At 50.1% G+C, this 58,726-nt stretch overlaps 2 protein-coding genes across 14 annotated transcripts; both read right to left on the bottom strand.

Annotated features, from left to right (window-relative positions):
• Positions 1-22,476: 22,476 nt before the first annotated feature.
• LOC108286363 (keratinocyte differentiation associated protein) lies at positions 22,477-25,517 on the bottom strand. Of its 2 annotated transcripts, XM_017504125.1 has the most exons (6): positions 25,347-25,517; positions 23,880-23,918; positions 23,737-23,778; positions 23,519-23,563; positions 22,863-22,910; positions 22,477-22,618 (listed from the first exon to the last, which is right to left on the bottom strand). In XM_017504125.1, the coding sequence occupies exons 1-6, from the start codon at positions 25,431-25,433 to the stop codon at positions 22,580-22,582; spliced, it is 300 nt and encodes a 99-aa protein (XP_017359614.1). In that variant the 5' UTR covers positions 25,434-25,517; the 3' UTR covers positions 22,477-22,579. The 2 variants fall into 2 exon arrangements, with proteins under 2 accessions (XP_017359614.1, XP_017359615.1); XM_017504126.2 differs by lacking the exon at positions 23,737-23,778 and having other exon boundaries at positions 25,347-25,470.
• Positions 25,518-31,877: 6,360 nt separating this feature from the next.
• On the bottom strand, positions 31,878-49,559 carry DMKN (dermokine). Of its 12 annotated transcripts, none has more exons than XM_037729818.1 (19): positions 48,957-49,559; positions 48,502-48,702; positions 48,332-48,388; positions 47,710-47,760; positions 47,299-47,541; positions 46,066-46,134; positions 45,816-45,866; positions 43,867-43,902; positions 42,846-42,899; positions 41,414-41,473; positions 41,226-41,273; positions 41,005-41,052; positions 38,167-38,223; positions 37,784-37,831; positions 35,872-35,919; positions 35,273-35,344; positions 33,973-33,996; positions 33,815-33,862; positions 31,881-32,197 (listed from the first exon to the last, which is right to left on the bottom strand). In XM_037729818.1, the coding sequence occupies exons 1-18, from the start codon at positions 49,380-49,382 to the stop codon at positions 33,815-33,817; spliced, it is 1,641 nt and encodes a 546-aa protein (XP_037585746.1). In that variant the 5' UTR covers positions 49,383-49,559; the 3' UTR covers positions 31,881-32,197. The 12 variants fall into 12 exon arrangements, with proteins under 12 accessions (XP_037585743.1, XP_037585740.1, XP_037585744.1 ...); XM_017504119.2 differs by lacking the exon at positions 41,414-41,473 and adding an exon at positions 35,717-35,758 and having other exon boundaries at positions 48,957-49,558; XM_037729815.1 differs by lacking the exons at positions 33,815-33,862; positions 33,973-33,996; positions 41,414-41,473 and adding an exon at positions 35,717-35,758 and having other exon boundaries at positions 31,878-32,197; positions 47,299-47,343; positions 47,446-47,541; positions 48,957-49,558.
• Positions 49,560-58,726: the final 9,167 nt, after the last annotated feature.

Genomic DNA, 58,726 nt, shown 5'->3' with positions numbered 1-58,726 from the left:
AAAAAAAAAAAAGAATTATTGAGTGCTGTGGCTCATACCTGTAATCTCAGCACTTTGGGAGGCCAAAGCTGGAGGGCTGCCTGAGCCTAGGAGTTCCATATTAGCCTGGGTTCCCAGCTACTGGGGAGGCTGAGGCAGGAGGATCACTTAGCCCAGGAGTTCAAGGCTGCAGTAAGCTATGATCACACCACTGCACTCCAGCCTGGTCAACAAAGTAAGACGCTGCCTCTAAAAATAATAACTTTCAGCCTATTTTCCATATGTTAGCTTGTCCTTTGCCACTAGTTCATGAGCTTTATGTGGATTCCTCAGTAGAAACTTCATTGAATCTTGGCTTTTCCCACTGGGCTTATGATCCAACTTTCACAGGCCTGCTAAGTCAGCAACCAGTTACCACTCATTCATCTGCTGCCCAGATGGCACAATTTTGGTAGTACTGCATCCTCTTATGTTCTCCCTGTACTTACGGGGATTCCTTTCTAAAAGATCTCTCTACTATCATTACAACGTGATTTCAGGAGGCAGCAAAAGGAGATTCGTGTATTGATTCACTGTTATTAGCCACAAGTATTTCACACACACACACAAAAAACACGGAGCCAGGCACAGACAAGGGTAAGTTATCCAAGGACCTTGGAGCAAAGAGGACATCTGAGTTTTGTGACATTACAGGAGCAGAAAAAAGAAGAAAAGTGGAACTCTCAGATCAGTAGCGTTATAGAGAAGAGCTGGATGGAGAAGGAAGGAGAGGGGGCTTCAATCCCGGAAGGAGAGAGAATAAGTCCCAGAACTAAGAGCAGTATGTGTATGGGGAGAGAGTTGGGATGAAAATTGCCATTTACCATAACTAGTAGACTTCCTTTTTAAAAAAGGAAATGAAAAATATCCTAGAATGTAATCATAAAGCCAGCTAAAATATAGTCTTAGACAGCCAGGCGGAATGCCTCATGCCTGTAATCCCAGTACTGTGGGACGCTGCAGTGGTAAAATCGCCCGAGCTCAGAAGTTCCAGACAGGCTGAGCAACATGACAAAACCCCATCTCTACTGAAAAAACACAAAAAATTCGCCAGGTATAGTGAGCCTGTGGTCCCAGCTACTCTGGAGGTCAGGGTGGGAGGATCACTTGAGCCTGGAGGGTGGAGGTTGCAGTGAGCCAAGACTGTGCCACTGCACTCCAACCTGGGCGACGGAGTGGCACCCTGAAAAAAAAATTCTATACAGCAGGTTCTGTAAAACCATAATATCAGCTCTTGGGATCTGCTAACTTAGTTTCTGGATAGCCTGAACTCTGCCATAAGACCCCCAGGGAAAAGTGAAAGTAGGGTGCATGGCCCCTTCGAGGGAAGCAAGATGTGACTCAAAAGTCACACCAGGTCCAAAGGGTATAGCTCACAGAGATAAAGGCTGTAAAGCACCCCACACTTTCTGGGGAGGATGTGCTACCTGCATCCTCCCCAGATTCTGCCTGCCACCTCCTGGGCAGCTGAGGCTACTACCGGCCCGCAAACCCTGAGAGGTCCAGGTACCACGCATGCTGTGCCTCCGCGATCCATACTCAGACACCAGAAATCGCCCAGAAAGCAGAAACTTAGGGATGAGGAAGTTGACAAGGGGGTCTTTTACCCCTGCATCAAACCAAAATGAGTTTTTATCTTTTCTTTTTTTTTTTTTTTTTTTGAGACAGAGTATTGCTCTGTCACCCAGGCTGGAGTGCAGTGGCACAATCTCAGCTCACTGCCACCTCTGCCTCCTGGGTTCAAGCGATCCTCCTGCCTCAGCCTCCCAAACAGCTGGGATTACAGGTGCCTACCACCATGCCCAGCTAATTTTTGTATTTTTAGTAGAGACAGGGTTTCAGCGTGTTAGCCAGGCTGGTCTCAAACTCCTGAGCTCAAGTGATCCACCCTCCTCTGCCTCCCAAAGTGCTGGGATTACAGGCATGGCCTTCAAGACGAGTCTTAGTATGGAAAGGGGTCTAAGACATCTTATAAAGCTACAATAGCAGTTACAGAAGAGAATAAAGAAAACAGTACTATCTGTAATCTTAAAATCAGTATAGTTACATGTCACTTAACAATGGGGATATGTTCTGAGAAATGCAGGCAATTGTGTCGCTATGCAAACATCATGGAGTGTACCTGCACATACCTAGATGGCCTACTGCACACCTAGGCTATAATGGTATGGCCAATTGCTCCTATGCTACAAGCCATGGTACTGTACTGAATACTGCAGGCAACTGGAGCAAACAGTACTAGTGTATCTCAACATAGAAAAGGTAACACGTTGTGCTATGATGTTACAGTAGCTACAATGTCACTAGGTGATAGGATTTTTTCAGCTCCATTCTAATCATGTGGGACCACCATCGTATGGATACACAGTCTGTCAATGACCAGAATGTTCTCATGTGGTGCATGACTATATATATATAATAACAGCAGCTGAGTGTTTTTGAGACCTTCATACATGTGAGCGCGGAGCTATCTCTCTGCATGAACCATTCAATGAATTCTTACCAAAGCACAATGACATAGGTATTGCCATGACTTTTCTTTTTACAAAAAGGGAGACTGGCCGGACGCATGGCTCACGCCTGTAATCCCAACACTTTGGGAAGATCGCTCGAACCCAGGAGCTCAAGACCAGCTTGGGCAACATGAAGAAACCCTGTCTCTACAAAATATACAAATAATTAGCCAGGCATGGTCGCATGTACCTGTGGTCCCAGCTACTCAGAAGGCTAAGGTGGGAGGATGGAGGCTACAGAAAGTCGAGATCACGTCACTGCACTCCAGCCTGGGTGACAGAGTGAGATCCTGTCTCCAAAAAAAAGGAACAGAGACTTAGAGTGGTTATGGAATAACTTGTCCTGTATCTTACAGCAAATAAGCGGCAGGGCAGGACTAGAACCTGAATCTGTATGACTCCGGAGTCTGAATTCTCAGCTTCTGCTAGGAAAGCATGGGATGTGTGCATATGTATGTGAAATTCTCAAAGACTATTTGATAGCCAACAGTGGTTACTTAGGAAATTGGGAGGAGGGAAGTAGGTCAATTTTCTTTTTTCTTTTTCTCTTTTTTTCATTTAAAATTTTGTTTGTTAGCTGGGCACGGTGTCTTACGCCTGTAATTCCAGCACTTTGGGAGGCCAAGGTGGGCAGATCACTCGAGGTCAGGAGTTCAAGACCAGCCTGGCCAACACAGTGAAACCCCGTCTCTACTAAAAATACAAAAATTAGCCGGACATGGTGGCACGTGCCTGTAGTCCCAGCTACTCGGGAGGCTGAGGCAGGAGAATCGCTAGAACCTGGGAAGCAGATGCTGTGATGAGCTGAGAATGCACCATTGCATTCCAGCCTGGGCAACAGAGCGAGACTCGGCCTCAAAAGAAAAATTGTCTGTTAGTGACAGAGTGAGGCTATCACTAAAAATCAGTCTGAAGTGCAGTGGCACAATCATAGCTTACTGTGGCCTAGAACTCGTGCCCTCAAGCAGTTGTTTCACCTCAGTCTCCCAAAATGCTGGGATTACAGGCATGAGCCACTGCACCCAGCCTCGTTTTCTACTTTACATAATTCTATACCATTTACATTTTTCCCATGAGCATATATTTCATAATAAACATATAAAGTATTGTTTTTAGTTGATTCTGCTGAAGACTAAGCTCCGATTTTTTTATCCTGCCCAAACTCCTATCTAAGGGGCCCAGGGAACCATGCCTTACAAACCATAAATTCTCATCAAATGGGTTTCATTTAACTCTATATGTCGTGACTTACTTTCCAATATTACTCTGGCATAACATTACTTGACAAAGAAGAAAGTCAAAATATTTTACCCCAAAACGTGTTTCTTTGCCATATTTTGAAATGGCCCTGCAAAGCTGTCCTTTGTGGGGGAAATGTGCATCTGTAAAAAATCTCTATTAACATAGCTAGATCTTTTTCTTCCAGCCCTCCCAATCCTAAAGAGATTAACTAAGAGTCTCACACCTCTCAAAGATCTGAATAGGAAACATTGCCATCTGTTGTCTCTAAGGACAGCCACAATAAGACTTCAAAAGAACCTTGGTCTCCACAATCTTTATCTTAACCTGATCATTTCCTTTCTATCAGTCCCAGGTCTTTAGACAAACTCAACCAATTGTCAATCAGAAAATGTTTAAATTTACTTATAGCCTGGAAGCCTGTCCCACTTTGAGTTATCCCATCTTTCTGGACCAAACCAATTTATTTCTTCAATGTATTTGATTGATGTTTCATGCCTCCCTAAAATTATAAAACCAAGCTGCACCCTGACTACCTTGAGCACATGTTCTCAGGACTTCCTGCGGGCTGTGTCACGGGCCATGGTCACCCATAATAGACCTCTTCAAAATATTTTACAGAGTTTGACTCTTTTCATTAATACTGCTTACCAAACATATACCAAGAAGAAAACTCAAATTGCTCTAGGATTTAGGCCCTGTTAACTGAGCAACTACTGTGTGCTACACTGAAGGCTAAGTACTTCATATCCCAGACTTCACTGAATCCTCACAACTGGGTCTGGAGGGAGGGTATTTTCATTATCTCCCTTCACAGAGGAGGACTCTGAGGCTCAGGAATGTGAAGTGACCTCCCTAAAGGTCACATCACAACTTAGGAACTCAACTCAGGCCTGACTGGTTTCTGAGGCCACGCATATGGCTACATCAGCATGTTAGTGGCGCAGGAATGATGGAAATGATAACAACAGCAGTTTACGTGCTTGCCATGTGCCAGAACTGTGCATTTCATGTATAATCTCATCACACCTCCTTGGCAATCCCTGTTTGACAGATGAGAAAACTGAGCATCAGCAGAGAGAAGTCACTTGTTTGCCCAGGGTCGTCCTGCAGAATTGGGACTAGAACCCAAATCACCACCATCCATCCAGCGGCTCAGACCAAAATTGCAGCAACCATCCTTGACTCCTCCTTCTCCCTCTCTTTCCTCCACATCTAATCCGTTGGTTCCAGTTGACTCCGGTTTTCAAAATACATGTTCACAGCTGGACGTGGTGGCTCACGCCTGTAATCCCAGCATTTTGGGAGGCCAAGGTGGGTAGATCACCTGAGGTCAGGAGTTTGAGACCAACCTGACCAATGTGGAGAAACCCCGTCTCTACTAAAAAAAAAAAAAAAAAAAAAAAATTACAAAATTAGCCAGACGTGGTGGTGCATGCCTGTAATCCCAGTTACTTGGGAGGCTGAGGTAGGAGACTTACTTGAACCCAGGAGGCGGAGATTATGGTGAGCCGAGACTGAGCCATTGCACTCCAGCCTGGGCAACAAGAGCGAAACTCCATCTTAAAATATATGTATACATGTTCACCTCTCACTATCTGGCTACTGCAGGCCCCGTGGAAGCCACCACCATCTCTCTTCCAGGCCAATATGAAGAGCTTCCCACTGAACTCCTTCCCTCCATTCCTGCCTTTTGCCACCACCCCATCCACTCTCTACATTGCATTCAGAGTGATTTTTTTCAACTCTTGTGCTAAATATCTCTCCTGCAACCTTTCTTAGGGTTGTGGGAGACAATCAAGCCCCGCAGAGAATGGCTTGAGGGATTGTTTTCTTGATTTTTCCAAAGGATGCTACTAGCTAATACCATTACTTAGTACAGTAGGAGGTGACTTAATTCATTGCATGCAATGGATGCCTTAGAGTCTTAGGACTTAAGTCTACCGAGAACTGGGTGGAGACAGCTGCAAAAGTTTCCTGTCACGCTTCAAATACCAGTGACCACGGCCTAGAAGGCCCCTGTGACCTGCCATCCACCACACCTCGACCTCTGCAGGTATATTTCCTACTACCCTTTTCCCAAGCACAGGACCTCTCTCCCTCCCTCAATCATAGAAGTCTCACTGCTGCCTTAGAGCTATCGCAGGGGTTATTCCCACGGCCTTGAACCCCTGCCCAAGCCAGTCAGAACCTGCTCCTTTTGTCAGTCATTCAGGGCTCAGTTCAAAGGCCACAGCTCAGAGGGGCCCTCTCGGTCACATTAATTAAATGCTGCCAATTCCTGCCGTTTTTTTCCTTTACAGTACTTACTTATAATGATCTGAAAGTACTTTGTGTGTTCACTCATCTGTTATGTGTCTCCCAAGTTAACACTGAGCTCCACGGGTCAGAAACCTTTTCACAGGGAAGCAATCTGTAAAAATATGTTTAGAGAATTCATCAGATACTTATTTTGAGCCAGTCACTGGATTAAGAGCTTTGCAATGAATCCTTTTATCAACGCCAGCACTGTCCAATAGATATACAATGTAAGCCAAGGCCAGGCACAGTGGCTTATGCCTGTAATTCCAACAATTTGGGAGGCTGAGGCAAGAATGACTCTTGAGGTCACCAGTTCGAGATCAGCCTGGACAACATAGCAAGACCCTGTCTCTACAAAAATTAAAAGAAAGGGGTCGGGGCAGTGGCTCATGTCCATAATCCCAGCACTTTGGGAGGCCAAGGTGGTGGACCACCTCAAGTCAGGAGTTCAAGACCACCCTGATCAACATGGCGAAACCCCATCTTTACTAAAAATACAAACATTAGCTGGGCATGGTGGTGGATGCCTGTAATTCTAGCTACTCAGGAGGCTGAGACAGGAGAATTTCTTGAACCCAAGAGAGAGAGGTTGCAGCAAGCCAAGATCGCACCATTGCAGTCCAACCTGGACGACAAGAGAGAAACTCTGTCTCAAAATAAAAATAAAAATAATTTTAAAGAATTAAAAGAAATATAATGAAAGCTATTTTTTTAAAAATCCAAGCCTCTTGGATTCAAGCGATTCTCCTGCCTCAGTATCCTGAGTAGCTACAGGTACCATTTAAAAATCTTTAGTTGTCTAATCATCAAATTAAAAGAAGTGAAAAGAAACAGATTAAATTAATATATTTTTTAAAAACGTGTTCAGTGGATTATCATCCCATCATGTAATTAGTTAATAAAGATATGAGCAGATGACAGATGGATAGATTGGGGTGTGTGTCCCTGTGAGCTCCTCCTCTATACTTTTCTGGGTTCTGAGAAGCTCAGCGGCTGCCTAGCTGTTTGGGGACTCAAGGGGTCGCACTTCAAGACAGCCTCAATGCCTCCAACACTGCATCTCGACTTTCCCGCCTTTTCTGTAACTGTCTCAGTGTGATGAGCCTTCAGGGCCTGTGCCCAGAGAAAAGGGGGTTATCCTCCCATGAGGCCTCGAGGTGCCTATCAGTGCAGTGGCTCAACCAAACAGGTGTGAGAAAAGGCCAGGAATGCGTCCCAGGGGCTGAGGCGCCTCGGGGAGCATTTTAGCAGGAAGTGGATGGTAAAAAGAGAGCGTCCAGAGCCCGGGCGCATGCACACGTTAGCTCCGACCGGATGTGCGTGAGGTCGGAAGGGAAGCAGAAGTCGGGGCTGAGGTGTTCCTGCTGAGAAGAGTGTTGGATGCAGATGAGAAATTCGGGATCCTACCCACCCCATGGAGCCAACAGGGCCAGAGGAGGCGTCGGTGTTGAATTGGAAATCGTTATCCACAGGTAGTAAGAACTGTGAATCTGGGCCTCAAGGAGAGGAAGTTTTATTTCTAGGCAGGTTCTTGGGAAGGCAGCTGGACAAGGTTTCTCTGAAGTCCAGTAAGGTCTTGGGAGGTTTCATTGAGAAACTGCATGCTGAGTATAAAATATTGAGAAATGGACAGATGCCAAAGCAAAATTTGTTTAAAAAATTGTACCGTGTTGTAAATGTTTACATTGAATGAATTATGCAAAAATATACTCAGGGCAAACAATTGTGCAGACTACTGGATTTTTAAGAAATAATGAGGCGGTCTGTTAATAAGACACAATTTTTAAATTTTATTTATTTATTTATTTTTTGAGATGGAGTCTTGCTCTGTCACCCAGGCTGGAGTGTAGTGGCATGATCTCAGCTCACTGAAACCTCCGCCTCTTGGATTAAAGCGATTTTCCTGCCTCAGACTCCCGAGTAGCTCCAGGTGCGCACCACCATGCCCGGCTACTTTTTTGTGTTTTTAGTAGTGTTGGGGTTTCATGATGTTGCCAGGCTTGTCTCGAACTCCTGACTTCAGGTGATCCACCCACCTCAGCCTCCCCGCGATGTTCTGTTAGGAATTAGTAAGAAGGGTGATCCCCAGAGTAAGCCACAGGGAGAATCTATGATCATTGGTTATCCTGAGGGATATTCTCATCAGATCACCAGTGCTGGAGGAACCTCCTGGCTCCATCCCTGACGCTAGACTGGAAATGAGTGATGAAGGGTGTTCTGTATGGGGAGTAAGGTTTTTCATAATGGGCAAGGGTTTCTGGCTATAACAACAAATAAAGGTTGGATGATCAGACTGGCAAGGCCTCCTGGAGGAGGTGAGGTTGCCACAGAGGAAGTGAGGGAGCAAGGGAAGAAGGAAGTGAGTCATGCAGGCAGAGGGAGCATGGCCTGTTTGAAGAGCCCTTGAGGAGGCTGGAATGGGGTGCAGGGGGCTGGAGCAAAGTGATTAAGATTGGGGGGGAGAGGTGGGAGATAAGGCCCATAGTAAAATCTCTGGGGTTTTATTATGAAGTAATGGGAAATCATGGGAGGGTAGAGAGTAGAAAGATAGCATGAACTGATTTAACATAAAAAGGACTTTTGGAGATTCTGGGAAGTGACTATATCCCATGGGCGATAGAGGCACAGTAGGAGGGTAAATACAAAGTGGTCACTTGTTGTAGGAGGTGCTAAGGAGCATTACCTCAGGTCACCAGTCTGGGAAGGAGACTCAGGTGCAGGGGAGGAAAAGGAGGCGTAGTGGGAGAGGCCTCCCAAATCCATGGGAAAGGCCTGGGGGCTTTTTGTTTGTTTGAGTTCTCATTGATTTAGGGGAGGAGTACCCAGGAATGTTGTGGTTGGTTGGTCGGTTGGGTGTCAGAAAATGTAGTGGGAGGTCTTAATGGGAGGATAGTCATCAAGGGCGGGGTGCTGTGTTCATTTCTCAGGAGCAGCTGAGGCCCCGTCATTCTGTTGAGGTTCTCAGGCCGCCTCCACAGTGCCACCATTGTTGGGGTTTGTAATCAAGTAAATCAGGCTCTTAGGAGGGACTGTGTTTAGGAGGTAACATGAAGAGCACCCTGTCAGCCACCAGAATTCTCGGTCTTGGCCCTCACAGCTTAATGGCTTTGGGACAGTTTGAAGTTAAGGTGTCTTTATTGCGGTTGCCTTAAAATATTATGTTAGGACCGGGCGCGGTGGCTCACACCTGTAATCCCAGCACTTTGGGAGGCCGGGGTGGGCAGATCACAAGGTCGGGAGATCAAGACCATTCTGGTTAACATGGTGAAACCCCTTCTTGACTAAAATACAAAAAGTTAGCCAGGCGTGGTAGGGCACACCTGTAGTCCCAGCTACTTGGGAGGCTGAGGCGGGACAATTCTTGAACTGGGAGGTGAAGGTTGCAGTGAGCCCAGATCGTGCCATTCCACTCCAGCCTGGGCGATGGAGCAAGACTCCATCCCAAAAATATATATATTATGTTAGGCTGGGCATGGTGACTCACTACCATAATCCCAACACTTTGTAAGGCTGAGGCAGGTGGATGAGTTGAGCCCTGGAGTTCAAGACCAGCCTGGACAACATAGTGAGACCCCCATCTCTACAAAAAATTTTAAACATTAGCCAGGCAAGGTGGTGTTAGACCAAGGTGGGCAGATCACTTGAGTCCAGGAATTCGAGACCAGTTTGGGCAACAGGGTGAGACCATGTCTCTAAAAATGTACAAAAACCAGCCAGGTGTGGTGGTGTGTGCCTGTAGTCCCAGCTCCTCAGGAAGCTGAAGTGGGAGTATCACTTGATCCCGGGAGGTCAGGCTGTAGTGAGCTGTGATCGTGCCACTGCACTCCAGCCTGAGCAACAGAGCAACAGCTTGTCTTAAAAAAAAAAAAAAAAAAAAGGAGGCCGGGCACGGTGGCTCAAGCCTGTAATCCCAGCACTTTGGGAGGCCGAGGCGGGTGGATCACGAGGCCAAGAGATCGAGACCATCCTAGTCAACATGGTGAAACCCCGTCTCTACTAAAAAAAATACAAAAAATTAGCTGGGCATGGTGGCGCGTGCCTGTAATCCCAGCTACTCAGGAGGCTGAGGCAGGAGAATTGCCTGAACCCAGGAGGCTGAGGTTGCGGTGAGCCGAGATCGCGCCATTGCACTCCAGCCTGGGTAACATGAGTGAAACTCCGTCTCAAAAAAAAAGGAAAAGAAAAAAAAGTATTTCAGATAGAGCCCTGGTTGTACCTTTTGTGGAGGTTTACATCTATAGAGAACATCAACATTAGTAAAATAGAGGGCCAGGTTTTCTGTAACCACCCCTACCCCACCTTGTCCTGAGCTAGAGAAGATTAACACAGGAGAGAGAGACTGAGAGTCTGATACCTTTTTAAGGTCTCACAGAGAAACTTTGGTTTTTTTTTTTTTTTTTGAGATGGAGTCTCACTGTGTCGCCCGGGCTGGAGTGCAGTGGTGCAATCTCAGCTCACTGCAGCCTCCACCTCCCAAGTTCAGGCAATTCTCCTGCCTCAGCCTCCTGAGTAGCTGGGATTACAGGCTCCCACCATCAAGCCTGGCTAATTTTTGTATTTTTAGTAGAAACAGGTTTCACCATGTTGGCCAGGCTGGCCTCCAACCCTGACCTCAAGCGATCCACCTGCCTTGACCTCCCAAAGTGCTGGGTTTACAGGCATGAGCATCATGCCCAGCCTCACAGAGAAACTTGTACCACAGGCTACCATCTGTTCATTCTGAGCTGCTTGCTACGTGTGGGGTTTCATCTGCATCCCATTTGACCTTGCCAGCTAGACCTTTCCTCTCTCTCCCTCCCTAACTTGTCCCGCCACCCACCCTCTAAGCCTCTGTTCTTTCTGTTACCTCAAGTGGTATAAAGACTTCAACCAACTGGCCCTTTCTGTGATTTTTCATATTTTATATGACTCCTGTGCACAGGTGTGCAGGTGCTACATTTGTTACGCTTTTCTTTTGCTAACCTGTCTTTTATTATAGGAATGTCAGCCATGACATTTTATGATGGTGTTAAGTTTAGCCTAAAGCTGCCTCTTTCTATATTTTAAGTTCACCCTAAAAGTGTTTCTGTACACTGTAACCTAATTTGACCCGTAAACAGACAGTAATCTACTTTTGTGCCAATCACTGAGTTTCAGCCAATCAGAGGAGGCCAACTGTTCAAACCATGTTCGAATAAGGCGAATGTCAGCTGTTTCTGTGCCTCGAATCCGTTTTCTGTGCATCACTTTCCTTATTCTGTCCATAAATCTCGTTCAACCTGATTCACAGATTGTTATTTGCTCAGTTAAACTCTGTTGGATTTAATTTGTCTAAAGTTTTAACAATGAGGAGGAAAGAGATTAACCCATTCTGCTTGTATACAGGCAAGTGGATGCACGTGGCACTCTTATTTTATTGCTGGACAGCTACCCTTCCACCATATGGTCCACCCTGTTTTAGACATCCATTGTTTTTTTGTTTGTTTGTTTGTTTGTCTAAGACAGAGTCTTGCTCTGTTGCCCAGGCTGGAGTTCAGTGGCATGATCTCGGCTCACTGCAACCTCCACCTCCCAGGTTCAAGTGATTCTCCTGCCTCAGCCTCTTGAGTAGCTGAGACTACAGGTGCCTGCTACCATGCCTGGCTAATGTTTTGTAGAGATGGTGTTTCATCATGTCGGCCAGGCTGGTCTTGAACTCCTTGCCTCAAGTGATCCACCCACCTTGGCCTCCCAAAGGGCTGGGATTATAGGTGTGGGCCATCACGCCTGGCCTAGACAGCCACTCTTTCATTTGTGGTTTCTAGCTTGGAGCTATTCCAAGCATTGCTTCTGTGAAAATCCTTACACCTGCCTCTTTGCATATATATGCAAGAATTTCTCTCTAGTGTACCCCTAGGATGGTCGTTGCTGGGGTGCGCCATCCACAGCTCTACTTCTATCTTGATTTTGGCATTCAGGAATCTGATGAGAGACTTCAATGACAGAAAGTTAAACCCAACCATGCTTTACCGCTTTGTGTTTTATGTTCTTTCTGTAAAGTACACGTGATAACGATGACTACTTCATAAAGCCATAAGAGTTAAATGAGACCATGAATGTAAAGAACTTACTACAGTATCAAACACACTATAGGCGCTCAATACCTGGGAGCTAATTTTTTTTTTTAATACAGGGTCTTGTTCAGGCTGGAGTGCAGTGTTACAATCATAGCTCACTGTAGCCTTGAACTCCTTGGCCTAAGTGATCCTCTCACCTCAGCCTCCCAAATAGCTGGGACTACAAGCAAGCAGCACCATGCTTGGCTAATTTTTTTTTAATGATTTTTTTATAGAAACAGGGGTCTCACTGTCTTGCTGAGACTGGTCCTGAACTCCTGGCCTCAAACAATCCTGCCGCCTTGGCCTCCCAAAGCACTAAGATTACAGATGTGAACCACTGTGCCCAGCCAACACAAGAAAATAAAATAGTTAAAAATTCTAGCCGGGCGTGGTGGCTCAAGCCTGTAATCCCAGCACTTTGGGAGGCCGAGGCAGGTGGATCACGAGGTCAAGAGATCGAGACCATCCTGGTCAACTTGGTGAAACCCCGTTGATAATACAAAAATTCAGCTGGGCATGGTGGCATGTGCCTATAATCCCAGCTACTCAGGAGGCTGAGGCAGGAGAATTGCCTGAACCCAGGAGGCGGATGTTGCGGTGAGCCGAGATCGTGCCATTGCACTCCAGCCTGGGTAACAAGAGTGAAACTCCGTCTCAAAAAAAAAAAAAAAAAAAAAAATTCTAGAGCTCTGAAGTCTTACAGAGCCTGAGTTGAAAGCCTGGTTCTGCTGTTTCTTCTCAGGGGCTCTTGAGAAAGTTACTCCATCTTTCTGGGCCTCGGTTTCCTCATCTGTTAGAAGAGAGCAAGTGAATGCAGTTGCAAATATTATTTCTCTAAGTATGACTCTATCTGAGTCATTATTTGAATGGAGTCTTATGGCATAATTATAACAGCTACTGTTTATTAACATTAAAAAAAAAAAACTAGGCTAACATTTACCATGGTTTTCTTAACCCCTGTGAAGTATTGCTGTTATTCCCACTTTACAAATGATGAAACTCTGGCCCTGCAGAGTGACCATGCAGAGGTCACATAGCTAGTAAAGTGGTAGGAACAGAATTTGAAATCAGGTCTGACTGATCTTATAACTCATATTCTAACTGTTAAATTGTACTACCTTACATGCCTACAGTGGATCCTTAGCAGTGGTTTCCAAACTTTTTTTTTTTTTTTGAGACAGAGTTCTGCTCTTGTTGCCCAGGCTGGAATGAAACGCTGTGATCTTGGCTCACCACAACCTCCACCTCCCAGGTTCAAGCAATTCTCCTGCCTCAGCCTCCCCAGTAGCTGGGATTCCAGGCATGCACCACCACACCCAGCTAATTTCGTATTTTTCATAGAGACGGGCTTTCTCCGTGTTGGTCAGGCTGGTCTGGAACTCCCAACCTCGGGTGATCCACCCACCTCAGCCTCCCAAAGTGCTAGGATTACAGGCATGGGCCACCATGACCAGCTTTAAATGTTTTTTAAGGAATGGAAGCTTTTTTTTTTTTTTTTTCCAAGCAAAGTCTTAAAAGAAACAGTAGGTTATAAAGCAAGTGAAGGCCAAATTACTCCAGCTGAAGCAGGGGTAATGTAGGTACGGGTTCGATCCTGGCTGTGCGAGTTTGAACAGATTACAGTCATGAATCACTTAATGATGGAGATACCTCTGAGAAATGAAGAACAGCAGAATGCACTTACACAAACCTATGTAGCATAGCCTACTCCGCACCTAGGCTAGATGGTATAGTCTGTGGCTCGTAGGCTGCAAACCTGCACAGCATGTCACTGGACTGAATGCTGCAGCCAATTGTAACACAATAAGTATTTGTGTTTCTAAACATAGAAAAGGTACAGAGCAAATATGATATAATCTTTTGGGACCACTGTTGTTTATGCGGTCTGTTGTTGACCGAAACGTCATTCTACAGAGCATGACTGTACTCCTCTCTCTGAGATTCAGTTTCTTTGTTTTTAAGATGGGGATAATGATGCCAACCTAATAGGGTTGTTATGTGGATCAACTGAGATAATATATGCAAAGCACTTGGCATAAAGCCTGGCGCGTGGTAAGCACCAAATAAGAATGGCTGCGATTTCAGTTGCGATTGTGGTTGTTACCACCCTCAGGACTGTCTTTACTGACCACAGGATTGTGTGGAAATTTCTCAGCCCCCCATCATCTGACCCAACCTGCATTTCCAGGCTTCCACGCCTGCAAGATAGCCAGGCTGAAGGACGGTGTTCCCAGTCCAGTATCCGGCACTACCGGTTCTGCGCGCTCTGCCCACTAGAGGGCCCTCCTCCCCCGTCCCTCCTCTAAAAGTATGCTCTTGGCCGGGCGCGGTGGCTCACACCTGTAATCCCAGCACTTTGGAAGACCGAGGTGGGTGTATCACGAGGTTAGGAGATCAAGATCATCCTGGCTAACATAGTGAAACCCCCCCCTACTAAAAATACAAAAAATTAGCCAGGTGTGATGGCACGCGCCTGTAGTCCCAGCTACTGTGGAGGCTGAGACAGGAGAATCGCATGAACCCAGGAGGCAGAGGTTGCAGTGAGCCAAGATCGCGCCACTGCACTCCAGCCTGGATGACACAGCAAGACTCTGTCTCAAGAAAAAAAAAAAAGTATACTCTTTAAATTTTTTGAATATTTGAAGAAACTATTATAGAACACTTCAAAATGTGCAAAAATAAAAAGCTAGCATAATGAACCCTTATGTATTTATCAGGCAATTACTGACCTTATTTCCTGTGTACCCCAACCTATTCCCCCCACTGGATTATTTTGAAGCAAATCCTAATGAGTTTATTACTTCATTAATAAATTCATCATTATGTATCTGTAAGGTAAAGACCTCTGCCTCCCAGGTTCAAGTGATTCTTCTGCCTCAGCCTCCCACATGGCTGGGATTACAAGCATGTGTCAGTATACCCAACTAATTTTGTATTTTTAGTAGAGATGAAGTTTCTCCGTGTTGGCCAGGCTGGTCTCAAACTCCTGACCTCAGGTGATCCACCTCCGTCTGCCTCCCAAAGTGCTGGGATTACAGGCATGAGCCACCGTGCCCAGCTTTTCCACAGTGTTTTTGTTGAAGAAACTGGGTTATCAGTTTTCAAGAATTTCTCATAGGAAATGCCAAGGGTCGGGGGGGGGGAATTACTAATGCTTTTCCTGTAGAATCCTTTATCATGTTTTTCTGTGCCCTTTCATCCGCCTGCAAACTGGTAGTTAGATCTAGGTTCTGGAGTTTTAATCAGGTTTGGGATTGCTTTTTGGCAAGAATGCTTCAGTGTGGGGCTCTCTGCATTCTGGTGCATCAAGTCTGCAGAGGCTTCTCTCTTCTCTCTCTTGGTGTTGGACAGACCCATGGGTTCATGGGTTGTGAGCCTGATTCACCACCATAAAGTTCCCCATCAGCATTTTACCTGCCAGTTTTGGCAGTCATTAATGTGAAGGGGATTAGAATGTGCCACTCCAAAGTTTGCTGCTTTAGCATAAGAATTATTTTGAGCTGAAGGCAATTAAGAAGCAGCAGACAAGGGAGGAACTCTCTGTCCTCTACCTTTCTGCCAAAAGCAGGGCATACATTTCCCATCAGGTAGAGGAGATAACACTGGAGACTTGAATCTGCATAAGGAAACCTTACTAAATAAGCCTTATCTTCCATTAATTTCCCCTGTTTATTTTACTTACCCTCCCGCAAGTTAACCTCACCTGGATGTCCAAATTCCTTTTTCATTGTTTTGTCACTTTTCCACATTTTTTTTCTTTTTTTAGGCAGAGTCTCCCTGGGATTACAGGCGGGAGCCACCGCACCCAGCCTACTTTTCCACAGTGTATCACCCTTTGTTAAAACACTGTATGAACCTCAAGCCTGACCACTTCTTTAGGCTTTCACTTCTTTTCTGCACAGCTTCAGGATTCATGCATAATAAGCCTTTTCTTCTGCTAATCTATCTTTTGTTAATTTTTTTTTTTTTGAGATGGAGTCTTGCTTTGTAGCCCAGGCTGGAGTGCAGTGGCACGATCTCAGCTGACTGCAACCTCCATCTCCTGGGTTTAAGCCGTTCTCTGCCTCAGCCTCCTGAGTAGCTAAGATTACAGGTACCCACCCCCATACCCAATTAATTTTATTTTTTAAATTTTATCCCCCTGTGGTATTTCAGGAACCCAGCTAATTTTTTTGTATTTTTAGTAGAGATAGGGATTCACCATCTTGGCCAGGCTGGTCTTGAACTCCTGACCTCGTAATCCACTCATTTTAGCCTCCCAGAGTGCTGGGATTATAGGTGTGAGCTACCACACTTGGCTAATTTTTTTTTTTTTTTTTTTGAGACGGAGTTTCGCTCTTGTTACCCAGGCTGGAGTGCAATGGCGCGATCTTGGCTCACCGCAACCTCTGCCTCCTGGGTTCAGGCAATTCTCCTGCCTCAGCCTCCTGAGTAGCTGGGATTACAGGCACGTGCCACCATGCCCAGCTAATTTTTCGTAGTTTTAGTAGAGACGGGGTTTCACCATGTTGACCAGGATGGTCTCGATTTCTTGACCTCGTGATCCACCCGCCTCGGCCTCCCAAAGTGCTGGGATTACAGGCTTGAGCCACCGCGCCCGGCCATTTTTTTTTTTTAAGATGGAGTCTCACTCTGTCACCCAGGCTGGAGTGCAGTTGTGTGACCTTGGCTTACTGCTACCTCTGCCTCCCACGTTCAAGCAATTCCCTCCTGAGTAGCTGATACTACAGGCCTGCACACCATGCCCAGCTAATTTTTATGTTTTTAGTAGAGACGGGATTCACCGTGTTGGTCTGGCTGGTCTCGAACTGCTGACCTCAGGTGATCCACCCACCTTGGCCTCCCAAGGTGCTGGGATTACAGGTGTGAACCACCGTGCCTGGCCTCTTTTGTTAACTTAATTAGGATGCCACAGCCACTGAACCTAAGACAGCAGAGGAAAAGGTTTCTTTCCTTCCCTACAGATGCTAGCCTACATTATTTTATTAAGTTTTGAAAAATGATAATATTTTATTATTTCTTTTGCATTTACTAGCTTCAAATTCCTGTATAAAGAAAAATTGTGCCAGCTGGGCATGAGCTCTCATGCCTGTAATTTCAACACTGTGGGAGGCCAAGGCCAGAGGATCACTTGAGGTCAGGAGTTCAAGACCACCCTGGGCAACATAGCAAGACCCCCCATCTCTACAAAAAATTTATAAATTAGCCAGGTGTGGCGGCTTGTGCCTGTAATTCCAACTATTCAGGGGGCTGAGGCATGAGGCTTGCTTGAGTCAGGGAAGTGAAGGCTTCCTCAAGTCACGATCATGCCACTACCCCAGCCTGGGTGACAGAGCAAGACCCTGTCTCAAAAAAACAAAAAGAGAGAGAGAGAGAGAGAGAGAGAGAGAAACTTTTTACCCTGAAGTATAGTTCATAGAGGAAAGTCAGGATGAATGCTTGATTCATTTCTTTTATTTACCAGTTTTTAAAATGAGTTGATTCCCAGCAGCCTCCAAAGGTAATCAGTGAGTTTGCCTTTGGTTTTTAGTCCCTTTATGTCCTGGTTGAGTATGACAAGGGCTTTTTTTTTTTTTTTTTTTTAAGTTTCTTTATGAATGCCAAACTCAGAGTTACTTTCCCTGATTTTCTTATCCTGGTGCAAAACTATTTCCTCCCTTCTGTCATATTTAAACACATCGTTCTGGGATATCTGGTGCCTCCTTCCCGGGTGCTTCCTTTATCCTAAGCGGCAGGTGGATCTGCATGGCACTAAACATTGTGCCTAAGGCCGTGCTTCTCCAATGTTATTGCGTATGTGAATCATCTGGGGGCAGGGGTCTTGTTAAAATTCTCATTCATTAACTCTGGGTGGGCAGAGCTTCTGCTTTTTTTTTTTTTTTTTTTGAGACGGAGTCTTGGTCTGTCACCAGGCTGGAGTACAGTGGCACAATCTCCGCTCACTGCAACCTCCGCCTCCCAGGTTCAAGCGATTCTTCTGCCTCAGCCTCCTGAATAGCTGGGCATGGTGCCAACCAGGCACTCAACACTGGGAGGCCAAGGTCAGAGGCCCACGCCCAGCTAATTTTTTTTGTATTTTTAATAGAGACAAGGTTTCACCATGTTGGCCAGGAGGGTCTCTATCTCTTGACCTCGTGATCCACCCACCTCAGCTTCCCAAAGTGCTGGGATTACAGGCGTGAGCCACCGCACCGGGCCTGAGCTTCTGCATTTCTAGCAAGCACGCACCAAGTGATGGTGATGCTGCTGGCTCAGGGACCACATTCTGAGTAGCAAAATGGTGTAGTCAATGTGAGAAGTCAGTTTCATCCACTCAGTTAAGTACCTATTCTCAGTCAGTGCATGGACTAGGCCCTACCACTTTACAATGCAAAGAGTTTTTTGGTGTTTTTGTTTGCTTTCCTTGAGAGTTTTGATTTTTAATTTATTCTTTTGAATATGTAATTTGCACATGGTAAAAAAGAATTGTTCATAAAATCCAAAAAGGTACACAGTGAAAGTCTCTAATTCCCGCAAAGTGATCACTGTTACTTCTCAAGTTTTATTCCAGAGATATTTTATGCAGATAATATCATATATTTGTACCATATCTTTAACCGCATGGCAGCCTAATGATCCGACACTCTTTTTTCATTTTCCTCTGTCTTGGAGATTGTTTCATAGCTCAGCATGTAGCTGTACATCCTGTTGAACAGGTGGTATAGCGTCCATACAAGATGCATTTGTTGGCCAGGCGCAGTAGCTCATACCTGTAATCCCAGCACTTTGGGAAGCCAATGCAGGCAGATCACCTGAGGTCAGGAGTTGAAGACCAGCCTGGCCAACAACCTGTCTGTACTAAAAATATGAAAATTAGCTGGACATGGTGGCGGGCGCCTATAGTCCCAGCTTCTCAGGAGGCTTAGGCAGGAGAATCATTTGAACCTGGGAGGCAGAGGTTGCAGTGGGCTGAGATTGCACCACTGCACTCCAGCCTGGGCTACAGAGTGAGACTCCCTCTCAAAAGAAAAAAAAAATGCACTTGTTGTTGTTTTTATAAAGTATAAAATGAAGAGTGACTAATCCTGGCTTCGTCATCCTGCACAGGTCATCCCCTGGGAGAACAGGTGCTGTGTCTTCCATTCTTTGAATCCTGTGAATGGCCTGACCCATGGTTTGTGTATTTTGTCAATTTCACATGATCTAGCATATATCCATCACTCGTGTACACAAGTCTGTCTACACTTCACTTTGTCTTTTTATTTTTCTATTTTTGGTTCAGGCCATAGTCTCTAGACTCCAATGGTGTCTTGACTCTGTATTCTGTCAGCACTTACAAATGGCCTGACAGTCTCTGGCTTTAGTAATATGTTATTGTGAAATACAGCATGCGTAAGTGTATATAAAATGTATGTGTTTAAAGAAGAAATGAAACATTATATAGAAGTGGCTTCTGTCACCCCCTTATTTTCTATGTGCCACTTTCTTATCACGTGGGATGTCTCCATCGAAGAGATAACTACTAACCTGATTCTGGGTTAATCGTTCTCTAACTTTCCTTTTGGAAGTGGTTCTCAGGCTTTAGTGAATCAGAATTGCTTAGAGGACTTGTTAAAACACAGATTGCTGGGCCCCGCCCCTTGTTTCAGATTTAGTAGATCTGGAGTGGGGCCCAAGAATTTGCATTTCTTTTCAGTTCCCAGGGGATCCCGGTGCTGCCAGCCTGGGGACCACACTTTAAGAACTTCCACCTTCTCTCAGAGATACTCTTAACTTGTGTATCATGACTCCCAGTCCTCTGAAGACGCTTTACTCCTCCCCTAAAACCTAGTCACTTGATTGGTGTCCCTTAAGCACCTCCCCCCTTCTTCCTGTACGCCATTTCCTATCACCCGTTTGTGAGTATGCAATCTTCACTAAGTCTTTCAATTGATTTTGGCATTTGACCACTGTCCTTGATTTTCTTCTCTGTTGGCCATTCCATTTATAGCTTTCCTCTCCTTCGTGTATATTGGAAGGAAGAGCATAAGCAGCTTTTTTTTTTTTTGGAGACAGAGTCTTGCTCTGTCGCTGAGGCTGGAGTGTAGTGGCACAATTTCAGCTCACTGCAACCCCTGTCTCCTGGGTTCAAGCGATTCTTGTGCATATGCTTCCTGAGTAGCTGGGATTTCACATGATCTAGCATAGATCCAGGACATGCACAATCACGTCCGGCTCGTTTTTGTATTTTTACTAGAGACAGGGTTTCACCCTATTGGCCAGGCTGGTCTCGAACTCCTGACCTCATGTGATCTGCCTGCCTCAGCCTCCCAAAGTGCTGGGATTACAGGTGTGAGCCACCATGTCCAGCCAGCAACATTTACATGTCTTATTCACCTGGTCTGTAAGCACCCTGAAAGTAGGAACCAAGTTTAATTTCCCTTGAAGTGCACTTCCTCAATTAAACTGCAGATCATGGTTTACAAACTCAGTTGCTTATAAAGGCCAATGGCAATGTAAACAAGTGAAGCTTGCCAAGTAGAAACTTACCTGGGAGCCGTGTCCTGTGCAAAGAAGGCAGCTACTGCTTGGCTTTAAGCCAGTCGTCCATCCACTGTTCTCTAGTTTTCCCAGTTTTCAAGAGAAACTAGAAATAATTCCAACTAGTTTAGTATTTTAAGTATACAAAGTGGATCACAGAAAATGCATCTATAGGAAGCAAAACTAAATCCTTCTATGTTTCAAAATCTTTGCAGTGGGTGGTGGATGGGTGGATGGTTGGATGGGTGGATGGGTGGATGGTTGGATGGGTGGATGGGTGGGCGAGTGAATGAGTGAATCTGGGTCATTGTGGCAGCTCTCTGGTTGCAACTGGGGGAGTCACGATACATTATCTACTGTATGCCTGGCAGTGTGCAAGTTTTACATACTTATCTCATTTGACCTTCATAACACCACAGGGTGGTTATTTTCATTCTTATTTATTTCCATACTCATTTCACGGATAAAGAAACAGTGGCTCACACCTGTAATCCCACCACTTTGGGAGGCCAAGGTGGAAAGATCACAAGGTTAAGAGTTCAAGACCAGCCTGACCAACATGGTGAAACCCGTCTCTACTAAAAATACAAAAATTAACCGGGTGTGGTGGCGAGTGCCTGTCATCCCAGCTACTCAGGAGGCTGAGGCAGGAGCATTGCTTGAACCCTGGAGGTGGAGGTTGCGGTGAGCCGACATCGTGCCACTGCACTCCTGCCTGGGCAACAGAGTGAGACCCTGAAAGACTCTCGCCATGATCACATTCTCACTCAGGGTCACACTGCTAGTTTTCTTTATTTAGAGCCTACCTAATTCCAGGAAAAGGATTTCAGATGGGTTCATATGATTTAAGCTGAGTCCTGAACCTTAGATTTTAGATAACTCTGTTATACAAAGTCGCCATTACAGAAGAAATCAGGTTTTCAGAAGGTGCATGGGGGAGAATGCCAACAGGTCAGGGAGCAGGTTTGATTTGTGAAAGGAAAATAAAAACTTGGGACCCCAATTCACTCTGTTGAAAGGAAAAAAGATAAGCTGAAATTTGAGACATGTAAGAAGCTGCCTTTCCTTTTGTTCCCAAACCGATAGCTACAGGTAAAAGGCTCAATATCAACAGATAGCTACACTGTGTTCACCTTATCTTTTGTTAAGTGCCAGATTTACTGAGCGTGAGACAAATCTATAACTATTTCCCTCCCTGCTCCTTTTCTCTTCTAACATGTGGGTTCAGTAATGTGACCACGCCCTCCCTCTTTCCTGTCTTTTTCCCTTTAAATACTGAAGCTCTCAAAATCATCTTTGGAGAAAGGCACAGACCAGACTGTTTCTCTGATTCTGTATTTTTTCTCCCGGGCATTATCCTTAACCTTGGCAAAATAAACTACTAAATCGATGGAGACATATCTCAGATACTTTTTGGTTCACAAATTGGCAATGAACGGCCTGAGTGGAGGTGTCCCTGACCTCCGGCAAATCTATCAGTCTTGGTACTAGTTTGAGCTGTCTTTATTGTTCAACCCCACAGGAGAGCTTTCTGGGTCCAGGAGCTCCCTCTCCAGAAAAATGAGACCTGTCTCATGGTAACAGATTTCTTGGGCATCTTACTAAGCAAGTCACAGCTTCGTGCTCCTCAGGGATCCCAGCCAACAGGAAGGAGCTAAGACACGAGGGGGTCTCTTGCCATCTTGGTATGTCCTTTCTATTTCCTCCTGTCTCCCTACTTCCTCTCCTCTCGGAAGTCCAGATTTCTGCCTACCAGCCTTGAGGCTCATTTCGTCTTAATTCCTTTGCAAAGCCCAGTAGGAGAAGGACAAAGACACAGATACAGGAGCTGGTGGATGGAAAATGTTTTATTGGACTTCTTGAGCCAGGAAGAGTTGTGGTAGGCTGAGAATCAGAGCTCACGCTAGCCCCCTTTTTCGGTGGAGGTCATGGTCACTGGGCATCAGGAGTTACGCTCCTCAGTCCTTTCAGCTGGAGGGAGAGGGGTCAGGGTTAGATAGGGAACCCCTGGGTGCCCAGTATAGGATGGCAGGGATGGAAAGGAATTTCTGCCTGGGTGTGAGTTCCCGTCCTCCTCTATAGGTAGTAGCTGAGATCCCCCTTCAGTTTGGTGAGAAGCTTTATCCTCCTTTCCCTGCCCCACTCTCTCTCCCATATCCTCTGCTTCTTCCCTTACCCCCAAGCTCCATATCCTCCTAACGCCCACACCTCTTACCTTAGGAAAGGCTTCCCAGTTGAGGAAAGGAAGTTTCCTTTTGATAGACTAAAAGAAGGAGAAAGAGAGTGATGTGTTGCAGGTCAGCCGGGCATGGAGCAGTAAGCAGTCCCTGAATGAGCTCCCGCAGTAGCCACAGCAACGATAATGCTATTGCTTTATCATGACTTCATCAGGAGCTAATATTTCCCGAGGCTGTATTGTGCCTCTACCCTGTGCGAACTGTCATCATCCCCACATCACAGATGAGGAAGCCGAGGCCGAGAGAACCGAAGGCGTTTGTTTGAGGTCACCTGTTCAGTCAGTGCAGAGCCAGGAGATTCGGGCTCCAGCTCTGTCTGACAGCCTTCTAAGTGCAGGAGGCCTCAGTTTATCCGTAGAGGATGAGGGGATTCAAATAAAATCTTGACTGAGTAGGCTCTTCCTCTTCTGGAATTGTCTTTGGGGCCCTGCTCCTCCACTGCCATCTTAGAAAACTATGGGTAGCCAGGACAGTTGCTGGGGGAAGCTTTCTTAGGTTGACAGCCCATTGGGCAGCACCCAGACAGGGCGGTCACTCCCTCCCAGAGCTCAGGAACCAACCCAAACGACTAAGGCCAGAATGTGCTGCCACCACGCTGGGATGGCAGACAACAGAGGGGCGCCAGAGCACTCACCTCAAAGAGGGCATGCCAGTTAAAGAAATCATCAGTCTTGAAAGCCTGTGGAGGAAGAGAGACAGCAGAAGCAGGTCAGCTCCAGGGAGGCCAGAGCTTAGCCCCCAGCCCTCTGGAGAAGGTGAAGGAGCCGTAGCAGCTTTGCAAGCTCTCTACAAGGCGTTTATCCCTCTGTCATGAGGGCATTCGTGGGGGTAGCACCAGGGAGGTATACTCACAGATCTCAACTTGTCGATGTTCAGGAATGGGGTGTTAAAGGCCTGGGCAGAAAAGCAGGGTGTTAGGAAAGTTGCTAAGAAGCACAGAGAGAGAGAGATAGGAAAAACTTGCGGCTGGAGGGCCGGGGAAGGCAGATGCTTACCTCGGGTCGTGACGCGTAGTTATCAATGGTGCCTTCTTCCTGGAAAGGCAGAGGGGGAAAAGGAGGCAGGTGGTCATGTGATGCCAGGGCCCTTGCCCACATCCGTCTCTGCCAGCTCTGCCTTCATCCACAGGCCAGACCCCAAGAGAACGAAACCCGTTCTCCACCATGGGCTCCGTTCCAGTCGCGCACGTGGTTGGCGGATGTGCAGGGTGAGGAGGGGATTGGAGAATGGTCCATGTAAGCAGTGTCACGATGGGCAGCAGGCAGAAAGCCTGGAGCTGAGAATTCCTTTCAGGAAATGCTAGCTAGCGTTGTCCTGCAGTGGACTAAATTCTAACAGTTGGGGTGTTCTGGAGACACCCACACTCAGTCCATATAGCAGGGTGGGAAAGATTTGGGTGCAGGTCAGAGCCCAGCTGCTGAGGTGACCCGCCTGCCTCTTACTAATTGAGGTTGCTTTGCTTTGTGGCTTTATTGCCACCAATGTTGGAGGCTCCGTTAGCCCCCTCCATGGGGACCCCACCCCAGCCTCAGTGTGTCCCCTTTTGTCCTCCCCATGACAGAGCCAAACACGGAGCCCGCAGGCTGACTCCAGATGCTTAGATCTCATGGAAGTTTGGCTCGTTTGTTTTTTAGTTTGAATTAGGCGTTTTGAATTAGTAAGAATTCATAAATTCATCCAGATTTCTAGTTTCCCCTGAAAATTTTAAAATTCTGGGCATGTCTTCCCACCCCGTGGCATCAGGTGGGGTGAAAGCTGCCCTTTCAGACTGGGGAAGTTGGCCCCATATCACCTGAGGCCACGAGACCCCCTGCTCAGTGACACCGCTGGCTCCATCCTCAGCCGCTGAGCCTGTGCCCCTGTCTTAGACTTTTAAATCCAGAGTAGGCATCAGGCTTCTTCTCTGGCGGAGGACTGGATAGTAAAGATTCTCACTGTGTCCTGCGCTCCAGAGACAGTAGGGAGCCATCCATCACCTGGGCACTGCTCACAGGAGGACAAATGAAGCCAAGAGGGGCTAAGCAGGGGTGTCTCCAGAATGCCCAAACCCCCCCTCCTCTTAAGAGTAAGTCAGCTGCAGGCAGCACTAGCCAGTTTTCCTCTTTGCTCCACCCTGTCCACCTGCTGCCCATGTGGACGCAGGCATGGGTTTGGAGCTGCTCTGTCTCACATGTGCCGCCCTCCAGCTCCCCTCCTCCCCCGCACATCCCCCGGCATGTGCACAGCCGGATGGGAATGGGTGAACACTCCGAGGGCCCTTGGTGGAGATCGTCTGAACTCGACCACCCACTCAGTCCTGTCTCCTCCCAGGGTTCAGTACATGAGCCTCCCCGCAACACTTCAGCATCCCTTCTAGAAAGAGAAGCATCTCTGTCCCTTATCCAGGAATGGACGGGAGGTAGAGAGATGGAGGGGCAGGTGGGTAACAGGTATAAGAATAAAAATGCAGGTGACATGCTCACCTCAGGACTACCCAGGGTGGCTCCCTGGGCAGAGTGGAGCACCAGGAGGGAGAGGAGCACAGCGGCAGGAAGGACTGGAATCTTCATGGCGTCAAGTTTGGGGTGCTCTGAGGCGGAGCCTCAGTGCTTGCTCTTTATATTCCTAAGGAGGCAGATGAGCACAGAAATGGGGTCCCCACCCCACTGACTCACCCCCAGATCCTGTCGCCCACCCCCGGGGCTCTGGGAGGGGGAGGTATGGACTGTTCCTCATTTACCTTGGATTTCTCAATTCGCATTCTGCCCCAGGCACGTGGAAGGTGAGACTGCAATGGGTCTCTTCATGCAGATGGGGCTGGGACGGAGACAGGTTGGACCTGTCCCTCCGAGGGATTGGCAGTGGTACCCAAGCAACCTCTCCTTTTGTCTTTATATCCCTCATTCCTCTCTTAGAATTCAGCCTTCTTTTTCTCTCTTTCTTTTTTTTTTTTTTAAAGACAGGCTCTCACTTGTTACCCAGGCTGGAGTAAGTGGTGTGATCATGACTCACCGCAGCCTTGACCTCCCAGGCTCGAGATCCTCCCACCTCAGCCTCCATAGTAGCTGGGACTAGAGGCACACATCACCTCACCCAGCTAATTTTTTTATTTTCTTATAGAGATGGGTCTCGTCATGTTGCCCAAGCTGGTCTCAAACTCCTGGACTTAAGCGGTCTGCCTGCCTCGACCTCCCAAAGTGCTGGGACTACAGGTGTGAGTCTGCGCTCCAAGCTGATTCAGGGTTTTTTTTTTCCCCCACCCAAAATCCATGTAAACTCTTTAGCTTGGCACTGAAGGCCATGCATGTTCTGAACTCAGCCCACCTTTATAACTTCCCCTACTCCCTCTGAACATACCTCACGTTCTGGCCAAGTTGGACTCCTTACCAACTCTATCCCTCTTTTTCCATCCTCCAAGCGTCTCCGGCCATGCTGTTCCTCATTCCTAACATGGCCTTCTCTCATCGCCAGTCCTCAGAACCCAGCTCTCATCTTGGATGAAGCTTCCCAGATTTTTTCTGCCATCCCCAGTCCCCGTCTCCACTCCTTTCATTTCTCAGAATTCCCGTATTAGCTCATTTGTATCTCTCGGGCATTGCATCTAAGTAAGTCATGCTCTTGCCTTGTTTCCCTTTTAGAATGTCAAGTTCCTTGAGGTCAGGAGCTGCATCTTGGTCAGCCTTACATCCCCCTAGTACCATGGCTCACACAGAAAACAGGTGGAGTCAGCATTGGTCAGATTGGATGTGTTAGACAGTATTCCAGCATCCTTCCGCCACTTGTACACTTCCCTTCCACAGGGCTGAACCCTTCCATTTTCCAGCTGCCCATCTTTTACTCTTTGGTCTTCAGAGAAATGACTGTCTTGAGCTAAGAAGACAAGGAACAGGGACAAAAAACAGGTCTTGGGGTACCCAGTTGGAAACGGGATTCAGGTACTCTGCACTTGATCTTAGCCAAAAGGCTGAGAGGCGACCCGGGTACTCTGAACTTGGAGTGGCCACTCCATGTCATTGCCCTAACCCAGCTCGCCCCACCTCCAGCTTGGGAGTTGGATCATCTCGCTGTGACACACCATCCTAGTCAAGCAGCCTTCTCCACAATGAGGTTCAGGTGGCCAAACCGGCTCCTGGTATAACAGGGAGGGGCTGGGACACGGACTGGAGCTGCCAGGGCAAAGCAAGACCTTATCAACCCAACCTGATGCAATGCTCGGTGGTGGCAGCCCTGGGTGGGAGGGCTGGACGGCATCCATGAACAATCTTTATGAACCCCAGAAGCTGGGCAACCTTCGCTCAGTCCTCACGCGGCTCCCACACCCTGGTCACAGACGTCTCGCCCCTCTTCAGCCTCCTCTGATTTTATGATGGCAGCTTCCCCTTTGCAGAGCTACCTGAGGGAACGGTGCTTGGAGAACACTCCCTTAGCCCAGGTGGCCACGCAGCAGTGGATGTCACAGAGTTGGTGCTCCTGGAGGGGACGAGTTAGAGAATGACTGAGGCGGGTGGAGCGCCTCCCAAAAGGTTTTCTGGAGGACACAAGTTATGTGTAATGGATCCTTACTAATTAACAGTGACTGAAAAAGCTCATTAGCCACCATTCCGTCCGCATAGGGTCAACTCCAGGAGTGAAGAATCAGACAAGAGAACTGACGTTGTATCATCAGCTATGATTTCACATGCGGTGGGGAGACCCAGCGTCAGTTTTGGCCTGGGCGATCTAGAGCATTGGACGATCCAACACCATCTTCTGTTTGGCTATGGAGTCTGGTTCGTGTATTCCCCTTTGACAGTAAATTGCCCTCCCTATGTTTTCCTCTCCACCTAATGGTATTGGTAACAACGTTAGCAGAGTTATTGAGGCTTACTATGTGGCGGGCCTTGTACTAAGTGCTCCAAATATGTGATCTCATTGAAATCTCCCGGTGATTCTGACACAGGTGGGTACTGTAATCACTCACATTCTATAGGCAGGGGAAGCACAGCATGTAGAGGTTAAATAACTCAGCCCAGGTCACACCACTGGAACGTGACAGGGCCAGCATTAGAACGCCAGGCTTCCAGAGCCTGAACCTGTATTGCTCCTCTCTGTGCTGGAGGGGCTGTGCTGCAGCCCATGTAACACCCTGTGTGAATTAGACCCATGTCCTGAGTGGGGGACAGACTGTATTGAACCCCCACAGGTCCCCTTTACCACTGTCCATGGTAGTACATAGCCTGCACAGCCCTAGGTGGCAGCCCCAAGCATCTGTGCATTAATTTAAATGAATCAAACTGCACGCTCTTGACAAAATGAAAACAAAGAACTAAGAGGTTCGTGGCATCAGCCTCCAGATGAAGCTGCGATTGCCTCAGTTCCCAGATGCCTTCAGTAGTACAATCATCTTGCCACGCCAAGTATGTGTTTTCAGATAGGGTTTTGGTTCTGGCTCTCGTGTTGAGCATTCTGGTGTTTAAAGACAGGGACTTTTTGCACCATGCCTCTAAACACAGGCCAACTACTTTGTGTGCGCAACCCAAGAAATTCTGTTCCTATGCCTGGCAAAAAGCTGGCTCTGCTGGACTCAGGATTTGTTTCCACTTGGCACCTTCCTGGTAGATTTTCCGAGGGTAGTTTTGTTTAGTTTTTGTTTTTGAGACATAGTATTGCTCTTTCACCCAGGTCGGAGTGCAATGGCATGATCTCGGTTCACTGCAACCTCCACCTCCCAGGTTCAAGCGATGCTCCTGCCTCAGTCTCCCAAGTAGCTGGGATTGCAGGCATGCACCACCATACCCAGCTAATTTTTGTACTTTTAGTAGAGTTGGGGTTTCACCATGTTGGTCTCGAACTCCTGACCTCAAGTGATCTGCCCACCGGGGCCTCCCAAAGTGCTGGAATGACAGGCATGAGCCACAGCACCCAGCTGGTTCCATCTTGATGTGATTTTTGCGGTAAGTGCCAGCTCTGGAAGCCAGCGTCTCTCTCCGAACTCCTCCCTCTTCCTCCCTCCACACTGCCTCAGTGGTTTGTGTTCCCTAAGTTGGGTTGGGTGGGGGAGGCGGGGAAGAGAGGAGCAGGGGGTTCTCCCTGGGAGAGGATCCCAGCAGTTCAGGTGATGAGCGGCGGGAATATCTGCCCGATATGCAGCTCGGCTTTGGTTGAATCACGGAGGGTTAATGGAATCAGGCAGCCGCAGAGACTGGCTCTGCAACATCACCTCTCCAGGCAGCTTGACTGCCTAGTTCCCTCGCTGGGAAAAGCAGTAAACCCCTGTTTTCCCACAGGCCTGCCCCCACCCCACCCCAAATCTGCCAGAACTTGAGTGTGGATAAGAGGCAAGGCCCAGCCCTGATTGCTCCATTGTGAGACACACCTAGGGCCTGGCAGCCAGCCTCCTGGGTTTAGGGAGGGAGTGAAGAGTCTAAGGGATAGACACTGGGTTTTGGGGGCCTTGGTGAATACTTAGGTGGAAATCTGGGAATCCTGGGAAAGAAAGGGGGCTGGGGTGTGGAGTATTAGCAGGCAGCACTTGAGGCATCCCTGTCCCATCCCTCCTTCCTCCATCAGTGCTGTCACAACCAGGAAAGCAGCCTCATCCACCAGCCGGTCTGGTTTCTTCCTTTGCCGCCCACCCTATGTGCCCTGTGCTTAAACCCTCTCCCAGGAAGTCTTCCTGGATTGGTCCCACTTAATTCCAGTCCCTCTCTCCATTCGCTCATTTGTAAATATTTATTTGGCTCTTAGTGCTGGGGACTATAGATGGACAAAATACCTGCCCTAGGGAGCCCATGTCCCAGTGAAGGAGATATCATAATCTAACAAAAAATAGATCCAAAAACAGGATGATTTCAGAGAACAGGTGCTGTGAAGAAAGCAGGGCGCTGTGATGCTGCCAGGTTTCCTTGGTTGATGGCCTGGGGGCGGGCGGGGGAGGCTCACACCTGTAGTCCCAGCACTTTAGGAGGCCGAGGCAGGAGGATCACTCGAGCCCAAGAGTTCAAGATCAGCCTGGGCAATATGAGAAGACTCCGTCTCTATTAAAATAAAAATTTGAAAAGGTGGCCCAGGGAGGGACATTTGAAATGAGCCCTAAAAGCAGATGAAGCTCTGGCTTTCTGGAGACCTTGGTAACAGCCGCCTGCGTTCCCTGAGACCCTGTGCCAGCAGGCCCAGAGCCGCCTTAGAGAGGGAGGCCAGGCCCAGATCGCATAGAGCCGCAGTGAACAATTGGGATTTTCTTCCAGGGCTAGTGAGAAGCTGGCAGTAGGTCCCAAGCAGGGGCTCCTTTCTGGCTGTTGTAGAGGAATGGGACCTAAGGAGTAAGACAAAAGTGTCACTCTAAGCTTTCCAGGGCTGTTTTAGCCCTTTGGGCCAAGAACACCCCAAGAGCCAAGAACCGTGTTGCTCACCTCCGTGTCTCCCCCAGTGCTTCAGGGACTGGGCTGAGGTGACCTCAGTTCTCTGAGGGTTCCCACCCCCACTCACGCTCCAGGAAGCGACCTGGGCAGCGAGGATTGAGCGTCCTCCCTAGGACAGCCCGGAGCTCGCCTTCCTGTGGCCTCCAGGAGATACTGCAAGGAGCTCCTGAACCCCGGAGGGCTAGTACAAACCAGCACCCGGATTTCAGGGCCCCAGAGACACGAGAAGCCCAGCAGAGGAGCGGCCTAGCCTTCTCCCAGGCAGATGGGCTGGGTCGGCTGGGTCTCCTCAAGTCAGTGTTGGACCAGGTTTCTTTCATGCATTCATCCACCATCTGAGGCCCTGTGCCTGTCCTGGGGGTGGAGAGTGACCTAGGCAGACAGGGGCCATGCCTTCAGGGAACCCAAGCCTGGGAGGGAGTCACTTAGGCTGGCAGGGTGACTGGTATCCACCTTTTACTTCCTGTCCCCCAGCAGCGATGCCAGGGGAACAAAGGAGTGGGGGTTCCTTAATCCTGGCATGTTGGTCTAGCTTGGTGGGATTTAGGGGCTCCAACTGCAGACCCCCAGCCCTGTCCCAAGGGCTCCTCAGCATGGGATAAGCCTGGCTCAGCCTGCACTGCAGCCTCTCCTGTTTCATTGGTACAGCGATGGGGTGGAAGGGCTTTGCCTCCCTCCCTCTGCATCTTAAAAACACAGGGCAGTGCCTAAGACCCCAGGTTTGATCCAATTCTCCCAACTTCCTAAGTGCGTCTCCCCAGCTGCACCGCCATCCCCACCGCAGCCTGTCCACATGGTGAGGGGCAGTCGCTACAGCACCTTGCTCCGGTTTCTTGCCCCCTCCCTGACCTTCTGGGACTGACCTCCTGCTTTGAATAACATCGTTCCTCCTGCGTCCTGACTTGAACAGTTCCACTGTCGCCTTATCAGGCCACCAAAACACCTGTGACTACTTCAAATGCAAAAAGAATTGTATTGCCAGGCTCGGTGGCTCACGCCTGTAATCCTAGCACTTTGGGAGGCCGAGATGGGTGGATCACCTGAGGTCAGGAGTTCAAGACCAGCCTGGCCAACATGGTGAAACCCCATCTTTAAAAATAAAATAAAATAATTGTATTCAAGCTGGGCACAGGGGCTCACACCTGTAATCCCAACAACTTTGGGAAGCTGAGGTGGGTGGATCACCTGAGGTCAGGAGCTCGAGAACACACTGGCCAACATGGTGAAACCCCTTCGTACTAAAGATACAAAAATTAGCCAGGCATGGTAGTGCACATGTGTAATCCTAGCTCCTCATGAGGCTGAGGCAGGAGAATTGCTTGAACCCAGGAGGCGGAGGTTGCAGTGAGCCAAGATTGTGCCACTGCACTCCACCCTGGGTGACAGAGTGAGACTCAGTCTCAAAAAAAAAAAAAAAAAGTGGTATTCAGATGTAGGTTGGGCAAGGCTTTTTTTCTACAGATGAGGAAACTGAGGCACGGTGCGGGCTGCTTGGCCCGGCCAGCTGTGCTTTATCTGTTTCAGGCAGAAGGCAGATTAGCTGCCCCTGAATTGCTCTTCCAGCCTCCCTGACCCATCAACGTAACCATTAAAGAATAAAATTTGAGAAAGTCATAAGGAAACAAGATTCATGTTTTATTTCCACAGAGAAACTCAAAAGTCGGAAGTTCCTCCTTCCTGGAAACCTGTCACAGTGCCTTCAGGTCACAAAATGGAGCAAGTAGAGAAAGCGGCTGGTGTAGCCGACGAGGCTGGCAGTCACTGAAGCACCACCGTGCAATGGTAGGAAACAGGAGAGACAAGCCGGGTCCCCAGCCTGGGAAAGGGGGGTGTGCAGCAGCCGAGCCAGGGCTGGCACAGGCTGGGGGCCAAGGGGAGGAGTTCCCTGATGACCAGTGCTTTTCAGGGCCTTGGTAGTGGTTGGAAGAAATTGTCTAGAAGAAAGAAAATCAGATGGTAGCAAGTGGCCACTCCTAAGGCTGCGGAAATGGGGCATCTTTTCACCCAGCATCTGGGCGCCCACCATTCTTTTGCTGTCTTACCTGTTCACCTGTGGTGCCCCTCACTTTTGCTCCACCTAAAACAAAGCTTGTGGTTCTGCCGAGCTAAGCTGTCACCTCTCGCCCAGGCAGCCTCACTGCATCTGGGCTCTGAACCTTTCCACCAGGAGGCGCCTCTCTCTAAGATTCCCCCGTAACACCTCTATCCCGGTCTAGAACACCAGCTTCTCCCACTCAGAGCTGTGCCTATGTGACCCCAGCTTAGGGTGATATCTGAAGGTCATGTCCTTTCTTTCTTTCTGCCTTTCCTTCCTTTCTTTGTCACTTTCTTTCCTTCTTTTTTCCCTTCTTTTCTTTCTTTCTTCCTTTGTTTCTTTCTCTCTTTTCTTTCCTTCCTTCCTTTCTTTCTTTTCTTTCTTTTCCTTCCTTCCTTCCTTTTTCTTTCTTTCTCTCTTTTCTTCTGTCCTTTCTTTCCTTTCTTTCTTTCTTGACAGGGTCGGGCTCTGTTGCTGAGACTGGAGTGCAGTGGTGTGATCATAGCTTACTGCAGCTTCGAACTCCTGGGCTCAAGCAATCTTCCTGCCTCAGCCTCCCAAGTAGCTGGGACTACAGGCATGTACCACCATGCCTGGCTGATGTTTTTTGTTTGATTGTTTTGAGACAAGGTCTCATTCTGATTGCCCAGGCTGGAGTGCAGTGGCATGATCGCAGTTCACTGCAGCCTCAACCTCCCAAGCTCAGGTGATTCTCCCACATCAGCCTCCAGAGTAGCTGGGATTACAGTCATGCACGACCCTGCCTGGCTAATTTTTTGTGTTTTTAGTAGACATGGGGTTTTGCCATGTTTCCCAAGCTGGAATGGTCTGGTTTGGTTTGGTTTGTGATGGAGTTTCACTCCTGTTGCCCAGGTTGGAGTCCAACGGCATGATGTCAGCTCACGGCAACCTCCGCCTCCTGGGTTCAAGCGATCCTCTTACCTCAGCTTCACAGGTAGCTGGGATTACAGATATGCGCCACCATGCCCAGGTAATTTTTGTGTATGTGTATATATATATATATATATATTTTTTTTTTTTTTTTTTTTTTTTTTTTAGTAGAGAGGGGGTTTCTCCATGTTGGTCAGGCTGGTCTTGAACTCTCGACCTCAGGTGATCTGCTTGCCTCGGCCCCCCAAAGTGCTGGGATTACAGGCGTGAGCCACTGTGCCCAGCCTGTTTGTTTTTTTAGACACAGGGGTCTTGCCGTATTGCCCAGGCTGGTCTCTAACTCCCAGCCTCAAGTGATCCTCCCACCCGAACCTCCCAAAGCACAGGCATTACAGGCATGAGCCAGGGCACTCAGACCTAGATCATTTTATTATGGGTCTTTCTCCACACCCCACAGTGAGGTCCCCTCTTCCTTAACACCTTTAGAGCATCTACCCAGAGCAAACCTGACTTCCTGTCGCTGCCCACTGAGATCTGAGGATACGCCACCATCCTGGCCCACCACCGGGGTGACTGTGCCCCTGTTCCCAGGATGTAGCCTGGTGTGGCTCGCTCTGACACTCACCTACCAAAACTTTAGCCACTGCAGCAAGCCAGGTTGCACCCGGGAAGCCTGCAGGAAAAACGGGAAGTCCGAGTGGCCATCCCAGGGTCCCTTCCACACCCGCCAGCCTCAGGCCCCTTCTCTCTCCAGCCAGATTAAGATCAGGCCCCCATACTCACTGAGGAAGAAGGCGGGACTCCCCCCTGCAAAAACAAGATCAAAGGAAAGTGATGTGGGGCTCATGGCCTCCCTGTACCCTGGCATGGCCTCCAGGCTCACAAAGGGCCCTGTGGCAAGGGCAGGCTCATACCAGGGCTATCACAAAGGTTTTCCAGTCTGACTGTGCACATTCAGCCTGTGGAGTTAGTTTCACAGCAGGTTTATCATCCTGAATGCACTGGATCCAAGATGATATTGAACGTGGTTCCTGGGCACGTACTGACCAAGGGGGTCAAAAGAGGGTAGGTCTCCCTTTGGCCTGCCAGGTGGGTAGAGATAAGCTGGCCACAGATAGGCTGGCAGAGTGGAAGCCACAGGCGGTACGAGCTGCACATCCCCTCCTCTTATCGGCCTGTAGTTTCAGGTCTCTCTGGCAGGTCCTGTCCCCAAGGGCAGGGGCTTTACTGTCTGAGAGATGGATAGGCAGCCTGCTGTTGCTTTGCCAGCCTAATTTGTGCTCAGTATATTCATTTACTGTTGTTACGAGATTGCCTTCTTTGCAACTGAATGAAACCAAATTCTCATGCATTTTGTTTGTTTGTTTAAGACGGAGTTTGCTCTTGTCGCCCAGGCTAGAGTGTAACGGCATGGTCTCGGCTCACCGCAACCTCCACCTCCCAGGTTCAAATGATTCTCCTGCCTTAGCCTCCTGAGTAGCTGGGATTATAGGTGCCTGCCCCCACGCCCGGCTAATTTTTTTTTTTTAATAGAAACGGAGTTTCACCATGTTGGTCAGGCTCATCTCGAACTCCCGACCTCAGGTGATCCGCCCGCCTTGGCCTCCTTTCATTTCCTTTGTGGAATAAAGCATTCATTTCCCCACCAACCAGGCATTCCCAGGCCGGCCTCCCCTAAGCACTAGTCTACTTTCCTCGCCCTCCAGTCCATCTTCCCCAAAAAAAGGTCCACAGAGAGGGAACCTGTGAAGGAGAGCTGCTCGTGTGTTTTGCAGGTGTCGTGGTTTTCTAGAGCCTGTATTCTTCTTGGAGAGGGTATTGGTTCGTTTTCTCTGTTGTTGCTGCTCCCTTTTAAGCTTTTCTGACTGGGTGGGTGTGAGGAGCATTGAGCCTTCCTGCCCTCCACTTCCAAACTGTCTCAGGGATCCCCAGTCTCCCTTGCAAATCGAGGGGAGGCCTGGACTCAAAGAGAGTGGGATCCAGCCTCAGGCAACCAACCAAGAGGACCCCGGAAGTGAAAGCTGCCCTCCCTCTCCCCCATCCAGAGTCCCCAGTGGGAAGACAGGGCAGTTGCAGGTCTCACCTTAGCAGGGGTCTTGACTGAGTACTGCCCACCATAGGCAGTGGGATAGGCATTCTGGTTATAATTGTTGTTCTGTGGAAGAAGTGGATGGGAGACTTAGAACAGACGGACGAAGGCCATTTTGCTCTGGAACAAACACCTCACCTTCCTGCCTGGACTAGACCTTTCTTAAAATGCCTGCCTTCTCCCCTGCTTGTATCACGTGTTTTCATTTATAGAATATCCTCTAGCCAGCCGGGGCCCCCACCTTCACCTGCCTTTACTGTCCTAGCCCAAATGGCGGCCGCCACTGCCGCCGCCGCCGCCTCCTCCTCCTCCTCCTCCTCCTCCTCCTCCTCCTCCTCCTCCTCTGTCCTCTCCCAACTCCTCAAGTGTTACTTGGGAGGTGAGGGTAGGAGACCAGCGCCCAGACCTAACCCAACAGGTCCATGGTAGATGTCTCACCTTGGAAGTTACAGCTGCCACCTCCTGCCATCCTACACCTGGCTGAGAAAGCCATTGAATGGGGGAGCGAAAGAGAATTTCAGATTGCCCAGACCCGGGAGCAAGGCCAAGGGGGACCAAGGGCCCTGCAGGGGAACCTAAGGACAGAGACTCACCTGATCGGCGCTGCCTGAACGCTTCTGCAGTGATGTCGCATCCACACCCTGAAAGGGAGAAGGGGCCACGGTTGGTGCCTCCGCAGTCATGCAGGCCTTGCCGGGCGTCTGGAGCCCCAGCTTCTCTCTCACCACCCCCCCTTCCCACATGCTACCTACAAAGAAGGCAGTGAGCCTGGAGAAGCCGATGGCCCAGATAGATAGAAGTTCCACACTCAGCATTGGGAGCCAGGGAGAGAACCAGGTTTGGCAATACCTTCCCCACCCATGGACCAGGAGAGCTGGCAGCTTCAGCCTGAGACTGAGCTAGAACAGCAGCTGAGCTGCAGCCACTCCGGCTCCTCTGGGGCAGACCCAGGCACCGCAGCCCAGCTCGCCTCTGTGTACACCAAGCCCTGCTGCTACCCCGCAGGCTTTTAGTCCCTGCACACAGACACTGTGCCCCACAGGGTGCTTGAAGGAGGGGTCGTTATCTGCAGAAGCTGTGTGCTTAGGTTAGCTCTAGGCTGCAGGAAGCCAAATGAGAAATACAAGAAAACAGCTGAAGCAACTTAAGACAATGCAGATGCACCGGGGACCCCCGGCCCCAGCACAGGAGGAGAAACTCTAGTGTTGGAAAGAAGTTGAGCTTCTGCACTTGGACCCTCCCCCTGCCCACCACACACACACACACACACACACACACACACACACACGACAGTGAGGTCCTGACTTCAGCATTAACTCTGCCTTGTCCATACCTGACCTTGAACCTAAACCCCACTGCAAGCCCAAACACTGATGTCAAAAACTGGTTGACCATGGGACTCCAGATATTTTTTGCTTGGTCCGCATTTTTAAAAATTCAATTAGGGCTGGGCGCAGTGACTCATGCCTATAATCCCAGCACTTTGGGAGGCTGAGGCAGGTGGATCATGAGATCGGGAGTTCAAGACCAGCCTGGCTAAGATGGTGAAACCCCATCTCTACTAAAAAAAAAAAAAAAAAATTAGCCAGCTATGGTGGTGGGCACCTGTCGTCTCAGCTACTTGGGAGGCTGAGGCAGAGAATTGCTTGAACCCAGGAGGTAGCAGTTGCAGTGAGCCGAGATCGCGCCACTGCACTCCAGCCTGGGTGACAGAGTGAGACTCCATCTCAAAAAAAAACAAATTAAATTATTTACAAACAATTAGAGATCAGCATTCTGGTTCTTCTGGAAACATCGGACACCATGCCACCCTGTTCACACAGGCATGCACAGTCGCACTCAGCTGGAGCACCTCGACCTCCCGCTTCGCAGGGCCCCACCTGTCCAGCCTCGTGCACTTGGCACATGTAGACGTGGGAGCCGGCAGCCCTTGCCTCAGTGCCCGGGTCCCGTTCCTCAAAGGCCACTGGCCATGCAGAATTCAAGTGTGGTCTTTGGCACAGCCCAGAGGGCCTGCTCATCCTCCCTGACCCAGGTCTGCAGATCCTTGGCAGCTCCCTCCACTAGACAGGGACCTGACCCCTGCATGCCACCCTCCCATTCCCCCTCGGCTGTCCTCCCTGTGCCCCAGCCTAGGCCCCTTCTTCCCCACCAGGCGGTCTCCCCGCACCTGCACACCCTGCAGTACCCACCCAGCCGTGGTTTCCCTGGGCCCAGGCCAGGCCCAGCAGGAGCAGGAGCAGAGCAGAGGCAGTGGCCAGCTTCATGTTCATGTGCCTGTGGCAGCCCAGCCCTGGGCCTCAGCTTTTATTCCTAGAGAGGGCCTCCCACCCTGCTCCTCAGTGACTCACGGCTTCTCTCTCTCACCCCGCCCCCACTCGCGATTGCACAAAGCCTGGGAAAGTGGGAAGGGAGGGGAAGAAACTGGGACAGACGCCTGGGTCAGCCGCTCGCCCAGGGCCCCAAACCCTGTGTCCCAGAGCTGAGAGGTCCTGTCCCCCTTACCTCAGTAATTGCTTTCCAGTTGAGGAAAGGAGTTTTGTGTTTGAAATCCTGCAGGGAGAAGGAGAGCGGAGTCAGCAGGGGAGACAGAACTCACGGGGTGGTCCTTCAAGCAAACTGGGGGAGTTTCCAGCTCTCTGGTAGGAGCTTCTGGGTGTGGTTTGGGGTTGGAGGAAGGCGAGCGTGTGGGAGATTGAGGGTGGCAGCATTTAAGATGGCATTGGTGATAAGATTCGGGCGGTGAGATTTGGATGAGCTGTCTCAAAACTGAAAAGGGGGAATTTTGAGACAGGTGTTTGAAGCAGAGGGCGGCTGCCTTGGGGGAGGCTTGGGGAGAGTTGGGAAGGCCAGGCCCCCAGTTCTTCCAACAGCAAGAATTCTCCTACCTCCCAGAGTCGGCTGAAGTAGAGGAGGGCCCGGGTGCTGGGCGGGGGGACTTGGTTCTGTGGATGAAAGGCAGGGAGCGGGTTAGCAGAGAGCCTGGGCTGCTCACCCACCCCTCCTCCTGCTACTGCCCTTTCTCAGCCTTCAGAATGTCATTGTGACTAAGGTTGTGGAGAGGGGGGAGCTGGGAGTCTTTAGGGACACCAGAAAACCATTTTTGGTAATACAGGGAGAGAGAGGAGCTAGACCCCTGGAGACACTAACCAGCTCTTCCTGTCCCAGAGCACACAGTGTTCTCTGTCCCAGGTCCTCCAGCCTCTGGCAGAACCTAATTCTAGCAAAGTCTCAAGACTAGGACCTGCCCCAGAGCATCCCCTTTCCACCTGCCAGGGCCCTGCAGCCCATTTCCCAAAGCTGTGGGGCTGCAGCCACCCCTTCCACACTACCCGGACAACAGCGGAGGCGTAAGAAAGGAGCAGAGACCAGGAGTGTGGGACAGCTGAGGTTTATTTCAAGGGCAAGGGCTGAGATCAGTGGTGGGAGGGTGGTGTTTTAAGGAGGGAGCGGGGGACTCCCATCCATCTGTGGCTCCTTGTCTGGAGGTCATGGGATGCGAGCACTTCTCTGGTCCTGGGCAAAGAAATAGGTTCTTTTTGTTTGTTTGTTTTTTGGGGGGTTGTTTGTTTTTCAAGATGGAATCTCTGTTACCCAGGCTGGAGTGCAGTGGCACGATCTTGGCTCACTACAACCTCCACCTCCTGGCTTCAAGCGATTCTCCTGCCTCAGCCTCCCAAGTAGCTGGGACTACAGGTGTCTGGCTAATTTTTGTACTTTTAGAAGAGATGGAGTTTTGCCACGTTAGCCAGTCTGGTTTCAGACTCCCGACCTCAAGTGATCCACCTGCCTCGGCCTCCAAAGTGCTGGGATTACAAGTGTGAACCACCATGCCCAACCAGAAATAGGTTCTAAGAGGGAGCTTGAAGAATAGGAATTCCAGGGTATCGTGAGTCAACGCAAGGGTAGAAGAGACCCCTGCTCCAGAAATCTACAGGGACCTTTTTGCCCACCACTGCTACCAAACAAACCCAGATATCCTGGCTTGGGCTTGAGAAGTCGCTGCCTCGTCACGAACGTTACACTGCATTCCGCTCTGCTCCCTTCTCACTCTGGCTGAAGTCCTCAGCTCCCTCACCCCACTGTGAAGGACAGGGCTCCATTCTCTCACCTGCCCACTTCTGCCATGCCCCACTTTCTAGATCTGCCCCTCGAGGAGCTGGCCCAGACGGATGCTGCCTCACTGTGATCAGTCCCTCGACCACCACCTTAGATGGGCAACACATCAGGCTGGCTGTCGTGCCTCACTAGGAAGTGTCTGTATGTGCCCCGGTTCTCCCATCACACCCCAAGTTCCCTGTGACCCAAGAAAGAGTCTTGCTCCTACCAGAAACTGTTCTCTATGAAATAGGCCGGATGCAGTGGCTCACGCCTGTAATCCCAGCACATTGGGAAGCCAAGGCGGGCAGATCACTGGAGGTCAGGAGTTCAAGACCAGCCTGGCCAACATAGTGAAACCTTCTCTCTACTAAAAATACAAAAATTAGCCAGGCATGGTGGCATGCGCCTGTAATCCCAGCTACTCAAGAGGCTGAGGCAGGAATATCAGTTTGAACTCGGGAGGCGAAGGTTACAGTGAGCTGAGATCGTGCCACTGCACTCCAGCCTGGGCGACAGAGCAAGACTCGGTCTCAGAAAGAAAAAAAGGAAACAGAACACAAATCCATTGTAGCTGGGTGGGAATATCTGCACTCTCCTGTCTCCCCATCCTCATTCCTGAAAAGTCAGGCTTAAATTTTCCTGAGCCCAGTCATCTTTATTTTACCTTAAAGGCTAGAAACTCCACTGCTCACAAGGGCCAGCCGGGTGGCTAAAATGACTGTGACAGGTAGGGACAGTCTGGCCACTACAGAATGACCCTCCCCATCCCCAACACCCCTCCCTGGGCCAAGCAGCAGCTGTTTCTCAGCCCTAACCTAACCCCGCCCCATGGAAACGGGACCCAGTGTGGCCAAAGTTTTTGAAAGAAACCAGAAATCCAAATCATTATGCGAAGTCTCTCCATTTTCAAACTTTGGTGACTAATTCATATCCTTGAAAATAAAAAAGAGTGGCTCAAAACCCTTCCTCCAATCACCAGTTGCAGCTTCTGCCGGGGGTGTGTCTGCATGGGCTGTCGTCCCTCCTTCCTCCCCTCCCTTCCAGTCCAGCCCCCTCTACTCTAGAGGTACCTCTGCTATTCTGGTATCAAAGCAGCCTGGCCAGAGATTCCCCTGCAAGAAGGAAGGGTGGGCAGGGAGGAAGGAGGAAGGGGTTCTGCACCCCCGCTGTGTTTGTGTTTGTGCAGGAGAGACTAACGCCTGTCACCCCTGAGGCTCTCGGCCTGCGCTGGTTCCTTTCTCTGGGTGCCCATCCTCTCAGGGTCGCTTAGCTCTGCCTAATCCTCATTCCGTGTACCCTCTAGAAGTCAATCTAGTCTCCCCTTAACCGTCCTAGTCTCTAAGGGGAAACTGAGTTTTGGAACCTGCTCAGGTCTGTAGGTTGAAGCAGCAAAGAAGCCCATCCCCTCCGCTCAGCCTGGATACCAGCTGCCCCAGATTCTCCCCGGTTTACAAGTCTCCACTGTCCTCGCTCCCACCCCCAGTTGGTTTAGTTTTTCTGTTCAGCACTGGCCTAAATGCTTCCTTAGTGGCCAGCTGTTTCTCCAGCTCACCGAGCAGAGGTTTCGCTTTCCTCTCTATACCCCTCTCCAGCGAAGACGGATCAGACGGCCCTCCAGCCCTTACCTTGTTTATGGCATCCCAGTTAATGAAACCCAGCTTGGATTTAAAATTCTGCAGAGGAAACAAAAAGAAGAATGGCTGAGTTGAGTCATAAGGTGACTGGCCGAGAGATGTCAACGGCCGCTGCTGACTGTCGGCTTAGAAAGAGGACCTCCGCCTGTGGGGCCGAGGGCAGGGGTTGGTTTTCCAAACGCGAGTGAATGGGGCCTGCTCACAGAACTCACCTTCCAGAAAGTGTCGAAGTTAAACAGCCCAGGAGACGTCTCCGAGTTCTAAGGAACCAAGGAGAAATGGGATGAGATGAAGAACCCACTTTGTGAGCCGGAGGTGGGGGGTCTGAGTGGCAGGAGGGGAGGCGAGGATTGCGTGGCACCATGGTCCCAGCCCAAGGTGGAGTGTCACCTCCACTCACCACAGTATTGACTCCACCGACAGCGTCACCTCCTCCACTGCCCCATCTGGACCCTTGCCCCTGGGTGGGGAAAAGGGGGACTGATGTCCAAGGCTTATGCGTCCTAGCATGCCTGCCACCTGGCAGCCTGCCCCGGACTGGCTCATCCCCACCTCGATCCAGGCTTCCTGTCCTCGTCTGTGTAAAGCCACCTTCTCTTCCTTCCACAGGACCTAAAAGTCCACCTGGGAAAGCCTTCCTGGAATGACTTGCTCCCATGGAACCCCACCCAGTTCCCTGAATCTCAATAATCAGACTCTTGCCTCTGCCCTGTTCTGTCCCCGAAACACCACGAGTCATGCGGTTAGCTAACAGCATGCCAAGCACCGTGCCTTATCCAGCATCTATCTCCAGAGTCTAGACTCAGCAGGATCTTGGTCTGGTGATGACACAGAAAGCTGTACGGTAACTGAACGGTGTGTGTGCCAGACTTCACTGTCCTCATTTTACCAGAGGAAGCTCAGGCTCAGAGAGGTTAGCCGACTTGCCTGAAGATACACAGATGGCATGATACAGCTGGTGGTGTTTTTAATATAGATTTTAAATTTTGTATTCTTTTCTCTTTTTTTGGTGTTTTGTTTTGCTTTTTTTGTTTGTTTTGAGATGGAGTTTTGCTCTTGTTGCCCAGGCTGGAGTACAGTGGCACGATCTCAGTTTACTGCAACCTCCGCCTCCCAGGTCCAAGCGATTCTCATGCCTCAGCCTCCTAAGTAGCCGGGATTACAGGCATGAGCCACCATGCCTGGATAATTTTGTATTTTTAGTAGAGATGGGATTTTGCCATGTTGGCCAGGCTGGTTTCGAACTCCTGATCCCAGGTGATCTACCCGTCTTGGCCTCCCAAAGTGCTGGGATTACAGGCGTAAGCCACCCTGCCCAGCCTATTATTTTCTTTGTAAAAGTAGAGACAGGGTCTTGCTATGTTGCTCAGGCTGGTCTCAAACTCCTGGGCTCAAGTGATCCTCCCGTCTCAGCCTCCCAAAGTGCTGGGATTACAGGTGTGCCGGTACCTGGCCAGAGCTGGCTTTTGAAACCCCATCTTCTACCTCACAGGTCAGTGACTTTCTGCTTCTCAACACTGCCTCCCTAAGTATGGTGGGTTTTTTTTTTTTTTTAATATCCCCTTGACCATTCTTCTGTTACTTGTATCTGGTTTTTTTTCCCCCTTTCAAAAGTAACATGGCTCTGATCCAAATCAAAAGGAAGGAGGGGATGAAGGAACCGAAGAGGGACCTGGGGATCCCAGACCCTTGTTTTGGTCTCCGGATGGTCACTGGACACAGAGTCAGAGTAGCTTGCAAAAGAAACTGACGTTTCTGTTTCTTTTCCCAGGCTCTTGGCACGCTCCACCATCTCTTCTCCTAACGCCAACCCTGCCTGCCCCTAGGCTCACCTGATTATTGTCTCGGTAGCCTCCAAGGACACGATTGTCCTCTTTGCTTATTTCCTAGGAAGACAGAAAATGGAGAGGAGTCAACGGGGAGGCAGGCGGGGTGGGGGGATGAGAGGGCAGGGAAGCAGGGTGTCCGTGAGGGATTCCTGAATCGGGGGACTGAGACATGAGCATGACAGAGGAAGCTCCATCTGCCCCACGACTCATTTCGAGCTCCTGTGGATTGAGTGGCTGCTCACTTACGATGTCCATAGATAACATCACCATCTCTGTTTATGTTCATTTCTGCAAGCCACCCAAAATCCATCAGGGAGGACTTTGCCAGGAAAGCATCTGAATTCTCTCCTGGCTTTGGAGCTGGAGTGAGCCAGGCTGTTTCCCTAAATTGATTGAAACTGAAGGACCCCATCTGGGCTGATTTGCATTAGTAAGAAAAGGTGATGCTAGCTGGAGAGACAGTGGGGGCTGAGGCTGCGAAGAGTAGACTGGCTGGTCCCCTCTTTTTCTTTTTTTCTTGAGACGGAGTCTCGCTTTGTCACCCAGGCTGGAGTGTAATGACGTGATGTCAGCTCATTGCACCCTCAGCCTCCCAGGTTCAAGCAATTCTACTGCCTCAGCCTCCCCAGTAGTTGGGACTACCTGCGCACCACATCTGGCTAATTTTTTGTATTTTTAGTAGAGATAGGGTTTCACCATGTTGGCCAGGATGGTCTCCATCTCCTGACCTTGTGATCTGCCCACCTCAGCCTCTCACAGTGCTGGGATTACAGGCGTGAGCCACCGTGCTCGGCCAAGCTGGTCCTCTCTTAAGGGAGAGGTGGGCTCCTCTAGAGTCCTGCTTTATCTGCTGTGATACATGGCGAATTCCAGACCCATCAGTACTTCCTCATTCCCAGAGCTCTCATGTGGACTTGGCAGGGGTGTGGGACCACCTGTCTGCCAGTATTGCTCCTGGAGAACCGACCTCTAGCCCACTTACTACCCACATTAATCTTTACCCCCAGGTCCACCATCCTCTTACCCTCATGTTGCTGGAAACTCCCTGTCCTCTGTAGTCCTGCAGGGTGAGACAGTGAAACTCAGACCCCTGTTTTAAGATCCTGGGGCCACCCTCAAAAATAAATGTATTGATTTAATATAATTCCTCTAACAATCATAATGACACTCTCCTTTGGAACTTGTCTGAACACTGAAATTCTTTTGGGAGGATGAAGGTCTAAGAATAGATAAGAAAACACTGGAAAAGATAAACAGTAAGTGAAGATAAGAGGCAGTTAGTAACATACTCTAAAGCTACCATAAATAAAGCAGTGTGGTCCCTGTCCAACAGAATTCCCAGAAGCTCTCCAAAATATTAAGGTATTTACAAGAGGTATTTTAAATCAGTGATGGAAGTGATTGAATACATGGGACTGGAAATATCAGTGAAGTATTTTTGGGGGAAATTTTAGTTCTACCTTGTTAGTTTCCTCCTCTCTGTTTTTAACCAGTTTTCCCCTCATAAAGAAGCACATGGCTCCGATACAAAGTGTAGGGTAAGTCTGGTTAGATGGAGGGGTGGGACTAGACAGTGTACAGGAAAATCAGGTCCAGATGCATCCCAGTTAAATTGAGAAAATGAAATTACAGGAGTATGCATAGTGCTAGAAGAAAATAAAAACCTTAAATTGGTACACCAACAGCAAAAACCAGAGAGGAAAAGTTGGCTGTGTTTTGGACTACTTATATACTTAAGACTGTGGTATATTAAAAAAAAAAAAAAAGTAGAAAAGATCGGGTGCAGTGGCTCCCACCTGTAATCCCAGCACTTTGGGAGGCCGAGGCACACAGATCACCTGAAGTCAGGAGTTTGAGACCAGCCTGGCCAACAGGGTGAAGCCCCATCTTTACTAAAAATACAAAAAAAATTAGCTGGACATGGCGGGCACCTGCAATCCCAGCTAATCGGAGGCTGAGGCAAGAGAATCGCTTGAACCGGGAAGTGGAGGTTGCAGTGAGCCAATATCTCACCACTGCACTCCAGCCTGGGCAACAGAGCGAGACTTTGGCTCAAAAAGAAAAAAGAAGGAGAAGGAAAAGAAATACTAGAAAGATGGTTACAAATGGGAAGTTGTTTTTTTTGTTTGTTTGTTTTTTTTGAGACAGAGTCTCACTCTGTTGTTCGGGCTGGAGTGCAATGGCGTGATCTCGGCTCACTGCAACTTCTGCCTCTTGAGTTCAAGCAATTCTCCTGCCTTAGCCTCCAGAGTAGCTGGGACTACAGGCGAGCACCACCATGCCTGGCTAATTTTTGTATTTTTGGTACAGACAGGGTTTCCCCATATTGGCCAGGCTGGTTTCTAACTTCTGACCTAGTGATCCGCCTGCCTCAGCCTCCCAGAGTGCTGGGATTACAGGTGTGAGCCACTGCGCCCGGCTGGGGAGAAATTTTTTTAAATCCCAGTTTGTTCCCATAAAAGATCAGTATCCCTCTCAGATGATCTAAAGAGAGCTGTCTCCACTCAGCCGCAGCGCCTCCAGGCTGGCCTTGCTTCTGGCCACATGGGCCCTTTCCTACCAACTCCTCACCCGGGAGCCGGTTGGCAACGCTGCGCTCAGCCCCATCCAGCCCTGTTAGAGCCACCTGCGCTTTCACAAGACCTCAGTGACACTAACTCTCAGCACCGCGGGTGCTGACCTAAAGCCCACATTTCCAGAATCACTGGGGGTATGTTCTTTCCAAAAGGACCAGTTTACACGGGATTTCTCCCAGCCCCATCTGTGGTATAAGGTGAGGGCTATCACAGCAAGATTTGCAATGAATTAGTACTTTGGAGTTTGTTAGCATTTTTTGGAGTGCATTTTGGTTTCTTCTACCTAAATTGTCCATTCCCGGCAGACAAGGCAGGAGGGGGTTAAGCAGAGTTGAGTTAGGAGGAGCAGGCACAGTCCTAGACAGAAACTGCAGTCCCCAAGCGACTTTGCTCTCACCTGAACCCCAGATCCCCCGGTCCCGCGGGCTTCATTCTCTGGGTTTTCACACTGCCGGGGAGAGAAAGGGGAGACTTGCCCTTAGTCCCCTCCCGGATCAGTCCCAGCCCCAGATGGCAGCATTTTAACCCTGGGGTGAGCCGCTTCCTTTCCACCTCCGCGGAGCCTGGGCTCCCGGATCCTGCAAGAGACCCCAGCTGCTCCCCTTTTTCTTCCCACAGTCGGTGGGAGATTCGCGCCAGCCACTCACCCCGGGGGTGCGTCCATTTCCTCCGCCGCTCCCACCGTGGTTGCCGGAGGAGGAGCCGGAACTGGATCCCTGCAGGGGAAAGCGAGAGTTCCAACGCTGCCCTAAAGGACCTAGAGGGGTCCCAGTCATTCTTCCCAGCGGTGTTACACATCTGTTGGAACCGCGATCCCATTCCAGCCCTCTTTCCAACCTCCAGACCTTCCCCCTCTTTAGCCTGTTGGTCGCTGCAGGAAGTTATGCTGAGCATGGAGAAGGCCAGATGTGGCCGAGGGTATTGGGAAATATGCAATGATTTGGGGGACCTGAGCCGCTGCCCACCGCAGGCCAGGGATGGGAGCCCCTGGAGCCCGGCGGCGCAGGAGCAGCGATCCTGCCACTAGGAGGCAGCAAGCGCAAGGGACTCGAGAGCCCTCACCTGGGAGCTGCCGGAGCTGCCTTGGTCACCATTCCCAGAACTGCCCCAGATGGGAGAGAGGGTCGGGCAGGGAGCAGGGCATGAGAGCAGCTGGTGTTATTCAGCTTCCTGTGCCCACGCACCTTCTCCTGTCTGATACCTTTCCCAGATCCCCGAGGATGCCAGATGTGGCTCCCTCTCCAGCTCGACTCCAAGACACGGGATGGGAGATGCCATCGGCCAAGGGGTTGGACAGGCCATTGGGCAAGAGGCTGGAGGGACGGCCGTCTCTAGATCTGTGCAGCCTGGGGCCCTGGGGTGGTAGCTGCGGGGTCACGGTGCCCCTTCTTGCCCTCACACCCAGCATGCAGGAGCCCCATGTATGAACGTTGTCTGCACGGTCACTCTGTCAGCTTTCGTAGGTCTGTCTCCGTGGGCACAGTCCTGCCCCCATGCTCCTGGGAGCTTCCCGGACAAGTGTCATATTCTTCTGTGCCCCCCTCTCTTCTCTGCCACCCCAAGCTCTCCTGAGACTTGCCAAGTGGACTTGACTGCAAGAGCCTAGACAGGCGGGATAATGTCCCCACCATCACAGAGTGGAAAATAGGGATACAGAGTCAGAAACCTCGGAGTGGTTCTGGCGGAAATGATAGTGCGTGTGTCTGGGACACAGCATGGGGGGGGAACAGGAGGCCAACGGGAGCCCCAGGGTGACGACTGCCAGGGAGGACTCACACCCCAGGGCAGTGGCACCTTTCAGAGAAAGCTGGAGCCCTCTCCTGGCAGGGACCACTAGGGCCTGACCCCATCTCAGCCTTCCACAGAGGTGCCAAACTCACCCAGGAGGACTCACTGCCGCTGTCACCTCTGCTGCCACCACTGTTGCTGCCACTGCCGTTGCCACCTCTGCTGCCACCACTGTTGCTGCCACTGCCGTTGCCACTGCTGCCACCACTGTTGCTGCCACTGCCGTTGCCACTGCTGCCACCACTGTTGCTGCCACTGCCGTTGCCACTGCTGCCACCATTGCTGCCACCATTGCTGCCACTGCCACTGCCGCCCGACTCTGAGCTGCTGCCTCCCTGAGGGGCAGGAAGGGAACAGGCCAGGATTCAAGATAGAGCACCAAGACGGGCCCCTACTCCCTCCCTCTCTACCCAGGCCATATTCTATGGTGCCCAGTCTAAGAGGAGCAGAGCTTGTGCATTTTCTCCCCATGCAGAACGCCCCCATTGCCCCTCTCCACTCACCCCAGAGTTGCTGGAGCCTCCACCCGAGCCAGATGGTGGGGGGTTAGTGCACTGCGGAGGGAAGGGGCCCGTGAGTTTGGAGACGCTGATCTCGGCCGTGGACATAGGCCAGGCCTCTCCCATTCTTTAGGGCTTCGCTTCCTTTCTCCTAAATGCCTGTTTCTCCAGCCACCCCTTCCCATCTCCCTGCCTCTTCCCCAGGCCCATCTCTTCTTCTTTTTTTTTTTTTTTTTGACACAGAGTATCACTCTGTTGCCCAGGCTAGAGTACAGTGCAAACTCCATCTCCCAGTTTCAAGTGACTCTCCTACTTCAGCCTCCCCAGTAGCTGGGATTACAGGCGCCTGTGCCACCACACCCCACTAATTTTTGTATTTTTAGTAGAAATGGGGTTTCACCATGTTGGCCAGGCTGGTCTCGAACTCCTGACCTCAAGTGATCCATGCCTCGGCCTCCCAAAGTGCTGGGATTATAAGCGTGAGCCACTTCACCTGGCCCCATCTCTTCCTCCCACCGGAATCCCTCCACCTCCCACCTTGCTTTCCTCTTTGTCTTTCCCTAGCTCTCTGTAGCCCATACCCAGCGGCCTCTTTGTTCATCCCCAGCCCCTTCTTCTTTCTTACCCCTGAATTCGGGTTGCCGCCTCTCACTGAACCGTAGCCAGGCTGGGCCACAGCTCCCTGCAGAGAGGGTGAGACTGAGTGTAGAATCCAGAAAGACCAGGGAGGCTTGAGGAGGGTGTGGGCTTGGAGGGAGGGGAGTGGCAGGTTGCAGGGCCAGGGGGTGGCTTTACCTGAGTGTTGGTCCCAAAGTTTGGTGGCCCTCCATTGCCTCCTTGAACCCAGGAGGCTCCCTGAGGATTGGTTCCAAAGCTGCCTGTTGAGCTTCCGGGGTATCCCTGGCCCCATGGAGTCCCCAGACCTCCAGAATTGCCCTGGCCCTGGCTTCCAAGGCCACCTTGAGAGCCAAAGATGCCATGGCCTCCAGAAGTTTCCTGCAAGGACAACATACCTGCACTTAGTGGGGCCATCTCTGACCTTGATAGAGAAGAGCCAGAGCAAACTGTAGAGAGATGAGGAGAGAGACAGGCAGAGGGACTCCAGGGTGGCAGAGGAGGGGCCAGAACACAGAAGCTGCTCCAGAGGGTTGCAAGTAAGAGACTCATCCGTCCTTTCAACCGTTTCCCACAAATTTCACCCCAGTGGCCCACAGCCTCCCATTTCCACACCCGGCCTCACAGCCACTCACCCAAGCACCGTTGTGGCCAGGCACCCCCTGCCAGGAGCCGCGGACGGCATCTGCTCCGTGTCGAATGATATCCTCAGCCTGTCTGCCAATTTCATGCCCAGTGTTTCCCAGGGCGTGTGCTGCTTCCCCCACCCTGTTGCCCAAAGCATCTGCTGCACCAGAGCCGGGAATCTGCCTGACTCCAGTGCTGATGGCTTCTCTGGTCCCTTGGCCAAGGGCCTCACTGACTCCAGAGCTGGCTGCCTCTCCGGCCCCTTTGCCAATGGCCTGTCCAACCCCTTGGCTCAGGGCATCTCCCATGCCATGTCCAATGGCTTCCCCAACATTTGCCACAGTGTCTTCCCCTCCGCTCTGCAGGGGGCCAGCCTCCCCACTGCCCAGGCAGAGGGCCAGCAGGAGGCAGGCCAGGGACCCCTGGAACTTCATCTCTGCCCAGCCCCCTCTCTCTCCAGTGTCTTCCTCCCACCAGGGTCTCCTCCTGGCCGCCCTTGCTCTGTGTCTGTGTGCCTCCTCTCTCCTCCGTCCGACTCCTTGTCCTCCCTCCCTCTGGGTCTGTAGCCTTCTCTCTCCTGTCCCCAACTCCCCAGCCTTTCCAGAGTGCCCCTCCCTGTCACTACTCCTTATAAGCTAGGTTGGCAGAAGGGGACAGGGCTGGGCAATCCCAGGTCCCTCCCCACCGTGACTCAGGGCCCAGCTACCGATAGGGTAATGAGCTGTAATTGTGAGTCTGAGAGTCTCTGTCGAAACAGAGAGTGAGCTGCATGAGGGAGGAGGGAAAAACAGACAAGGTGATGCAAAAGCGCTCCCATTTCCCAACCCCAGGCATTGGGGCGCTGGGTGGGAACAGGGGCAACAAGGAGACAGGTTGTCCGAGGCTCCTGGAGGCAGTGGGGTGGGTGCAGGCTTAGAAGAGAGGAGTTGCTGGCAGGACCCCACCAGGGGAGTAAGGACAGGGAAGCCCCAGGGACATGACCCACCCAGGCTCAGCCAGCCTGGCTCAGGGGCACCAGAGTCACTGGCATCGCCCACCCATCCGCGACCTTCCTCGGTTTCAGACCTCAGCCTCTCCTCTCCCTCTCCCCTCCCGCATTCCACCTACAGGTGACGGCCTTCGCAATCCTCCACACCTTCCAGCCCGCAGAGAGAGACTGGCAGCCACGGAGCTGCGTGGCAGCTTCTGAAGTTCTGGGGAGAGCCCCCGGGGAGACCCTCGGTGTCGGGAAAGGAGGTGGCTGTAGCCCTTTGAGTGGTCAGCAGGGTGTCTCAGCGTTCAGGCTGCTCCCAGCTGAGAAAGCTGGGCGCGGAGCAGGGCGGCCGGGCGCGCCAGCCACCCCCAGGGAACAAGTGGGAGGGAAGGCCAAGGGAGGGAGCCGCTGACCCAGGTGCCTATCCTGTTTACCCGGCCCTGGAGGGGCACGTGTGAGTGCGAGCGCCTATGAGGGGCAGGACCGCGCCAGCTCATCCCACCCATCCTTCAGGGTCCCCAGGGTCAGGGCAGCACTGGCCAGAGAGGAGATGGTAGCACAAGGCCAGGAGCCATCCATCCATGAGCCCACAGCCCTCTCCCCAGTCCCAGCTCGGGATACTGAACCTGAGAGCCTCCCCCGCCTCACCCCTGCCCAGCAAGTGCGGCTGCTTCTCTATTCCCAGGGACCCATGTCCTCCCACCGTCTCCTGTCACTGGGGTTCATCGCCCAGTTAGGAGGGGCTGGTTTCCATCGGCCTTTCTCAATGTCTCTCAGTCTTTCCCGCCTCTCCGCACCCCAACACCCGCACCCCAGCTTGTAACATCCAACACCTCTTACCTTGTAAACAAATCCCCTTCTGTCCTCCTCAGCTCCTGCTTCCCTGTTATTCCATCTCTGTCTCGTTTAATGATGATGATAATGGCGGTGGTAATAATAATGTAATTGCAGCTGGAATGCTGCGGCACCGTCATAGCTCACTGCAGCCACGACCTCCTGGGCGCAATTGATTCTCCCGCCTCAGCCTCCCAAGGAGCTGGGACTGCAGACACACACCACCACACTCAGCCAATTTTTTATTTTTATTTTATTTTATTTTTTAAGAAAGAGTTTCAGTCTATTGCCCAGGCTGGAGTACAATGGCGTGGTCTCAGCTCACTCTAACCTCTGCTTCCCAGGTTCAAGCGATTCTCTTGCCTCAGCCTTCCGAGTAGCTGGGATTACAGGTGCCCACCACCACGCCCAGCCAATTTTTGCATTTTTAGTAGAGACAGGGTTTCACCATGTTGGTCATGCCAGTCTCGAGCTCCTGACCTCAAGTGATCTGCCTGTCTTGGCCTCTTAAAGTGCTGGGATGACAGGTATGAACCATCACGCCCGGTCACGTGTCCTCTTTGTTAAGAGGAAGATCAGCAAGTATGACCGAGGTGTTCTGGCTCAGTAGCATGGAGGGACATGGGGTCTTTCTCAAAGGTAGGTCTCAGCCTCAAGAAAATAACACTAAAAATAAATTTTTTCAAAAAATAAAAAGAAATGAAGTCTTTCTCTTTAACACAGTCAGAGAGCTTAAAAGAAAATGGAGAAGAGTAGGTTTCTCCCTGTGTGACTCAGTTATTCCGAGCCATGTCCATGGGCCACCCTGATTCTCCCATGCCACCAACAGGCCCGTGTTCTGCCTGCTGGGAAAAAACTGCCCTGAGACGTTGCTGGGCCTGAGGAGCCACCTCAGGTCAGCCCTGGGACATCCTAAATACCTACTGTGAACCAAGTAGAATTTTAGGTGCTTTCACATACCTGATCTCCTTGAGTCCTCACTATGGCCAAAAGAGGTCAGTATTATTCCCATTATACAGATGAGGTAACTGAGGCCCAAGTGGCTCAGCAGCACACACAAGATTATATATACGAAAAGATCATGGTAAAACAGAGCTGTCAGAACTTGAGCCAAGCACTCTGAGAAGCCGAGGTGGGCAGGTCACCTGAGGTCAGGAGTTCAAGGCCAGCCTGGCCAACATGGTGAAACCCCATCTTTACTAAAAATACAAAAATTAGCCAGGTGTGGTGGCAGGCACCTGTAATCCCAGGTACTTGGGAGGCTGAGGCAGTAGAAACATTTGAACCCAGGAAGTGGAGATTGCAGTGAGCCGAGATCGCAGCATTGCATTCCAGCCTGGGTGACAGAGCTAGACTCCATCTCAAAAAAAAAAAAAAAAAAAAACTTGAGCCGGTCAGTCTGGCTTCAAACAGCTTTCTCTCCTCCATCAGCATGCCGCCTGTGTTCTTATGTGTTATAGCACCCACAAATCTGACATGCCCACGTCATGTCCAAGACCCTCTGGTTCCAGCTCTTCTCTCTAATTCACCACATCATTCATTCAGCAAATATTTATTGACCATCTACTTCATGCCATGCCTATGCCAGGCACTGGGGATATAGCATAGAAACCATTCTCCGGCTGGGCGCGGTGGCTCACATCTGTAATCCCAGCATTTTGGAAGGCCAAAGTGGGTGGATCACTTGAGGTCAGAAGTTCGAGGCCAGCATGGGCAACACAGAGAGATCGCATCTCTAAAAAATGTTTTTTTAAAAGTGGTCAGGTGTGGTGTAGCACATTTGTAGTTCCAGCTACTCCAGAGGCTCAGGCAAGAGGACCACTTGAGCTCTGGAGGAGGAGGCTGCTATGATTGCACCACTGCACTCTAGCCTGGGTGACCGAGTGAGACTTTGTCTCAAAAAAAAAGCATTCTCCTTGCAGAACTTACACTCATGGTGGGGGAAGTTTGGCAATAGACAACAGAGAGGTGCTTCAAATAGGGTACTCGGGAAGGGCTCTTTGAGATGTGACCTGTGAGCTGATCCCTGCAGGGAGTAGGCGAGTGACCCCTGGGGGTAGCTGGGGCTAGTGGATTCCAGGCAGCGGGAACAGGAGCCTGCCTGTATTTAAGGACCGTTGTGGCTGGAGCAGTGTCGGGATGGGAGAAGATGAAGTCAAAGAGGTAAAGGTCCTGGGGTCTTAGGGATCATTATAAAGACTTAGTCTTTTTTTTTTTTTTTTTCTTTAAGACAGGGTCTCGCTCTGTTGCTCAGGCTGGAGTGCAATGGTGCAATCTTGGCTCACTGCAACCTCCACCTCCTGGACTCAAGTGATTCTCCTGCCTTAGCCTGCTGAGTAGCTGAGATTACAGGTGCCCGCCACCACGCCTGGCTACTTTTTGTATTGTTAGTAGAGTCAGGGTTTTGCCATGTTTGCCAGGCTGGTCTCAAACTCCTGATCTCAGGTGATCCACCTGCCTCGGCCTCCCAAAGTCCTAGAATTACAGGCGTGAGCCACCGTGCCCGGCCAACTTTGACTTTTATTTTTACTCTGAATGAGGTGGAACCAACCGAGGGTTCTGGGCTGCCATGGGTGCTAACGGGGTTCCCTGGGGAACAGAGAGTGGAGGCTGGACTAGTGGGAAGATGAGGCCTTGGGTGTGGGTGATGTCTGTCTCCCTTCTGTGGGGTCCCAGGTCAAAAACTGGCACCTGCAGTCTCACCTCATCCACGGTGCCTATCCGAGTCTACATTCAAACCTTGGCTCCACCGCTTACTCACCATGATCGTAACCCTCTGTGCAACTGTTTTCTCGTCTGTAAAGAGGGATAAATGTGAGGATTAAGTGAAGTAATACATGTTAATTGCTTAGATAAGTGTCTGGCACTCGGAAGCACTCAATATATGTTCTCGGCAGTGCTGATACACGTTGTTGCGGCTGGAATGTTTTCTTGGCAGTTTAATCTTGAGACACACATGCACACATTCTGAAAATGCCAGGTGCATGGCTCATGCCTATAATCCCAGAAACTTGGGAGGCCAAGGAGGGAAGATTGCTTGAGCCCAAGAGTTCCAGACCAGGCTGGGCAACATGGTGAGACCCCGTCTCTACAAAAAACACAAAAATTACCAGAGTGTAGTTGTGTGTGCCCGTAGTCCCAGCTACTCAGGAAGCTGAGGCACATGGATCACTTGAACCTGGGAGGCAGAGTTTGCAGTGAGCCATGATTGCGCCACTGCACTCCAGCCTGGGTGACAGAGCAAGACCCTGCCTCATTTTCTTTTTAATGCCAGATGCAGAAACTTACTTTTAAAGAACACTCACCTTCAGCCAGGTGCAGTGGCTCACACCTATAATCCCAGCACTTTGGGAGGCCAAAGCAGGTGGATCACCTAAGGTCAGGAGATAGAGACCAGTCTGGCCAACATGGTGAAACCCCATCCCTAGTAAAAATACAAAAATTAGTTGGGCCTGGTGGTAGGCACCTGTAATCCCATCTACTCAGGAGACTGAGGTAGGAGAATCTCCTGAACCTGGGATTTGGAGGTTGCAGTGAGTCGAGATCACGCCACTGCACTCCAGCCTGAGCAACAGAGCAAGACTCTGCCTTAAAAAATAAATAAAATAAAATAAAAGAGGCCAAGAGCGGTGGCTCATGCCTGCAATCCCAGTACTTTGGGAGGCCGAGGTGGGCAGATCACCTATGGTCAGGAGTTTGAGACCAGTCTGGCCAACATGGTGAAACCTCGTCTCTACTAAAAATACAAAAATTAGCCGGGGAGGGTGGCAAGTGCCTGTAGTCCCAGCTACTTGGGAGGCAGAGGCAGGAGAATCCTCTGAACCTAGGATTCAGTGGTTGCAGTGAGCCGAGATTGTACCACTGCACTCCAGCCTGGGCAATAGAGCAAGACTCTGTCAAAAAAACACAAACACTCATTTGGAAGTAGCCTCCTCCCCCTTCCTGGGGGTCGAAGGGCAGCATGCCACCTCACTGCTAGAGATGTCCAGCAGGGACGTGCCCTTGAACTAGAGCCTGGCCATCGCCACTTACTAGCTGGGTGGCCTCAGGCAACAGGCTCCCTTCCCTGTGCCTCTTCTTCAGCATCTGTGAGGGCAATGAGCATGGTACTTGCCTCATGGGTGGTTGTGGAGATGAAATGAATCATGTCTGTAAGAGCTTAGCACAGACCCTATAAAAGATGCCCGTGAGTGCCACACCCAAACTCCTCTCCCTGTTCTTCAACATCTGCAGAAACCGGCCCTTCCTCTCTGTGTTTCTCCCTAGCCTGGCTCCACCCATATCAGGCAAAGCAGCCTGTGTCTTGCTCACACTCATTCCATGGCCTTTCCCAATCTGCTCAAGCCAGTGGCTTGCCTTCTGCTCCTTGCCAGATATTCGTGCCTGGCCTTGACATCACTGCTTGAACCTCTTCATCTGGGGGGAAACGGATATAATTTTGTAATATGATTACAGATGATCATAAGCAACAGGAAAAACAAGATTGGGGCTATAAGAGCGAGTGATAGGGTGGCTGTAGCTCTGGTTGAGCAGTCAGGGCAGCTGAGATGCAAAGTTGGGGGGGTGCGGAAGGCAGCACCGGGGGCTGAGGGGCATGGGGAGTGTTCCTAGCCGAGGGAACAGCATGAAAGACCTCCAGGCAGGGGAGAGCCAGGCCTCTTGTACGCTCAAAACTGAACCAAAGCTCTCCTTTGTCAGCAGCCTCCCAGGACTGACTCAGTGCATATCAATTATCTTGCATCTCTTTGGTATTTTCAGGACCCCCATCCAAGTAAACCTAGCAAGAAAATGTGCCTAAAAATAGTCAGTCAGCTGGGCGATGGCCAGGCATGGTGGCTCATGCCTGTAATCCCAGCACTTTGAGAGGCCGAGGCAGGCAGATCACTTGAGGTCAGGAGTTCGAGACCAGCCTGGCCAACAATGTGAAACCCCGTCTCTACTAAAAATACAAAAGTTAGTCAAGTGTGGTGGCGACTGCCTATAAGGGAGGCTGAGGCAGGAGAATTGCTGGAGCCCAGGAGGCGGAGGTTGCAGTGAGCCAAGATTGCCCCACTGCATTCCAGCCTGGATGACAGGGCGAGACTCTGTCTCAAAAAAAAAAAATTATATCTAGTATGTATATATTTTTTAAATAAAAAAATATTTAAGTCATTGAAAGCTTTTACTTCACAAAAGAAAGAGTCCCTTGGCCGGGTGCAATGGTTCATGCCTGTAATCCCAGTACTTTGGGAGGTCAAGGCGGGTGGATCACGAGGTCAAGAGGTTGAGACTGTCCTGGCCAATATAGTAAAACCCCGTCTCTACTAAAATACAAAAATTAGCTTGGTGTGGTGGCACGTGCCTGTAGTCCCAGGCTCAGGCTGAGGCAGGAGACTTGCTTGAACCTGGGAGGCGGAGGTTGCAGTGAGCCAAGATCGCACCACTGCATTCCAGCCTGGCACCTGTCGACAGAGTAAGACTCTGTCTCAAAAAAAAAAAGAAAGAGTCCCTTGAATGTTGCTTTTTCAAAAGCCACCACTCTAGGATCCCCTTAAGTAGGGACTCCTAGCCGGGCACGGTGGCTCACGCCTGTAATCCCAGCACTTTGGGAGGTTGGGGTGGGCAGATCACCTGAGGTCAGGAGTTCGAGACCAGCCTGACCAATATGGTGAAACCCCATCTTAAAAAAAAAAAAAAAAAAAAAAAAAAAATAGGGACTCCTCCAATACCTGTGAAATGATGTCCAGCACAGAGAAGACCCTCAATCAGTATCTGACATGATGGAAGGTTCTATTTATGTCAATGCAGCAAGCAGCTGGGTGCTGTGGCTCACACCTGTAATCCCAGCACTTTGGGAGGTGGAGGTGGGAGGACTGCTTGAGCCCAGGAGGTTGAGGCTGCAGTTATCCATGACCCTGACATTGCACTCAGCCTGAACAACAGAGCAAGACTCTGTCTCAAAAAATAAATAAGACAGTCCGGGCGCGGTGGCTCATGTCTGTAATCCTAGCAGTTTGGGAGGCTGAGGTGGGTGGATCACAAGGTCAGGAGTTCGAGACCAGCCAGGCATGGTAGTGCGTGCCTACTAATCCTAGCTACTCAGGAGGCTGAGTCAGGAGAATCGCTTGAACCCAGGAGGTGGAGGTTGCAGTGAGCTGAGATCACACCACTGCACTCCAGCCTTGGCGACAGAGTGAGACTCTGTCTCAAAAATAAATAAATAAATAAGACAAAAGGCAGCAAATATATATTTACAGTTTACTTTGAAATGCATCAAAAATGTGTGATATGAGAATAAATGGACAGATGTGTGATCAAGCAAGTTTGGTAAAATCTAGTAGTGAGAATGCTGGTGTTCACTATAACATTCTTTCATCTTTTCACGATGTTTGGAATGTCTTTGAAATACAATATTACAGGGAGAGAGAAGGAGCCTATGTAAGGAAATGGTGGTATTCCACAAAATAAGAAAAAAAATGCAGCAACTAGAAAGTGAGGCACATCACATTTTTTTTTTTGTAGACAGTGATTTTATTTAAAGAGAGAGAGAAACAGAAGAAGGAGAGAGAAAGAAACTGCTAACTCTCACACTGAGTGAGAGAGTCCAGAAAGATGGACTCCAGGAGAGGAAAGCAGCTTCCACACTGAGTGGGAATAGAGAGAGATGGAGTTTAGGAGGGGAAGGCAGGCTTCCACAAGAGAGTGTGGAAGGGGACTCCAGAGGGAAAATCCAGGAGAGAGAAAGACGCCTTCCATGAAGGGAGTGTTTGTGGAAGGGGACCCAAACATGGAGTCTGAAGGGGTGTGGAAGAAGGGGACTTTTAACCTGGGAGGAACCCTTACCTTCTCTAAGACCCCAGGCCAATGAAAGGAGTTCCTTAGAACTTCTGCTGGAGTGATTGACTCTTAGTTTCTTCCCATGCCCATGAAATTTAAACATAAACCGTTAAATCTCCTGGATGGACTGAGATAGGAGGGCATGGCATGGTGCTGGGAAGTTCTTGCCCTTAAAACTACACCCCCCTGTGGACCCTGGAAAGAGAACACCTTCCTTCATTCCTCGCCTTTGAACAGGAAAGCCCAACTTCTGTTGGAACACGGGCGTGGATCCTCCCTAACTACTTCCTGCTGAAATGGGGTGCAGAAGGGGCCCTGCAGTTGAGGTTTCCTCCAGAGGGGAGCCTTTAGGGATGCAAGTTGATCTAGAGGTCCACGATAGAGCCCACGAGCCAAGGACACCTGGGCTTGCAGCGGCAGGATTTTGTGACCTTATGGTTGAGTGGTTGCTTTCCTGAGGATCTTGTTGGAAAATCATATGTAGATCATATTTTTTTTAAATAAAATTTTCATTTTTTAAATAAAGACGGGGTTTCACCATGTTGGTCAGGCTGGTCTTGAACTCCCAACCTCAGGTGATCTGCCCGACTTGGCCTCCAAAGTGCTTGGATTACAGGCATGAGCCGCCACGCCCGGACTATGTAGATCTTCTAATGGCTCACAGGTGGATGAAGGGTCATCTCCTGGAACTTTAGGCTGTGGAGTGGAGAGTCTCTGACTTTCCTCCGGAGGTAGCCAAGGCTTCAGCCAAGTGTGATGAATCCATGAGTTAATTTCCACTACCTTAACTGATGTTGGGGTAGACAGAATGGCCAAAAACGGTCCTTCCCAGGATGGGCCCTGCTGCCTGGGACTGGAGAACACCGGAGAGCCCTGCCAGAGCCATGTGCCAGGCTGCCACGCTCCCGGTCCCCTGCAGGCTGGGGCTGTACCTCGCCCCTCCCCGTAGTTTTTCTCTGAAGGCTGCGCATGCTCAGTTCCGCCCCCTGAGGCTGGCAGGGAAGGAGCAGAAAGCGGGGATGTTCACCTTTTCCACCCCAAAGGCTCCTGCAGGTTTTGGTCCCAGAGATAATATCTGAAGGACAGAGAAGGAGAGGGAAAGCAGAGAGAGAGCTTGGAGGTAAAAAAAAACTGTGCTTTTAATTCTGGCTGGTC

Source organism: Cebus imitator, unplaced genomic scaffold (assembly GCF_001604975.1).
Source record: "Cebus imitator isolate Cc_AM_T3 unplaced genomic scaffold, Cebus_imitator-1.0 Scaffold318, whole genome shotgun sequence".
In the NCBI taxonomy this organism is placed as follows: domain Eukaryota; kingdom Metazoa; phylum Chordata; class Mammalia; order Primates; family Cebidae; genus Cebus; species Cebus imitator.
Note: the sequence above shows the minus strand (reverse complement) of the source record. Positions and strands in the feature narration are given on the sequence as shown.

Bases quoted from the DNA above. Each gene is read 5' to 3' on its own strand.
- LOC108286363 (XM_017504125.1), bottom strand. From the start codon at position 25,433: ATGAAGATTCCAGTCCTTCCTGCCGCTGTGCTCCTCTCCCTCCTGGTG. The intron at 23,919-25,346 runs GTGAGCATGTCA...CTGCCTTTCCAG, and splicing joins CCACCCTGGGTAGTCCTGAG to GAAGAAGGCACCATTGATAA. The intron at 23,564-23,736 runs GTGAGTATACCT...CTTCCTCCACAG, and splicing joins ACATCGACAAGTTGAGATCT to GCTTTCAAGACTGATGATTT.
- DMKN (XM_037729812.1), bottom strand. From the start codon at position 49,382: ATGAAGTTCCAGGGGTCCCTGGCCTGCCTCCTGCTGGCCCTCTGCCTG. The intron at 38,224-41,004 runs GTAAGGGCTGGA...TTTCATCCACAG, and splicing joins ACTGGGATGCCATAAACAAG to AACCAAGTCCCCCCGCCCAG. The intron at 35,759-35,871 runs GTGAGTCTCTGT...TGGCTTTCTCAG, and splicing joins GTTCAGGCAGCGCCGATCAG to CCAGGTGTAGGATGGCAGGA.